Source organism: Piliocolobus tephrosceles, chromosome 15 (assembly GCF_002776525.5).
Source record: "Piliocolobus tephrosceles isolate RC106 chromosome 15, ASM277652v3, whole genome shotgun sequence".
Taxonomy (NCBI): domain Eukaryota; kingdom Metazoa; phylum Chordata; class Mammalia; order Primates; family Cercopithecidae; genus Piliocolobus; species Piliocolobus tephrosceles.
This window is the reverse complement of record NC_045448.1, coordinates 102,879,982-102,940,973: the sequence shown is the minus strand read 5'-3', so window position 1 is coordinate 102,940,973 and position 60,992 is coordinate 102,879,982. Positions and strand designations below refer to the sequence as shown.

The 60,992-nt window shown below is 42.8% G+C and overlaps 1 long non-coding RNA gene across 1 annotated transcript; it reads right to left on the bottom strand.

Annotated features, from left to right (window-relative positions):
- Nucleotides 1-4,653: 4,653 nt before the first annotated feature.
- On the bottom strand, nucleotides 4,654-31,731 carry LOC111542176. Its single transcript, XR_002731469.1, has 3 exons — nucleotides 31,568-31,731; nucleotides 22,356-22,512; nucleotides 4,654-8,527 (listed from the first exon to the last, which is right to left on the bottom strand). It is a non-coding gene; the product is annotated as an uncharacterized LOC111542176 (long non-coding RNA).
- Between the last annotated feature and the right edge of the window lie 29,261 nt (nucleotides 31,732-60,992).

Here is a 60,992-nt window from a genome sequence, read left to right as displayed (position 1 = left end):
GTCTTGTAGTCAAGTCTATTTTGTCTGATGTTAATAAAGCCACTTGAGCTGTCTTATAGATACTATTTCATATGTCCTTTTCCATTATTTTCCTTCTAGCCTCTTTGCATATTCAAGTCTATGTCTTCTATCTCTTGTAGACAAGATGTAGTTGGATCTCAGTCATTTTGTTGTTGTTGTTTGTTTTTTTGAGATACGGTCTCACTCTATCACCCAGGCTGGAGTGCAATGGCCTGAACATGGCTCACTGCAGCCTTGCCCTCCCACACTCAAGTGATCCTTCTGCCTCAGCCTCCTGAGCAGCTGGTACCATAGGCACCCACCACCATGCCCAGCTAATCCTTAAAAATTTTTTTGTAGATATGAAGTCTTGCCATGTTGCCCAGGCTGATCTCAAATCCTGGACAGAAGTGATCCTCCTGCTTCAGCCTCCCAAAGTCCTGGGATTACAGGTATGAACCACTACACCTGGCTGGACCTTAGTTTTGTGAAAAGGAAATAAAATCTTGGGACCCCAAAGTCATTATGCCAAAGGGAAAGTTAAGCTTGGGAACTGAGTCACACAAAAACTGCCTTCCTTTTGTTTTCAGATAGCTGAAATTTCACATGCTTGCTTTATCTTATGTAAAATGTACATTAATGCATAAATTACTTTCCCCACACTCCTCTCTTTTCACATGTCAAATGTGGATTCAGTGAGTGCTAATCAAAGCCTCACAAGAACCTCCCTTTCTTTGTTTTTTTTTTTTGTTTCTTCCTTCCTCCTTTCCCTCCTTCCTGCTCTTTCCCCTTTAAATGTTGAAGTCCTCAAAACCCTCTTTGGAAGAAGCACAAGCCATAGGTCCTACTATAACTTGTGTTTCTTTTTCCCAGGCACATCCTCAACCTTGGCAAGACTGACTTCTAAATCAATTAAGATCTGTCTCACTTTTTGATTTACAGTTTTCATTCCAATATGATAATGTCTGCCTTTTGATTACAGGGTTTAGACTTGACACAGGCTTTACTCAAGAACCTCAAATTAGGCCGAGACGGGCGGATCACGAGGTCAGGAGATCAAGACTATCCTGGCTAACATGGTGAAACCCCGTCTCTACTAAAAAATACAAAAAACTAGCCGGGCGAGGTGGCGGGCGCCTGTAGTCCCAGCTACTCAGGAGGCTGAGGCAGGAGAATGGTGTAAACCTGGGAGGCAGAGCTTGCAGTGAGCTGAGATCCGGCCACTGCACTCCAGCCTGGGCCACAGAGCGAGACTCCGTCTCAAAAAAAAAAAAAAAGAACCTCAAATTAATAAAGTTTCTGCTGGTGTATCTGTGAGTGGGCAGGGGATACATTAAAAATTCAGGTCATTTTCAAGCCATTTTCAAGCTTTTACTTTTCACCTGCATTCCCTCTGTGTCTTGTGTATAGCCTCATGGTTGACCATGAGTGTGTGGCTACCTTGGGAAGTCTTCAGTCTCTTCTGCACTAACACGCAGGTAACCAGAAATATGCTTGCCCCAATCAGAAAGGCAACCTCAGGCTACTAAGGCCACCCCTTGCCCACTGCCAAGATGGTCATTTCCGGACCATCTTGGATATGGGTGTCCTCCTCTGCTCCAAATAAAGCAAGCCCCTTTCATGGTGGCAATGAAGCTGCTGGACCTCATGGCCTACCTGCCCTGGCAGAACATTCTCTTCACCTATCCAGGGAGGGGAAATGGAAGCAGCCCCAGGCAGGAATGCCACAGACTCCTACTGTTGTTAGTAGGTTTTTGTGCACAAATGCTTCTTAGATTGTTAGATTCCTTTGATCAATTTGCAGGGTACTGAAATTGTTTCTTGTGCCAATTTTGTTCAGTTTTATAGTTGCTTTTTGAGAAGAGGATTTTTTGACCTCTTCACTTGGCTGTAGCCAGCAATCTCACTAACAAAGGCTGGGGGCCCTGAAACCCATCTCCTTCAGGACAACTGGAAGTTTCAGTATTGAATGAGGCCTTTTGGATCTGGAAGGCTGCTCTGACCTTGCTTATGACAGAGCAGAGTTGCACAATACTGGTTTGTTCGTGATGCCATTCTAAGGAAGTTTAGCTAATGAAACGGTAAAAGACCTTCACCAAGGGGCATTTTCCTCAACACAGCAATCCTCAGTGGAGACTTTTAGGTGGTGTTCCAATGCATTAGTAGATATATTTTTGTGTTTTAACGGTCATGACTTGAAGTTTTACCGTATCCCCAAGTAAGAGATAGAAAGTAAGATTTTCCATGACCACTTAAAATTGGCATAACTGTGTCTTTAAATGATGACTAATAATAACACATGTTAAATGCTTAGGTTCTTGGCATTGTACCGTTTCCCCTACATTAACTTTGAGTTAGGTATTATGATCAGCCACATTTTATAGTTGGGAAAGTAACCTACTAGGAGTTGCTATCTAATAACTGGTCTTTGAAGCCAGAAGTCCTTATTAATATACTCTATGGAGTTGTGGCCTGGAAGTGACCTTTCACAACTCATCAGAAGAAGGATGGTGAGTCATACCAAGTGTTTATACCCAGATCAGACATTAAAAGTATAACTATCTTGGTATAACTGATTCTTCCCTAAGTGCTTGACTAGAGTCGTTGATGATGACTTTAAGCAAGCCCAGCCCCTGAATATGATGGTGGGATTGGGGAGGGAAGCTCCTCCAGGGACAGCACCTCCTGTCTGTGGGTAGGCTGAGCAATCTTTCCTCATTTTAATGACAAGAAAATTGAGGACTAGAAACATAAAATGACTCTTCTCTAAGGACCTTGAAGGCTTAGTTCAAACACCACCTCTTCCCTGAAGCCTTCCCTGTCTCTCAGTTCCTCTAGTGTGATTCATATGCTTAGTGCAGAGAACCTGCTCTGGTTGGCTGAATGGTTGATTCTCATGGGGTAGGTTAGATCAAAGCCATAACTAAGTGGCTACCTGTGGCCAGAGAACAACTGCTTTACCACACAAGTGCAAGGCAGGGCGGCAGCCCATTCTGTGTCTGCAGAAACATCTCAAACATGGAGGCTTCGAATTATGGGCATACTCTTCCACTTACACGGCCATATATAATTCTTTCTTCCTTTTGCTCTCTCTCCAGCTCATAGAAATATTGAGACAAATCAGATTATGGGCTAAAATAAAAGCTTCCCCAAACTGAGCCTTACCTTATTGTGACATTGGAATGAGAGAAGTCAGTCCTTCCCAATCCTGCCCTTTCTGGCTCTTCATTCTATTTTCAAATTGAGAATGGGCCATTATGGGCATCATTTCCAGGACAGAAAAAGCCCAGGGAATGAGAGAGGGCAAATGCAGAGAATAGGCAGAAATAGTTTTATCCATAAACTTTTTATGTCTTTCTAAATGGTACATGATGTGGAAGAGGCACCCACACTCTGTCCACGTGTGTTGCAAAGTATGAAGATCAACCAAGGTGGTTTACACTTTCAGACAGAAACAAATTGGGCAAAATTACAGTTACTTAAAATGAAGTCTGAGTTGGATGGGTCAGTAGCAAGGAGTCATTGCAGAAGGAGAAACTTAAAGCCAAATATTGTTGCATAAAATGTTTCAGGAATAGAGGTTCATTGGGTGGAGAATGTTCCGGATGAAATATCAAGAGAATTGGCGCCTGACACTTGTCCAGGTGCCAACAGTACATTATGGATTAAAGAATTACAAAATATCTGGGTTTTGGGGTGGGGGGAATGCATAATATAGTTGGGTCTTATTTATTTTTTTTACCCAGTCTGAAAATCTCTGTCTTTTAATTGACCTATTTAGACCACGTACATGTAATGTGATCATTGATATGAATGGATTTAAATCTATTATCTTGCTACACATTTTATATTATCTGTTATTTGTTCTCTCTCATTTTCTGTCTTCTTTTGGATTAGTTGAGCATTTTTAAGTAATTCCATTTTATCTCCTTTCTTGGTTTATTAGTTAAAGCTATTGTGTTTTAACACTGGTTGCTTTATGATTTAGCCTATCACAGTCTATCTTCAAGTAATACTGTATCACTTCAATAATAGTATGAGAAACGTGCAACAGTATACTTCTATTTCTCCTCTCCCAGCCTTTGTGCTCTTGATGTCATACATTTATTTATTTGTTTATTTATTTATTTATTTTTTGAGTCAGAGTCTTGCTCTGTCGCCCAGGCTGGAGTGTGGTGGCACAATCTCGGCTCACTGCAAGCTCTGCCTCCCGAGTTCATGCCATTCTCCTGCCTCTCAGCCTCCCAAGTAGCTGGGACTACAGGCGCACGCCACCCAGGCCGGCTAACTTTTTGTATTTTTAGTAGAGATGGGGTTTCAACCATGTTAGCCAGGATGGTCTCGATCTCCTGACCTTGTGATCCGCCCGCCTCGGCCTCCCAAAGTGCTGGGATTACAGGCGTGAGCCACCGCACCTGGCCCATACATTTTATTTCTATACATGTTTAAAAGTCCACAATATAATATTATTATTATCATTATTATTATCTTTATCATTATTTATTTTTTCTTCTTTTGAGACGGAGTCTGGCTCTGTCGCCCACGCCGGAGTGCAGCAGCACGATCTCGGCTCACTGCAAGCTCCGCCTCCCGGGTTCCCACCATTCTCCTGCCTCAGCCTCCTGATTAGCTGGGACTACAGGCGCTGCCACCATGCCCGGCTTATTTTTTGTATTTTTAGTAGAGACGGGGTTTCACCGTGTTAGCCAGGATGGTCTTGATCTCCTGACCTCATGATCCGCCCTCCTCGGCCTCCCAAAGTTCCAATCATTTCTTAAAGAGATTAAATAGGTAGGAAAAAATGTTAAATTTATGTATATAGCTACCATTTCCAGTGCTCTTCTTTCTTTTGCATGGATCCAGATTTCTATCTAGTATCATTTTTTGTCTGCCTAGATGACATACTTTACCACTTCTTGTAGTTCAGTTTTGCTGGTGATGAATTTTTTCAGCTTTTGTATGTCTGAAAGAGTCTTTATTTTGCCTTTGTTTTTATAAGATATGTTTTTTGGATATAGAATTCTAAGATGGCAATTTTTTTCAGATGTTTGCTCCCCTATCTTCTACATTCCCTTGTTTCAAACAAGACAGCTGTCATTCTTATTTTTGTTCCTTTGTACATAATATGTCTTTTTCCCCTGGATGGCTTTTCATATTATTTATTTATCCATGATTTAAAGCAATTTTATTATGATACGGCTTGGTGTAGTTTACTTCATGTTTCTTGTGTTTGGAGTTCATAGGACTTAAATCTGTGTGTTTATAGTTTTCATCAAATTTAGAAAAATTTTGGCCATTATTTTATTAAATATTTTTTCTGTCCCCTACTGCATTTAGGGGACTGTAATGGCATATACATTGGGTTTCTTTAAGTTGTCCCACAATTCACTGATGTTCTGTTAATTTTTTTCCCCCAGTCTTTCTTCTTTCTGTTTTCATTTCAGATAAATCGTATTGCTAGGTCTTCAAGTTCACTAACCTTTTCTTCTGTAGTACCTAATCTTCTGTTAACCCCATCTGGATTATTTTTTATCTCAAACATTGAATAATTTATTTCTGAAAGTTTTATTTGGGTCTTTTTTATGTCTTCCATGTCTCTGCTTATCATATTTAATCTTTCCTATAGGTTCTCAAGCATATGAAACATAGTTATAATAGCTGTTTTAATGTTTTTGTCTACTAATTCTATCATTTGTGTCATTTTTGGGTAGGTTTCCATTAATTACCCTCCCCTCATATTTTTCTACTTCTTTCTATAAAGAAGTAGAAAATATGCCTGGTAATATTTAACTGAAGGACAGGCTATGAATTTTACCTTTTGAGTTCTGGATATTTTTACATCCCTATAAATATTATTGAACTCTGTTTTGACATGCAGTTAAGTTACTTGGAAATAGTTTTAGCCTTTCAGATTTTGCTTTTAAGATGTGGTAGGTAGGACTAGAGCTTTGGGTAGTCTAGTGATAATTTTGTCCTGCTACTACCCTACTGTCCTACCCAACAATATACACTCCACCAACACCCACTAACTTGACATTCATTCTTTCACCCAACAAGTGTTTATGGAGTGCATATGGTATACCAGGCAAAACTCTTCTGAATTCTCTATCTGATACTCCATGAACTGGCAGGTTTTTCACACTGGATGGTGGGAACAGAAACTTTCCTAGCCCTGTGTGAGCTTAGAAGATACTTTCCTCTAATGCTTTTGGGTAATATCCACCTGCCTTCTGGTGGTTTCCTTGTATGCACATGCTGATTAATACTCAGTTGAAGACTTGTGGGAAACTTCCTGCTGATTTCAAGAGTTTTCTTCATGTGCAGTTTTTTGGTCTTCAGTACTCTTCCCTGAAAACTCAGTCACCTTGGCCTCCCTGGACTCCCAGTTCCATCTACTCAACTCAAGGAGATTATAGGGCCCCACCTGGCTTCCCCTCCCTGTGCTACAGCTTGGACATTCTCTGAAGGCAGTAAATTGGGGCACGTTTGTTTGTTTTTCCCTCTCGGTGTCCGCTATCCTTTATTCCTTGATGTCCAATGTCTTGAAAATATACGTTTTCTTCAGTGTTTCAGTGTTTTCAAGTGGAAGAATAAGTCCAGTCCTTGTTACTACATTTTGGCCAGAAGCAGAAGTTCATCTGTGTTTCTGGATGTTTTCCATCCATGAGGCTCACTCTGCTTGGTTTTGAGTGAGAAACAGATGAGATTTCTTGACTCTATGGGTAAAGAACCTCATCACCCACTGCTAAGCAGCGTTAGAGAACACAGGTACTTACATGAACAGGCCTGGAAACCTATTCTCTGTTCTATTTCTAATCTCAGCGATCTGACTGCTTATCCAAGCCCAGACTAGCTTGCTTGGCTCTTATTGTATATCTTGTTATAGCTTCTGGTAAACCAGATTTATTTAACATTTTCCTTGTCCTAGACAGCAGAAAATCTCTTACTAAAACCAATCTCTACTGTCCTACACAACAATATATACCTCATCAATACCCAGTAGCATGACATTAATTCTTTCATCCAACAAGTGTTTATGGGGCGGCTGTGGTGGACCAGGCATTCTGCTAAATATTAGGAATGTAATTTTAAGCAAATGTAGACACTATTCCTGCTTGCATGGAGTTATTTTAGGTATTTTCTCATCACAACAATCAATAAACATTGAATTTTACACATTTGGCCTGTCTGATTCTAAATATAACCATAATGATTACTATATATAAGCACTTTACTCTCTGTTCCATTATTTATACCCTCAGTTGGAGTGAGACCCTGAACATTTAAGTTAACTTTAAAAGCTGTTCCAAGCCGTGTCATTTCCTGTGCATGTCAATTTACTGCAAAGGTTATCGGGGGTCAGTTATCCAATTTTGCTCATAGGTCTTGAACTAGAAACTGAGTTTCCTTGTCTAGTTCCCATGTTTCGAAAAATCCCCACTAAGCTTCAACTTCACCACTCAGGATCTGCTTAGGCATCTACTCAGAAAAACTGTAACATGAAAGGCCATCACTCAGTCATTGACTTGAAGCAATAAATAACTCAGCTGACATCAGCCATTTCTTGGCCTTGTCCGTCCACTAAGCTTGCGATTCCTAGGGTGGAATGTTTGAGTCCTTATTTTCTTTTTTTCATTCCTTTGTCCTGAACCCTCACAGCCACCTCACATCTACCCCACTCCCTAATATGCATCCACTTATTAGGAAGGAACATTTCTAACCCACTCCTCCTATTACCTGTGAGTTGATGTCCTCTTGAGCAGTACTCCTGGTCTGTTACTATCCCTTACTCACTCCTCTGCAGGCTACATGATTCATGAGACAGCAATTGGTCCATGTTCTCCACTGGGAGGATCTAATGTATTAAAAGGCTCTAAGCCCTGAAGTACCAACCTCTCTTCTTTCCTGTCTGCCCCAGGCCAGTGTGAAGTACGATCTTGGCTTAGAGGGTATGCTTGCAAATGCATGCTTTTCCTAAGTGGACTTTCCACTGGATCTGGGTGTAGGGGAGGGATGCGTGTGAAGGAGTGATGGAGAGTGTGTTAGCAAGTCAGTTTCGATTGACTACCTATGCCACATCCTCCATCCTAGTTTTTATCAGTAGTAAATCTGCCCTGTTGATCTCCAGCTGCCGATCCCTTCATCCACCATTCAGTTGAATCTACCCTCAAGAAGGGAAGGAAACATTTCTCCTGGAGCCTTACCTACAAGTGGACGGGTGACAAGTGACAGTAACTGGACCGGGAAAGATCGCCTACACAGGTCTGCATGAGTGAACGAGGGGGAGTCAACAAAATCCAGTGCCCCTGACACCGAGAGGCAGCAACGCACACATAAAATGAGCCCCTTGTTTGCTGGTGGCTGCTCATCCTTATACGTGCTCTGAGTTGAGGACAGGGGTGTGGATGGCGGGGACGTTGTGAGTTCAGACGGAGCAGTGATGGAGCTGCTATCCAGGAAACATCTTGACCCTGTGATCCCACGCTGCACTTTCAGGCTCGGCTTCCTGGATGCAACATGAGGGATTCTGTGTGAAAAGTCAAATATAACTTTTGGTTTAGTGTTTCTGGACAGGAAGTGCAGTTTGAAAGTGAGGAAGACGAAAAACACATTGACAAAGGAGACACAATCATGAAAATCGAGCCCAAGGGAAAACCAGAGCCTTTACTCTGAACACTGAGAAGACTATTGAAGGCCAGGCATTTTGTGGTGGTGGTTGTGTCTGGTTTTGTTTTAGGGCAGCCTGAAACAGGACATGATGCAGAACTGGAACAATCCAAACTTCAGTTTTCTCTGAGCAAAACATCACCCTTGACCTAGGGGGAAGCTGCAGAAACAGAGTATTCAACAGTTTCTTACAACTTTTGCTTCATATGCTGGGGATGGCTTTTTCATCTTTAAATACCAGCACATTCATTTTATTTCAAACACCAGTACTTGCAGGCAGGCTTCTGATGGCAATGGAGGTTAAATGGTTTTCGTGTGTCATGAAAGACAATGGGTTTCTTTTTTTTGATAGCCTTATTGCCTGCTTTCTGTATGTCCACACTGCAAAGCGTGTGTCACAGAGACCTAGAAACACAGTTCTCCTGTTTCCATTTAGAATCTGTGTGCCATTTCCCTAGTTCCGTGCATGTGCCCAGTTCCTCACTAGCCCTTCACACAACGAGCCAACACCAATTCATACTCCAGATGTGAATCAATAACTTTATAGCCTTGGTTTTTAAACTTTATACCTTGGAAAATGTCAAATATATTACCAAGCCAGAGAGGAATCTCTCACTGAACCGCCACATATCCATAAGCAGCATCCACAATGACCATCTATATCCCCACCAACTCCCCGCTGCCTAGTTTATTTTGAAGCAAATCCCGAAATATCACGTCGTTTCATCTGTAAAGATGTCATTATGCATCTTAAAAATACGAGGACTCCATGCCGGGTGCGATAGCTCGCACCTGTAATCCCAGCACTGTGGGAGGCTGAGGTGGGCAGATTGCCTGAGGTGAGCAGTTCAAGACCAGCCTGGCCAACATGGTGAAACTCTGTCTCTACTAAAAATACAAAAAATTAGCCGGGCGTGGTGGCAGGCACTTGTAATCCCAGCTACTTGGAAGGCTGAGGCAGGAGAATTGCTTGAACCTTAGAGACAGAGGTTTCAGTGAGCCAAGATCGCACCATTGCTCTACAGCCTGGGTAACAAAAGCAAAACTCCATCTCAAACAAACAAAAAATACAAGGACTCTTTAAAACTACCCAGAATACCATGTTCACACCAAAAATCTTGATAATTTCTAATATTTCAAATGTCTTCATTGGATTTTTTTGAAGCAAATGACAGGCATCCTAACGTTTCCTCAATTAATAATTCAGTCTGTGTCTCTCTAAAAAACCTACCTTTTTTTAAAAAGCAAAATCACAATAACATTATCATGCTTTAAAAAACCATTAATCCTTAAAATAATCAACTATTCAGTCAATGTATACGTTTTCCTGATGTTCTCATAAATGTTATTTTGAAGTTGAGTTGTTTGAATCTGGATTCAAATTTATTTATTTATTAACTTATTTATTTATTATTTATTTAGAGATGGAGTTTTGCTCTTGTTGCCCAGGCAATGGCACGATCTCGGCTTACCACAACATCCGCCTCCCTGGTTCAAGCTGGGATTACAGGTAGGTACCACCATGCCTGGCTGCATACCTGTATTTTGTATTTTTAGTAGGGACGGGGTTTCTCCATGTTGGTCTTTCCCTCTCGTTTTTTTTTTTTTTTGAGATGGAGTCTCGCTATGTCCCCCAGGCTGGAGTGCAGTGGCACAATCTGGGCTCACTGCAAGCTCCGCCTCCCAGGTTCTCGCCATTCTCCCGCCTCAGCCTTTGGAGTAGCTGGGACTACAGGCGCCCGCCACCAGGCCCGGCTAATTTTTTGTATTTTTAGTAGAGATGGGGTTTCACCAACTCCCGCCTCAAACTCCCGACCTCAGGTGATCTGCTCTCCTGGGCCTCCCAAAGTGCTGGGATTACAGGCATGAGCCACCACGCCCAGCTTATTTATTTATTTATTTATTTTTGAGACGGAGTCTCGCTCTGTCACCCAGGCTGGAGTGAAGTGGTGCAATCTCAGCTCCCTGCAGCCTCTGCCTCCTGAGTTCAAGCGATTCTCCTGCCTCAGCCTCCTGAGTAGCTGGGATTACAGGCGCCCACCACCACACCCATCTAATTTTTGTATTTTTAGCAGAGACAGGGTTTCACCATGTTGGTCAGCCTGGTCTGTAACTACTGACCTCAAGTGATCCACCCACCTCAGCCTCCCAAAGTGCTGGGATTACAGCTGTCAGTCCCTGCTCCCAGCTTGAATCTGGATTCAAATAAATGTACGTGTTGCATTTGATAAGATAGGTCCCTTACATTGCTTTTGATTTGTGAGTTCTCCTTCCCTGTCATTCCATCAAATAATTAATTTGTTGGAAAACATGTCCATAGTTGGATTTTTAAAGATGACAGTCCAATAGTGGTTTGGTTTTTTTCCCCCTTATCTTACCTTTATTCTTTTTTATTAAAGAAAGCTTTATTGAGGCACACTTGACATACAATAACCGCACATATTTAAAGTATATCATTTGATAAGTGTTGATATGTATGTGCACTGAGAAACCATCAGCAACAGTCAAAGTAATGAATGCATATGTCACCCCCAGATACATGTAGCTCTCTGAGTTTGGGCACACGCTTAGCTTCTCCCTGACTCAGTTTCTTTTCTGTAAGATGCGTAAAGGATGAGTATATGGAACCAGATGATCTTTAATGCCCCTTGCCTGTTTAAATATCTATTAATCTTTCCTCCTTGGCTCAGCACTCCATCAGATATTAGGAATAGATACATGTGAGCCCAACGTTTTATGTCTGTAAATAAAATCCACAGCTGAAACCTATAGGTTAATTCAGATTTTTGTATCTCATAGGTCTTTAATTCAAAGAAAATAGGAGGCTCTCTGGCTGCTTTCTCTCCGGTATACCAGAAAGATGCATAAATTGGTTACTCATTGCTGAAAACTGGCATATTTCTATTTCGGTTCTAGCATCGCATGGTTTCCACCCTGAGCCTTTTCGAAGCATTGCCCTTTTTGAAACTAGAGGGAATGTAACGTGGGTTCACGACCCTGGAGGCTCTAATCATTCCCAACACAGGAAAGCACAGAGACGAAGGATCAAACTCCTCCCAGTGAGAAGTTCAGGAGGTGCTGATTTTAAAACGTTCTAGGGATGATCAAAATGAACACAGCAGTAGAGTATGTAAGGCCGACAAAACTGAAGCCAAGGCTGTTTGAATACAGTGATATTTATATATACTAAGGTCTAGGCAGAGACTGGTGACAGGGCATGAGCAAATTTAGGCCTACAGTACTAATAAAAAGTGATGAAGGCCAGGTACGGTGGTTCACGCCTGTAATCACAGCACTTTGGGAGGCCAAGGCAGGTGAATCATCTAAGGTTAGGAGTTCGAGACCAGCCTGGCCAACATGGTGAAACCCCGTCTCTACTAAAAATACAAAAATCAGCTGGGGGTGGTGGTATGTGCCTGTAGTCCCAGCTACTCCAGAGTTGAGGCAGGAGAATCACTTGATCTAGGGAGGTAGAGGTTGCAGCGAGCCAAGATCGCACTATTGCACTCCCGCCTAGGCGACAGAGTGAGACTCTGTCTCAAAAAAAATAAAAAACAGTATGCTGAAAATGTCCCTGGTGAACTCTAAACCCTTGTTAGTAATACAGTGGCTTGTTTATTTACTCACACACTTGGTGCCAGGTAGCTGGTAGGTCTAGGAATACTAAAATACACAATCCATGGCTGTAAGGAACTCATTTTCTCACGGTGGATAAATGTGTACTTGAATCTCTACAAAACTAAGCAGACTGTACTTCGGGCTCAGTTTACCTCCCTGAGAGGTTAGACTTCAAGATCTCAAAGGCAAAATGCCCAGACAATTCAGATGGAAGCTAAAAGCTTCATTTTATTGCAACCTTGAGCATATCTGTCTTTACTGTAAGAGTCTTTGATTCAAAGATGTCACATTGAGGCTGGGCGCAGTGACTCACTCTTGTAATTCCAGCACTTTTGGAGGCTGAGGTGGGTAGATCACAAGGTCAGGAGATCAAGACCATCCTGGCCAACATGGTGAAACCCTGTCTCTACTAAAAATACAAAAATTAGCCAGGCATGGTGGTGCATGCCTGTAATCCCAGCTACTCGGGAGGCTGAGGCGGGAGAATCGCTTAAACCAGAGAGCTGGAGGTCACAGTGAGCGAAGATCGCGCCACTGCACCCCAGCTTGGTGACAGAGTGAGACTCCGTCTCAAAAAAAAAAAAAAAGTCACATTGATAATTCATCATTCATCCATCCATTCATTTATCCATCTCTTCATTCATTCATTCATTCATTCATTCTGATGCCTCCAGCCTTCTGGGAACAGTTCTGTCTCTCTGGAAATCTTTTCCCATTGTTTCCCTGGCTAATTTCTACTCCTGCTCAGGTCTCAATTTAGGCATCTCTTGCTCTGGGAAGACCTCTCTGACCTCTAAATCTTATTAATACTCTTCTTGATGCCCCCATCACCACGCTGGTCAAGCACCTGTTACTCCTTAGTAACGACCCAATTGCACCATGCAGTAGGAAAGTATTAATAATTGCAGGCTGTATCACTTAGCTGTTTCTGCATTTTAAAATATCCCCAAGTGAATGCCTTAGAACGACAACTGTCTACCGAGCTCAGAAGTCTAGGCTGGTCGGCTGGTTCTGCTGTGTGCTGGCCTGATTGGTCTTGCCAGGATCACCCATGATCTGTGGTCGGCTGGGAGCTGGGTGATCTAGGGGCCTCATCCCGGTGGCTCAGCTCTGCTCTGTGTGGTCTCCCCACCCCGCAGTCAGGCCTGGGAGTGTTCTCAAGGAGGTCATGTTCCAGGAGAAGCAGAATGGCAGCTGCACGCCTCCCTTAGGCCCCAGCTCAGAATGTGCACTGCCTCCCTCAGGCTGTCTGCTGGTTCCAGGTCACAGGGTCATTCTAGATCAAAGGGCTCAGGAAACAAACTACCTGTTGATGGGAGAAGCTGCAAAATACTGTGGCCACTTTTGCACTCTACAGCCCTGATTTAAAAACAGACTGTATTCCTCAGGGAAAGAGCTGTGCTTTGTAAAATGAGGAAAGGAATCCTCAGGGAACTGTCACGATAGGCTGGGGATGAGCAAAGAGAAGTAAGTTGCTTGGAATACAAATCTTTTACAAAATTTGTTTTTTATTTCCATTGATGGCTGGGCAAGGTGGTTCATGCCTGTAATCCCAGCACTTTGGGAGGCTGAGGCGGGTGGATCACCTGAGGCCAGGAGTTTGAGACCAGCCTAGCCAACATGGTGAAACCCCGTCTCTACTAAAAATACAAAAAATTAGCCGGGCATGGTGGCGGGTGCCTGTGATCCCAGCTACTGAGGAGGCTGAGGCAGGAGAATCGCTTGAACCCAGGAGGCGGAGGCTGCAGTGAGCCAAGATCGTGCCACTGCACTCCAGCCTGGGCGACAGAACGAAACTCTGTCTCAAAAAAAAATTTCCATCGATGGCGGCCAGGAAGTGGGAGGGCCCCGAGGAGCAAGAAGGGGACTGAGAACTCCAGTGGGTCCTCCGTCGGGGCTGGTGCACGCCTCACACACTTGCGTACCTCCCAGTGGATCTTGACCAGAGTCTCCCTGCACAGCTAGGCCTGGGACACTTAGGAGAAAAAAGTGAAATGGAAGGCATCAGGCAAGGTGACAGGAGGTGGCAGAGGGGACTTGAGGATGTTCAAGAACCTACACCTATGCCGCCTCTGATTTGTTCCTTTAACACAGCCAGTTTTGGGGGACATTTCTGGATTCTATATTTTTGCTTTAAGCAATGCTATCTTTTTTGTCTTATCATGCAAAATCTCAAACATATACATAAGTAGGCAGAACCTCATAAATCCTCACTCAAATCCCTGTTCCCACCACGAGCAATTCAAGGCTCTCTTGTTTCATCTATTCTCTCATCTATCTCCTGCCCACCACATTGTTTGAGGCAAATCCAGGATCTCTCATCTGTAAACATTTCCACATATCCTTCTAAAAGAAAGGGAAGTAGTTTTTAAATGTGTAAACACAATAGTGTTATTACAACGTTAAAATTTGACAATGGCTCCTTAACATAATCAAATATCCAGTTAATGTTCAAACCTCCCATTGTCTCCATAATAATGTCTGAACATTGCAAGTGATGGCTGTTTGAAGTCGTCAATAGAATGACCCTCTGATATTCCCGCCCCCACTTCTGTACTTTCTGATACACTTATTGAAGAAACTAGGTAATTTGTCCTACAGAGTTTCCCATGATCTAGATATTGTGAATGGCAATTTTTGGCAGCCATTTAACATGTTCATTTTCTTGTCAATGGGTGATTGGATTCAGAGGTTTGATTCATTTGTTTTGACAGGACAATTTCACAGGTGATGTTAAGGACTACCCTGTTTTTCTCAATTTTATTTTCAAAATTCTTACCCTATAAAGGGATGCTGATAAATGCTACCCCTTTTATTTTGAAAGATTCCCACCCAGATTCATGGCTTTAAAATTGTGTGCCTCAAAAATTCTGTGCCTCAAATTTGTTAATTGGTGGGGGGTTTTTTTGTTTGTTTTTTGTTCGTTTGTTTGTTTGTTTGTTTTTGAGACGGAGTCTTGCTCTGTCGCCGAGGCTGGAGTTGGAGTGCAGTGGCACGATCTCGGCTCGCTGCAAGCTCCGCCTCCTGGGTTCAAGTGATTTTCCTGCCTCAGTCTCCTGAGTAGCTGGGACTACAGGCGCCCGCCACCATGCCCGGCTAATTTTTTGTATTTTTAGTAGAGACAGGGTTTCACCATGTTAGCCAGGATGGTCTCGATCTCCTGACCTCGTGATCCTCCCGCCTTGGCCTCCCAAAGTGCTGGGATTACAGGTGTGAGCCACCGTTTTTTAGACAGAGTCTTGCTCTGTCACTCAGGCTGGAGTGCAGTGGTGCCATCTCAGCTCACTGCAACCCCTGCCTCCTGGGTTCAAGCGATTCTCCTGCCTCAGCCTTCTGAGTAGCCGGGATTACAGGTGCACACCATCACACCCAGTCAATTTTTTATATTTTTGGTAGAGACAGGGTTTCACCATGTTGGCCAGGCTGGTCTCGAACGCCTGACCTCAGGCGATCTATCTGTCTTGGCCTCCCAAAGTGCTGGGGTGATAGGTGTGAGCCATTGCGCCTGGCCTGGTTTCTTGAATAAATAAAATGTTCACAATCTTTTCCTCCCAATTAATGAATAATTTTTAGCTTTTCTATGTTAAAATAGGGAGTGAAGAATACACATGATTTTTGAAATGCCACGGCAATCAATTTCCAAATCAGTTTAGTTTGGAAGAGAAATTGGTGTGCATGTGATCTAACTTCCAGCACTCAGCACTAAGGCTTTATGAGAAGATCCTGGGAAAGGTCCAACACGCTGGTGTGAGCAGTAAATTGGAAGCCACTGGTTAAATGAAAAGAAAACTGCAGCCACAGGGAGGTGTGGATACTGGCCAAGGAAAGAGTGAGAGAAAGACTCTTGTCAGAAACTTCTGGCATCCAGTGTCAGCATCAGCCATCTAAACAAGGTATTTCTGTCTCTGTTGGCCACGAGTAAATACTCGGGTTAGCTAGCAGCTATTCATGAGCTTATTGTTAGTGAAGAGTTGGAAACTTAGACATGACATGTGTTTGTAAACACATGTGCGGTCATTGTTTACATTATCTCTTTAAATAGAATCGCGTTCCCTATCTGAACTATGCAGCCATGAAGGCTGGGAAAGCAATCCTTTTTTATTCTACACTTCAAGTAACAATCTGAAAAAAAAAAAATTCCTTGACTTTGGAACTGGTTCTAGCACCAAGTATGAAGAGAGAAAATGCAAACTAGAGCAGCCTTTCTTATCAAAATTCCCATGGGTGCGTGTCTAGCAGCGTGGAGCTGTCCTCTGGAGAAAAGGCCAGTCTAACTGTCATGCCTATATATAGAAGCCAGGAAGAGAAAGTGACCCGTGGGCCTTGATGTGAAGGATATCAGAAGGCAGGCCTGAAATTTATTATGCCCTCGGCTTCTCCCTCCGGGTCTCTTTGTTTGATTTTTATGAGAATCTGTATGAGGGCTCTATCTCATTCTCTTTTTTCATTCTTCTTTAAAAAGAAACTATAGTATTGTCTTATTTTTAGGATATAGGAAGCAATAGACAGAGGTGGCTTCTGTGGAGAAGCAGTAAAAGGCTCCATTTTAACTTGATAACCGTGAAAGTTTGGAAACTAATGACGCTGCTGTTTGATTGCTGATTCCTGCTTAAAACAGTCCCAGATTAGGTGTGGTGCAAATGAAAACGCCCTCCAGCCAACACTACTCCTGCCAGCCACAGTTGGAGGGTGGAGTGTACAGAAGAATTGCAGGGTAGTAGAACTCCGGGCTGGGAGCCTGCATTCCTTGACCACCTTGACCACGAACCGGATATGTGAGCTGGACTTGGGTTTCCTCTGTCATAAAATAGTGGGTTGAACCAGGTACAGTTGGCCATCTGTATCCACAGCTTCCGAACCCAGATTACACCCACTGCATATTGAAAATACTCAGAGAGGTCAGGCACAGTGGCTCACGCCTGTAATCCCAGCACTTTGGGAGGCGGAGGCAGGTGGATCACTTGAAGTCACAAGTTTAAGACCAGCCTGGCCAACATGGTGAAACCCTGTCTCTACTAAAAGCACACAAAATAATTAGCTGGTGTGGTGGCACATGCCTGTGAGCCTGTGATCCCAGCTACTTGGGAGGCTGAGGCAGGATAATTGCTTGAACCCAGGAGGTGGAGGTTGTGAGGAGCCAATATGGCACCGCCGCACTCCAGCCTGGGCAACAGAGCAAGACTCTGTCTCAAAAAAGAAGAAGAAGAAAAAAAAGCCAACCTTTATGCACAGAGGACATATGAGTCCTCACAAGATGGGGGGGCCTCTGTATTCCCTTCAGGAGAAGCGGACACCGCCTGACCATGGGTGAGGCCCACGAGTGGGAGAGAAGGGTTGCTAGAACCGCCCTTCCCTCCATTCCCAGTCTTTACCCCCTGTACTCACACAGGGAGCAGCAAACTGTGTGGTCCTGCTGGGACAGTAGAGAAATAGGCCGCAAAACAACTAGGACTCATCCATCTGCCCCAACAACTCTGGCATGAGTTGAGTTGAATTGTGTCCCCCAAAATTGCTGTGTTGAAGTCCTAACCCCCACGATCTCAGAATGTGGCCTTATTTGGAAATAGGGTTATTGCAGATACAATCAGTTAAGATGAGATCATACTGGAGTAGTATGGTCCCTGGTCAGTCCCTACTCCAATATGACTGGAGCTCTCATAGGAAGGGGGTGTGTACACACACACACACACACACACACACACACACAGAGGACATCATGTAAAGACTGGCGTTCTGCTGCCACAAGCCAAGGAGCTACCAGAAATGAGGGAAGACTCCTGGAACACATCCTTCCCTAACACCTTCAGAGGGAGCCTGGTTTAGCTGACACCTTGGTTTTGAACTTCTGGCCTCCAGAACCATGAGTCCCATTGTTCGTTCCCATGGTGCTAAGCCACCCAGTTTGTGGTGCTTTGTTACAGCAGCCCTGAGGAACAAATACAAACTCCAACCCATTTTGCTTGACTTCCTGTGAAAGCTAATGTTTTTCTGAAGACATAAGAAAGTTCCAATGCTGCAGGAGACACCACCACTGACTAACTGTTTAACCGCTCTAAACCCCCAATTTCCTCATCTGTACAAAAGAGAAGACAGAGCCTCCTTGATGTGGTGGATGTGAGCATAAATGTGACCTTGACCATAAAGCATCTAGCCTAGGCCTGGGCACGTTGGAAGTTCTCAGTAAATGGTGGTGGTTTTGTTAGTCTTAGCTCGTATGGATGTGGGTGTACTCAGTTTGTGGTCGGGGCTGGGTGGAGCACCAGGCACCAGGGAAGGGGACTGGGTTGGGGACTGGAAAAGTAGGAGAATCCAGATGATAAAGTTGAGGAGGATGCTGGTGGAGCCTCCTAGCCCAGCACCCCTTCAGGGGTCCCTGGCTTGTCTGCATCCTTGCCGCCTCTGCCTTGTCTTCATTCCCCTTTTCTGCTGGCTGTTGTGCTGAAGAGGACAGGGATGTATGTGTATTGTAGTTCATGGCCATCCTATTTATGGGCAAAATAAGTTGTATCAAACCACCCAATTGGTAGGACCAAGCTTATGATAATATTTGTTGAACAAGTGAATGAGTGAATGAGCAAATGCATGAATAAACATATCTCTTGGTTCCATGGACTCAGATATCTGATCCCAGCAACCTGATGAAAAGTAGGATTGTCTTGGCCAGGCACGGTGGCTCACACCTGTAATCCCAGCACTTTGGGAGGCTGAGGCGGGTGGATCCACAAAGTCAGGAGTTCAAGACCAGCCTGGCCAAGATGGTGAAACCCCGTCTCTACTAAAAATACAAAAAAATTAGCCAGGCGTGGTGGCGCACGCCATAGTCCCAGCTACATGGTAGACTGATGCAGAGAATTGCTTGAACCCAGGAGGCAGAGCTTGCAGTGAGCCGAGATCGTGCCTCTGCACTCCAGCCTGGGCGACAGAGTGAGACTCTGTCTCAAAAAAAAAAAAAAAAAAAGTAGGATTATCTTGTCCCCTACTGCCCTAATTCAAATGGTAGCTACTCCACCTTCCAACTCAGATTCCAGAAGTTTTAGCAGTGACATGAGGAGAAATCATGTAAACATGGGAAGAATGCCACCCAACTTATGCCTCTTGCCACATGGATTATTTCAACAGCTCAGCATAACTTTCTAGGCTGACTCATGGGCCCTCGAACGCTGGCTGGCTTTCCCCTGTCTCCCTCATGCTCTCGTGGGCCTCACGCCAGCTCACCTGGGGATTCACCATGCTGCCTGTCTGCACATTCGCTCTCTCGGTGTAAATCCTGGGAGTCAGCACCCCTTGACATCCCCCGTGCTTGCCACACCAGGAAGGGGCACAAAAATAACGGGAGAATCCCTCCCTCCTTTCAGATCAGATTCACTTTGATGGCTTTTCCTCTCCATGATGTCTTAAGTTAAACTTCATAATTCCAAATCCCTGCATGCTGGGACTTCCAGGCCTGTTGGCTCCATCCTGGCTCACCTGTAGCCCATGCGTATTAATGGCATCTGCAGATTTCCCTCCTGTGTCCCCATGCTGTAGTTCCAGAGCCCTGCTCTCTTCTCCTATAATCGGACTCTCCCAACCCAGCTGCCTATGATTCCTGGGGCCCTCGTTGCCCCTGGGACACTCAGGCTGCTCTGTCTTCTTGGCATGATCCCTCCTCTCCCCCAGTCTTGCTCTTCACTCGTTTCAAACACCTGAAAAGCATACCTTCTCCACTTCCCACTTCAGTTCACACCTCTGTTCCTGCCGGCCTGGAGTCCACTTGCTATGAACTCAGAGGCATTTATTTATACAGAACAGAGGGTCAGCCCCTATTTTCCCATTAGGATTATCTGCATCTTCAGAAGAAGACATAGTTTTACTCTGTTTTCAATTATTTCACGTCCTTTGTGCTTAGTAGAGAACAATCTAAACTGATCAATGTACGCAAAGTACAGCCAGGACCAGTTATTCTATCACTGGGAGGGCGAATAACTTTCTACCGGCATGCCAGCCCCGGTGGTTAACAAAGGTGCTGCAGTGCTGAGTGTTGGAGGTCAGAAGAGTCTAGGTTCACATCGAGGCTCCGTGGGGAAGAGGCTCCGTGGGGAAGACTGTGACCCCAGGGTGACACTCCTCAGGCCACAGGGGAAGGGAGCTGCCGCAGGTCACATAAACATGCCAACCCCTATCCACTAGCTCTGTCTCCCTTCGTGAACTCACTTTAGGAAAGGGGGATTTTGTGGCTCTTATGGATTGGAAGTTTCTGGGGTTGACTGGGAACCACAAGAGCTGCTTAGTTGAGAATGATCTTTGTCTCTAATGTTGAACTTGCTGTCATCTGAGATCCAGGGCTGGCTGGAAAGATGAGTAAAGCAGGGGGCAAAATGAGAGCCCATGACCCCTGTAAGAGCCATCATTCACTCAGGAGCTTTGAAACACGGCAACATTCTAGCAGACATGAGCCGTGACAAATCGGACTTTTTTTTTTTTTTTTTCAAACGTAGTTTTACTCTTGTTGCCCAGGCTGGAGTGCAACGGTGGCGCGATCTCGATCTCGGCTCACTGCAACATCTGCCTCCCAGGTTCAAGTGATTCTCCCACATCAGCCTCCTGAGTAGCTGGGATTACAGGCGCCTGCCACCATGCCCAGCTAATTTTTGTATTTTTAGTAGCGATGGGGTTTGGACATGTTGACCAGGCTGGTCTCAAACTCCTGACCTCAGGTGATCCACCAGCCTTGGCCTGACCAAACTGCTGGGATTACAGGCGTGAGCCACTGCACCCTGTTGACACATCGGATTCTTTAAAAAGAAATTGTCTCTAGGCAGCAGAATATGGACTGCCCACTCAGCCCAGATATCTCTTCATAATAATAATAATAATAATAATAATAACAACAACAACAACAACAATAATAATAGAAGAAGAAAAAGAAGGAGGAGGAGGAGGAGGAGTGGTAAGGGTTCTTTAAAGTGAGACCTTAAGGAAGTTAAAGATTGACCCTTACTATGTAGACCTGTTTTTTTTTTTTTTTTTGAGATAGTGTCTTGCTCTGTTGCCCATGCTGGAGTACAGTGGCGTGATCGTAGCTCACTGCAGCATTGAACTTCCGGGCATAAGTGATCCTCCTGCCTTAACCTCCTGAATAGCTAGGACTATGGGTGCACACCACCATGCCCGACTAATTTTTTTAGTTTTATTTTTGTAGAGACGGGGATCTCACTATATTCCCTCAGGATTGTCTTGAACTCCTAGCCTCAAACAATCCTTTGATCCTCCCTCCTCAGCCTCCCAAAGGGCTGGGATTACAGGCACAAACTGCTGCTCCCTTAGAGACCTGCTTTTTCACATAAATTTTAAGTTCCTAAAACAGACTGTCAGGCTCCTCAGGTGGCTCTCAACCTTGAGTTCCTCCAGTCACCTTGGACTAGCTCTGGTCCAGCCCCAGCCCTCTTCAGCTGTGCCCTTGACCTTGTCTCTCACCCTTGTCTCCTGCGGTCTAGAGGTCCTGGGCTATTCACTCCTGGCTTCAACCCCTCCTTACCCTTGACTCTGGCTTACACACAACCAGTGCTGTCCATAAGGAGTGAGTCCCTATTGCTTTATTTCCACAAAATGTTGCTGCCCTTTAAAGTCCTCTGCCAGCTCCTGGCTGCAGCATGGGTAGCTCGAGTTCTGTCACTGAGTATTCCATGTCCACATTCTTCCCCAAAATGCTATTCTGGGAGAGGGTGTGGAAACTCCTCTGGGGAGGGATGGTCATTTCCTGTTTGGAAGGGGATACTGGTTCCTCCATGTGATACTTTCTTTGCCATGCTATGAGTGTCCCCTCACCCCACGGCACCCTCCCTCATAAGAGAGCCCTCTTCCATCACTTCCTGCCTAGAAGCCTGTATCTTAGGCTTGGAGGCATCATTTTACGCTCCAAGCATAAGATACAGGCCACATCACCAGGAAATGGGTCCTGGTGGCATGTGAAAAGAAGGAGCAGGAGTTAACCCATAAGAACCCTAGAGAGTGGGAAAACAGAAAAAGGAAAGCTCTCTTCCCCGACCTTTTAAACTCTTAAATGGCAAGGAAGAATAAAGAACACTCACTCTGGGATGAAACAGCTCTTCTCCGAGATCAAAATTTCTCTTTTCCTTTGAGGGTTTTTAATTCAACACTAAAAATAAATGGATCTCTTTAGGGATATTTAGGCAAATATCACATGATGCCTCCATTTCTTTTCTTTTTCCGTTTTCAAATGAGGATCTGCAAAGAAAAAAGGAAAAGTAAAAATTCCCCTAAATCTGAAGCAAAGAATTATATCAACATGTTTATCAGAGACCAAGCGAAAATCAAACACCACACTCACATATTTGTAACATCTTGATTTGGACTAATTAAGAAAACTTTTGGCCGGGCGCGGTAGCTCACACCTGTGAGTACTTTGGGAGGCCAGGGTAGGTGGATTACGAGGTCAGGAGTTCGAGACCAGCCTGGCCAACATGGTGAAACTCTGTCTCTACTAAAAATACAAAAATTAGCTGGGCATGGTGGCACATGCCTGTAATCCCAGCTACTCGGGAGGCTGAGGTAGGAGAATTGTCTGAGCCTGGGAGGCACAGGCTGCAGTGAGCTGAGATCGCACCACTGCACTCCAGCCTGGGTAACTGAGCGAGACTCCATCTCAACAACAACAACAACAACAACAACAAAAAAAAAAAAAAAAAAAGAAGAAAAGAAAAGAAAGGAAAACTTTTAATCAATTTCATTCCCTTTCACTCCTATATACCTCTATTTTACCTCTATTTTGGAACAGGTATATATCGTCTCCACTTCAACTTTTTATTTGAGTTTTAACCAGTCATGAGCACTTAGCATTCTTCCATGGGCTGCGTTAGTCTGAGATGAGCTTCGAAATGCTCTACAGGGAGACTGAGTGCCAATGCTGTCTGATGCACCTGCCTCATGGCAATGGATTTTTTTCCCCTTTGAACAACTCCTCAATAACCTAGAGTTGGAAGCTTGTCCTGGGGAAAGCAGATGACTAGTCATTAGCAGAGGTAAAGAAGTTCTCTTTCCTCGAGCTATCTCAGCAGCTGCCCAAAAGGCAGAATAGATTGACCTCCACCAGTCTCCTCCCAGCATTACACGTGCCCCTGCTGTGGTTCTTGATGTCACTCCCCGTTATGGTGAGGCCCTGTCCTGGGGAGTTGCCTCTGCTTAGTTTTATCTGTTGATCATAAACAAGTGGTAACTCCACTTCCCAGCACTGAAAAACAACTTCCTTTTCCAAATTTTTCAGTTGCTATTTCCCAGGATGGAGTTTAAGAGGAAATGGTTGGAATAGTCCAGATTTGAGCTCAAAGCTTGGGTACCAGCACTGATGGGATGATGGCAGGGTCTGGCCTAGAGGAGTTATGGAAGGTGTATATTCACACTTTTGAATGTGGGCAAGCAGTGCTGCATTGGATGAACAGAAAGACATCACAAAACCAAAATATCTTAGATAAGTAGTGATTAGGATTCACAGGCACTAAGAATGTGTATGATTCCTCTTCTTTTGTTAAAAAGGAAGCTCTCAATCTTGGAACATTGCATTAGTAGGTCCCAGGAAGGAGGTGTGATGAAACCCCACGGATAGAGTTAACTATGCTTAGAGATAGCACCGAAAGCACTAACCTAGTGCTAATAAGTGCTGAAATGCTTTCTGTTTAGACTTCAAAGAGGCTCAAGGACGGAGCAGCTGTGCCCTGGCAGCATCTCCTTTGATAACCAGACCCCTCACCCCAGTGCACCAAGGACGAGCCAACAACCTGTGTGCAGAGGGAAGGGAAAATATCACTGATAAAATGCCTTCTGGACAACAGAGACTGAGGACAAATATGAAAGATCAATACCTAGGTTCTATCTGATACAGGATCAAAGCAACCAGACAGTTTACACATAAGCAAATATAATGAATCAATGCATAGCGGCAATTTTAGAAATGTAAATATACATTTTTATGATAGCCTGAAGGACCTATAAAGCTAGCAAACAAGAATGCAAATATCCAGCTTAGTCAAATTCTAAGTCGGTTTGATCATTCCAGACAACACTGTGGCAATATGCATAATAAAGAACTGTCAGTGTGATTTGTGACCTCTAGCCCAATACCCTACTTTGGGTAGGTATTTTCTCCTGTTTACACTGCAGGAAAAAATTATTTATTTACAATTGTAAAAGACAGGGATTCTTTCAGATGCTCAAGAACTGGGAATTGGTTATATAAATACAGACCCCCTGTAAACTGTTACCAGCAAGGATTCCGTTTGGGTCTGCAGCAACCTCAATTTTTGTCTCCTCAGAAGAAATAATCCAACCGAGGGGCATAAGGCAGAGTTAGAGACTGAGGCAAGTTTTAGAGCAGGAATAAAAGTTATTAAAAAGCTTTAGGCCAGGCGCAGTGGCTCAAGCCTGTAATCCCTGCACTTTGGGAGGCTGAGGCGGGTGAATCACCTGAGGTCAGGAGTTCGAGATCAGCCTGGCCAACATGGTGAAACCCCGTCTCTATTAAAAATACAAAAAAATTAGCTGGGTGTGGTGGTGTGTGCCTGTAACCCCAGCTACTTGGGAGGCTAAGACAGGAGAATCGCTTGCACCTGAGAGGCAGAGGTTGCAACGAGCCGAGATGGTGCCACTGCACTCCAGCCTGGGAGACAGAGGGAGACTCTGTCAAAACAAAACAAAACAAAACAAAAAAACAAAAAACAGCTTTAGAGCCAGAATGAAAGGAAGTAAATTACACTTGGAAGAGGGCTAAGCCGGCAACTTGAGAGATTCAAGTACACGGTTTGATCTCTGACTTGCGGTTTTATAGGTTGGCATGCTTCCACCGTCTTGCGTTCCTTCTTCCCTGATTCTCCCCTTGAGTGGGCTGTCCGCACGCCAGTAGCCTATCAGCACTTGGGAAGGGAGCATGCGCAGTGTATTTACCGGAGTTGTACGCATGCTCACTTGAGGCAGTCTTCCTTTACCAGCAGAATGTTCCTAGGAGGTCACGTACCAGTTAAACTCTACCATTTTGCCTCTCAATGCACATGCTCGAGCCCACTCGCCCAGCTCCTGAGATCTTACTGGGAAGCTGCTCATCACCAGCTTCAGGTATTTCTGTTTATTGGGAGACTGCCTTTCCCTGGTGGTGGCTGCAACCAATTATTATTTTACAGAGACAGTTCACAACCGCCCGACCATCACCTGATGGTCGCCTGACATTCCTGGTGGGGGTTGGGGGACCCTCTCCTGCCCTGCTCATGTCTGACTAGCTACCTACTGTAACAACTCCTCTATGGCACCTTAACCTAAAAGCGTGGAGGCCTATACCATTATTTTATACATGAGGACACTCAGGAAACATTAACGCTACCATCGCAAATTGTTTTCACCTTACGTACTAATTGCCTCGATTGGAAAGTGCGTCTGAGTCCTGAATTGAAAAGAGTCCACGCCACTTACTACTGCCAAAGAATGATTTTTCTCATCCCTGGGATGTGACATTATCTGGAAAGAAATATAGCTTCGAATAGCCCAAGAAACAGAGGTTAATGTCACTGGCTGTTTTCAAGGTACCATAATGTTTTCTGGGACTGCCAAAGTTTTCATGATTCATTGAGTAAAACCCACTAACAAAATTGTTACATAACTTCTTTCAGATTTGGTGTATAGTTTTAAAAGTAGTGGTTAAAGACTATTTTTACAAGTATTATAAGGTATTTACTCAAATAGGTAGATATTTAACTTTGTTTTATTTTATAAGATGATAACCTTTTTTACTTCCTAAAACCAAGAAATAAATAATATACTAGCAATGATTAAGCTTTTGGCATTATCTACCTTTCATTACATACGTAGTAAATACTTGGTTATGCTGTTTCTGATTCAGAGAGTCATTCCTCCCAAATTCTGCCTTTTATGCTTCATTAGCTACTAATATTGATAACATATTTCTGTTGTGATCAATCATGTTCTAAAATAATAATTATATTGAAAACTCAATCTGGAAGAAAAGTGAATACTTAGACAAAAAAACTGTGAATGAAATATTAAGTGAGAAAAGAAGAACAAAATAGTATTGACACACGTTACAGCTATGCAAAACTGTTTACTGGTTAAACAATTTCTGGACCAATGTAAATAGCTTAGCATTCCTGTTCTTTTCTTTTGAAAAGTTGCTGAAGACAAAGACAGCAAGTTGGAAGAAAAGAAGGGAGAGAGAGAGGGCGCCTGTACTGAAATGGTAAAATTCCAGTTTCCATGCATTGATTTTGTGTGGTAGGATAACCAATAAAACACTTCTATGCAGAAATATGGTATGAAGAGAAAGGCTATGGAGAAAGTGAGTTGGAAATACCAGTTTAAGAAGAAAACACTACCCTTAGTTCATTTTTTCAATGAATGTTGGTGAGTTTAGAATTATTATAGTTTTGAAATTCTATTGGAAACTTCTTAAAGAGCGATATAACAGTTCTATTTCTGATGTTTAAGACTTTTTTTGCATCTACTAAACTTATGTAAAAATTGTAAATATGAACTTAAAATATCCAACAAGTGAATAGTTTCAAAATCCTTTTAGGAGGTATGTGACAAAAACCTTTGTAAACTGCTAGTCTTCAAAGCTTGTCCTGTTAAAAATGCCTAAAAATGCTTCACAAAAAGAATTATCTTTCTTTCTTTCTTTCTTTTTTTCTTTTTTTTTCGGGAGACTCTGTCACCCAGGCTGGAGTGCAGAGGCATGATCTTGGCTCATTGCAATCTCCACCTCCTGGGTTCAAGAGATTCTCGTGCCTCAGCCTCCTGAGTAGCTGGGATTACAGGCACCCACTACCACGCCCAACTAATTTTTGTATTTTTGGTAGAGACAGGGTTTTGCCATGTTGCCCAGGCTGTTCTTGAACTCCTGGCCTCAAGTGATCCATCTACCTCAGCCTCCCAAAGTGCTGGGATTAAGGTGTGAGCCACTACATCATGACAGGAGGGAAGAGAACAGGCTCAGAATATCACCTTGACTCCGAGAAAATGCATTGTCAGCCTAGCTTCCTAAATAAGGACGTTGTTTCTTAAATAACAAAGTCTGAAGTAGTCTATGCTTGATTATCTGAGAGTTTACTTATCTGATTTCAGATTATCTATATTATCCACATATATACATGGGAACAGCAGTTATCTCCTATTCTACTTGTTCTTTCTATTATTGTTATTACTGAGGTGAAATTCACAGAACATATAATTAACTATTTTAAAGTATACAATTCAGTGGTATTTTGTATACTCACAATGTTGTGCAACCACCCTCTCTAGCTAGTCTCAAAATGTTTTTATCACCCCATAAAAGCATCCCATAATCATTAAGCAATCATTCCCCTCTTTCCCTTATCCCCAATTGCCTGGTAATTTCTAATCTGCTTTCTATCTGAATGGACTTGCCTGTTCTAGATATCTTTTTGTGGATTTTTGTATCTATATTCATAAGAAATATTGTCTGTAGTTTTCTCGTATCTTTGCCTGGCTTTGACATCAGGGTAATTCTCGCCTCATAAAATGTGTTAGAAACTGTTCCCACTTCTTCTATTTGTTTGGAAGAGTTTGAGAAGGATTAGTGTTAATTCTTTTTTAAATGTTTGGTAGAATTTACCAGTGAAGCCATCTGGTCCTGGGATTTTCTTTGCTGGGAGGTTTCTGATTACTGATTCAATCTCCCTACTTGCAACAGGTTTGTTGATTTTTCTATGTCTTCTTGGGTCAGTTTCAGTAATTTCTGTGTTCCCAGGTATCCGTTCATTCCATCTAGATTATCTAATTTGTTGTCATACCACCCTTCAGAGTACTCGCTTATAATTCTTTTAATTTCTATAAGGTCAGTTGTAATTTCCTCGCTTTCATTTCTGATTTTAGTTATTTGCATCTCCTCTTTTTTTCTCTCTCTAGCTATAGGCTTGTCAATTGTGTTGATCTTTTCAACGAGCCTGCTTTTGGTTTGATTCTATTGTTTTTCTACTGTCTTATTTCATTTATCTCTGTTCTAATCTCGGCTGCTGCTTCTCTACTTCTTCCTTTACCTCACCTACCACATGAAAGAATTGCCACAGAAAAGGTGAAGATGTGTTTGTTAAATCTTCAGACCTTTCATCTTATTTACTAGTCCTAAAACTAAGAAACTGAAGGAGGTACAAAGAGCTCCAATACCCTAAAGAAAACTTTCCTGAGACTTTTGGAAGCATATGTCACATAATCAGCTAAATTAATCATGAAATATAAATTATGATTTTAGTTTTTTCTTGAAAGTGATAAAATTAGAAATTATTTTGTAAGATAAAAAACAAAGAAAAAAAGTCTGTAAACTATGACATTCAGGGAGGTTCTTTGTCCTTCTGCCCTCATGACCACCTGTTGAACAGAACCCTATGCATGTATATATGTGTGTGTGAGGGTCTAAAAAGGTTCACAGAAGGCTGGGCACGGTGGCTCATGCCTGTAATCCCAGCACTTTGGGAGGCTGAGGTGGGTGGGTAGTTTGAGCTCAGGAGTTTGAGACTAGCCTGGGCAACGTGGTAAAACCCTGTCTCTACAAAAAAATACAAAAAATTAGCTGGGTATGGTGGCACATGCCTGTAGTCCCAGCTGCTAGTGGGGGCTGAGGTAGGAGGATTGCTTGAACCCAGGAGGTAGAGGCCGTAGTGAGCCATGATCGTACCATTGCACTCTAGCCTGGTGACAAAGTGAGAAGCTGTCTGGAAAAAAAAAAAAAAAGTTCATAGAAAATGTGTATTATGAAGGAACTATGCATGGATTTCAAAAAGTTTTTTACACCAAAATAAGCTCATGTTTATTTACTAGCTTGTAATAACATGTCTGAATAGGATCTAGTTTGCAGCCCTAAGGAGGATAAGACATCAGTTTAAAAAAATCTCCTATCAGAGCAATATGATTTCTGCCAATATGGAAGCAAGAACGAACATCAAATTTATGGTGATGTCTGGGTGAAGAATGGTAAAATCACTGATGCTTTATGAAAAGCTTACGGTGATAATGTCCTGAAGAAATCAACAGTTTACAAATGAATAACTCATTTAAAGAAGGAAGATGATATTAAAGATGAAGCCCACAGCAGCAGACAATCCACATCTATTTGCGAGGGAAAAATTCATCTTGTCTGCACCTTAATTGAAGAGGAGCAATGATTAACATCATCAAAGACCAAGAGTGAGGAACAATAGCTAACACCATAGACATCTCAATTGGTTCAGCTTACACAATTCTGACTGAAAAATTAAACTCAAGCAAACTTTGCACTTGGTAGCTGCCAAAACTGTTGTGCCCAGATAAGCTGCTGACAAAGAGCAGAGCTTTCAAAGGAAATTTTAAACAAATGGGATCAAGATCCTGAAGCATTTCTTTTGAAGAACTATAGCAGGAGGTGGAACATGGCTTTACCAGCACAATCCTGAAGACAAAACACAATCAAAGCAATGGCTACCAAGAGGTGGAAGTGGTCCAGCCAAAGCAACAGTGGACCAGTCAGGAGCAAAGGTCATGGCAACAGTTTGGGGGGATGTTCAAGGTATTTTGCTTGTGGTTTTATTTTTTATTTTTTTATTTTTTTGAGATGTAGTCTCACTCTGTCACCCAGGCTGGAGTGCAGTGGCACAATCTTGGCTCACTGCAACCTCCGCCTCCTGAGTTCAAGCAATTCTCTGCCTCAGCCTCCTGAGTAGCTGGGATTACAGGTGTCCACCACCATGCCTGGCTAAATTTTTTGTATTTTTAGTAGAGATGGGGTTTCACCATCTTGGCCAGGCTGGTCTTGAACTCCTGACCTCATGATCCACCCACCTCGGCCTCCCAAAGTGCTAGGTTTACAGGTGTGAGCCACCATGCCCAGTCATTTGTGGCTTTCTTGGGGGCCAAAGGATGATAACATCTGCTTATTATGAGAGGACTTTGAGAAAGTTAGCTGGAGCCTTAGCAGAAAAACACCTGAGAAAGCTTCCCTTGAGAGCCCTACTCCATCACGACAATGCTCCTCATTCTTCTCATCAAATGAGGACAATCTTTCAAGGGTTTTGACGGGAAATCAGTAGGCATCCACACTACAGTCCTGATTTGGACCTTTCTGACTTCTATTTATTTCCTAATCTTAAAAAATCTTTAAGGGGCATTCATTTTTCTCCAGTTAATAATGTAAAAAAGGTTGTGTTGACATGGTTCAATTCCCAGGATCTTCACTTCTTTAGGGATGGACTAAATGGGTGGTATCATCACTTACAAAAGTGTCTTGGACTTGATGGAGCCTATGTTGTAAAATAAACCCAATGTGGTGGCTTGCGCCTTTAATCCCAGCTACTCAGGAGACTGAGGCGGGAGGATCACTTGAGCCCAGGAGTTCAAGACAAGCCTGGTAACATAGTGAGATGCCATCTCTATAAATAAATAAATAAATAAATGTTTATACATTTTACTTTTTCTTTTAATTCCATTTTCCCACAAACCTTTTGATGTTCCCTTATATGTGAGCATCCATATATATGTGTGTGTATGCATGCATGCACATGTGTATGAATGTGTGTGTGTATGTAGTGTATGTGTGCATGCATGTGTGTATATATGTGTGCACATGTATGTGTAGTGTATGTATGTATGCATGCATGCATCTTATATTTTGCACTGCCCTAGGCCCATGGTGCTGGTGAAGTCATCAAAGACCAGGAGTGAGGAAACTTAGTCTTGTCTTGTCTCTGCCATGGTCACTGTGTACAGTAGTTATAGCAGATGTCTCTGGGGTGCCAGCGCAGCTCCCAACCATTCTGCCCTTTGCTGTGTGCTATTCCTGCTCATCCCCTATCCCCACATGCCACCAAGTTTATATTCTATGAGTCCCCTGCTCCCGGCAATGGCTAATTCAACTGAGTTGGACAATTGTCCCAAACTGTACCAGATTCCTTCCTCCCAAAACTTGGACTAGGGACTAAAAAGAGCCAATGAGTTTCTTTGTATGACTAGAATTGGAACGTGCCTGTGGGTGCTCTCTAAGCAGCAGAGAGCCAGGGCCAAGAACACCAAGCAGACACCAAGAAACGTCAGGTAAAAATGTGAAGAGAGAATACCCTGAGTTCTCCATGGCTTTCTGTAGCATTATTTCCAGCCGAACTCTATCTTTCCCTTTGGACTTCATGGAATACCTCTGAATCCTTATAACAAATTCTAGTTGTTGGCTTGAAATAACTGGCATCAGCTGCTGCTTCCAACAAAATATTCCTTACTGTGCCACCTTGGACAAATCACTTACCTTCGTTTTCTTTCCATTTCTTCACCTCCAAAATAAGGAACTTTGGCCAGATAGCTTCCTACCTCCAATTTATATTAAATGGCACCTTCCTGGAGTCCGCCTCCCAAACAAAGCTAGGGTTTTGCTCACCTGCAGCAGGGAGACAGGAAAAGACGACTGGAACCTTTTTCTGTGTGAGTCAGCTCTCTGGGCGTTGACGCTGAGGTAGAATCTCACTTCCTCCAGAGCATGCCAGCTAGAGAGACCTCATCTTTAGATACGCCAGATAAGGGCTGTGCTCACCAAGAGAAATGAAAGTCTTTGGTGGGAGGAATCTTTGCAAACAGAATCTGGATAGAACATTTTTCTAGATGACAATTTGCATCACGACCCTATAAACACAGAAACATTCTTGTCGCTATCTCCTTTGTGTACTTTCAGTCAGTCCCATATTACACACTGAATTATAGACTTTTTATATTATTAAGGATGGTGTTATGATCATAACTCTTGTCTTCCTTATTAGATTAAATGTTTTTCAAGAGTAAGGGTGAAGATGTGTACACACTGTTCTGAATCCCCATTTTATCCAACCCTGTTTTTGGTATTTGGTAGTTACTTTTGAAAAATTAGTTTCATTCACCACTTAAATAAATAATTGCTTTAAGATGCTCTTACAGCCGGGCATGGTGGCTCACACCTGTAATCCCAGCACTTTGGGAGGCCAAGGCGGGCGGATCACGAGGTCAGGACATCGAGACCATGCTGGCTAACACGGTGAAACCCCGTCTCTACTAAATATAAAAAAATTAGCCGGGTGAGGTGGCGGGAGCCTATAGTTCCAGCTACTCAGGAGGCTGAGGCAGGAGAATGGCATGAACCCGGGAGGCGGAGCTTGCATTGAGCCAAGATCACGCCACTGCACTCCTGCCTGGGCGACAGAGCGAGACTCCGTCTCAAAAAAGAAAAAAAAAAAAAAAGGTGCTCTTACTGATGTCAAGATTCTTAAGGGGACAGGTAGGGTGGCTCATGCCTGTAATCCAGCAGTTTGGGAGGCCAAGGAGGGTAGATCGCTTGAGCCCAGGAGTTCAAGACCAACCTGGGCAACATGGCAAACCCTGTCTCTACCAAAAAAATACAAAAATTAGCTAGGCATAGTGGCATGCACCTGTAGACCCAGGTATTTAGGAGGCTGAGAGGTGGGAGGATGGCTTGAGCCCAGGAGGCAGAGGTTGCAGTGAGCCATGATCACGCCATTACATTCCAGCCTGGGTGACTGAGTCAGACAGTCTCAAAAAAAAAAATTATTAAGAGGAACAATTGATTGAATAATTAATTGAATATGGAATAAATGAATGATGCCAAAGAATATTCATTAAGTTCATGCTAAGCATCAGAGTGCACCCACCTACCCCTCTCTTTTGCACACAAGCTCAGCTCTCCAAGAGCGAGGAAGGAGGACATGGAGGTCAACTGTTCTCCCATTCCTACTGACAGAGGTTTGCTTATTGAATGTGTCACAGAAGAATAATTTGTACACTCTAGATACTATGTTAATCCAGGTCATTGGAGAAGCATATGGGATTAAATGTGCAAGAATTTTATTAGGGGAAATGCTTGTGTGAGAGAAAATAGGAGAGAAGCTAGAAAAGGCTGAGACAGTCATCGGATCATGATACAAGTCTGACTCTGAGTGAAGGAGAGGAAGGGAAGGTTGGGTGAAATTCTCCTGGGCTGCCACACGGTACAAGGAAGGAGCCAGTGGAGTCCCAGGGCTCTAAGAACAGCCCTGTCTTAGTGCTCCTGCCCTGCTGGGGCACTGACTGAGCAACCCATAGGAGGCATGGCCTTGGCACAAACTAATGATGGATTTCAGAGTGGAGCAGATGAGGTCCTTGATCAATTACACTTCCTGTAGCTGGTGATCTGCAAGGCATGACCACCGCAGATGTTCAAATATTTGCTTCATTAAATTGTCAGTCTTACCTGAAAGAACCCACACTCCTCCTCTTTTCTTACCATGTCCATTCTCACCATGACACATAGGCTACAGATCCCAAGAGGTTAAGTGACTCTAGTCATTCAATTATATAGTCTGGCAAATTTCCATAATTTCAGCCCATTAGGAGGTTTCTATGATCCACATTTTTTTCAGTCTCCAAAAAATACAGGGCAAAATAGCAGTTGTGTGTGCATGTGTGTGTGTGTGTGTGTGTGTGTGTATCAGAGAGAAAGACAGACATCTGGCTGATTCAGAATTTGCTCCAGTTGAGCTTTGATTCTGAATATTTCAGTACTTACCCTCTTTTGATTAAAATGGAAAAGCAAAGATAATGCAGCCAAATCCACTTAATATCAAGTCATCAATAAAAAAAAAATCTGTCTTATTTTTTTCTCCTGACTCCAAGCAATTTGGCTAAATCTGAATACAACTAGCCAAACACTCACTGACATCAAAACACCCTCAAGGTTAGAGCTGAGTAAAAACCATTGCTTTCTGAAATAAAAAAAAAATACTTTCTATCAACCCAAGCAAACAAAACTTAATTATTTTAATAGATAAAACATACCATTTTGTGCCTCCTCTCTGGGTACACACGGCAGCAATATTTGAGCAGACCAGAATAGTAACATCAGTTCTGTAGAATTAAAGGCTAGGAACTTGCCCTGGCTTTGGATGATGTCATTTTCTTCTACTTTTGTTTTTAGAAAATCTTATTTACTCTGGAAGAGGAAATCTAATCATATTAAAATCGCGTTTTCTAGTAGTTCTTAGAAGATTAAACCAGACTTGCAAATGGCTTGAGAAATAACAAGTTCCATATTATTTGTGAAAGACCTATGTTTGACTGGAAATAACTAGACTCAGTCCATGTTCACACCTGACCTTCCTACACAACGATCGTAAGAAAAATAGATTTTGTTCAGGGAAGAGCCATTTGGCTAATTTCCTTGGACCTGCGTGTTCTAAACAAATTTGATCAAACACAAAGGACATAAGAAGCCAAACATTATTTAGATGTATTGCTTAGATTGACTTTAAAAATGATCTTTTCTTCAGAAGACCCCTAAAAATAACGGAAAACCGCTTCCCAATTTCTGTGATTCCGATCAGCACTTTCTTCTTGAACATTTCTTTATTCTGTTTCTTCTAACATCCACCGAATAATACGTGCCTATCATTCTGTTAGGGTCTGTGGAGGATATACAAAATAGAAAATGCGTCTTTACTCTCACAAGGCTTTTATTTTGTTGGAGAAATAAGACATCTGCATATATACCTACAACATATAACCATATACAATCAGTAAAAGGTAAGTTTAAGGTTGTGAGATAGGAATGTCAGTCTTGATTGTGGGGTGGCATTTGAAGTAGAGCTTGTGAAAGATGTGTCAGCTGAAAAAAGGCCAAGAATCACCAGAAAATGAGAAAACCGTGAGGAGAGACAGGGAGGAAGGAAAATAGAAAGCATGCTCTTGGCTGGGCACCGTGTATCATGCCTGTAATCACAGCACTTTGGGAAACCAACGCGGGCAGATCCCTTGAGGTCAGGAGTTCAAGATCAGCCTGGGCAACATGGTAAAACCCCATCTCTACCAAAAATATAAATGTTAGCCAAGTGTGGTGGTGTGCCCCTGTGGTCCCAGCTACAGAGGAGGCTGGGCTGGGAGAATCACCTGAGTCCAGGAGGTCAAGACTACAGTAAGCTGTGATCAGGCCACTGTACTCACTCCAGCCTGGGTGACAGAGTGAGATTCTGTCAAAAGAAAAATAAAGAGAGAAAGAAAGAAGAGAAAGAAGGAAGGAAGGAAGAAAAGGAAGGGAAGGAAGAAAGGAAAGAAGGAAGGAAGGAAGAAGAAAAGAAAGAAGGAGGGAGGGAGGGAGGGAAGGAAGGAAGAGAAAGAGAGCAAACATGCTCTGTTTTGTTGAAGGCAAAGCTCATTTAGGGGAGCAGTGAGATATCAAAGTGAAAAGGGAGGAGGGCCCAGCATTTTTAATACCAGGGAGAGCATCCAGCTGTGCTAGGTAGGCAATGGAAACCACTAAAGGCTTCTAACTGAGGAGGAACAAACACATTTTTGGAAGATACGAGCCTGGTAGTGACATGCGGATATTCCTGGAAGAGGCCAAAACAAGAGGCCAGAAACCGGGAGGATCTCACAAGAATCAGAGCCTGAAGTGAGGGGGTTAGGTTGGGTTGTGGCAGTGGGAATGGAAACGTGGGGTCAAAAGGAAGAGCCACTAAAAATGAAGGCTGGACAGGATGTGACCCCTCGAATGATGAGGAAGGCAAGAGAGATGAAGATCCCATTCCAAGCTTGGGTGATGGAAAGTGGCTGTGCAGCCAGTGAAAATAACAACAGGAAAGAGAGAGATTCTGGCATGGACGGAGGGCTGTAAAGGAAAAACAAAGATTCCAGGTGTCGCCTTACTCGTAAAGAGTTTGCCGTGTGAACAGTCGTCCACGCAGTCAGTCGCTTGGCAGGAATAGGGATGAGAATTCAGGACAGAAGATATGGGCTTGTGATTAAAATCTGGGAGGGAGGCAGAGGTTGATTCCATGGGTACACATAAGCCCATGACAAGCAGATAACGTGGCCAAGAGGAGAGGGGGTTCAAGGGAGCAAAAGGGGAGCAGAAAACAGAGTTCAAGCCAGAATTTGGGAAGTCTGTCTTCTGTGTAAGGCACCTTCCTGTAATGTCTATGGGGTGCAGTGCAGAGTGGTTGCCCACCCTGTCCCATCCTCCCTCTCAGCATCTGCACCTCTGGGTCTCCTGCCCTTCCTCTGCAGGATCCCCCTGGATGGGGTGGGAGTGACGCAGAGACGGCACTAGCCTTCTTTGTGGGCTGCCCCTCATTTATCCACGCAACCACTCACACACAAGGCTCTAGAGCATGGCAAAAATCGTTATTAAAGCTTTGGGGATACCTGGAGGAAATTATAATGTAGGAGAGAAGAAAACTGAAGTCCATATGCTAAATATAAATACTTTATCCTAGGGTTCAGGAGAAGAGGAGAAATGCCAGCACTTTCACAAAGCAGACTTGACTTTCTAGTCTTGCTTTCATGACTTGAGGCCAATTCTTCTCTTCCCCTACTTAAGAAAAGCCTGTCTTTTTATTATTATTATTTTATTATTTATTTATTTTTGCTGTGCCAATCTCCACGTCTCTTTTCTGGACCCAGTGGGTCTTCTCACATGGAGCCACATCCTCACTCCACACAGGCATGGATTCCAGGAGACACAGTAACTATCAGGACATTTCCCAGCACATGAGTTAATCCATCCAGAGCCCCAATGCAGGTGGCTTCAGGAGAACAGTGCTGAGGCCTTTCCCACGCAGGTTCCATCCCTGCTCAGGTGTCTCCATGGTGGGAGGTGAGGGTAGCCTTCTAAATTGTCCTGCAGATAACATGAAAATACAACCTCACACACTCCTTTCAAGGACAGTCATTCTCAGAAACAGTGTAGTCTAAATACACATTGAAGGAAGAGAAACATTTTCCTAACGGTGATACAACCTGCAAAATATTTCCCAGCCCATCACTGAAAGAGCTTTTTATATTTTTAGGCAGAACCATCTGTTTCTTTTTCCTCATTCCCTGTTCTAGGACATGCCTAGGGCCCAGCTGTGAGATGCTTGGCTTTGCAACAACAGAACCATCCACCCGCCCGAAGACCCTGCAGCAATTCTGCAATTACACTTGCTTTATGAGGAATGTGAGAAGAGAAGCCCGCTAGAGTGGGAGAGACATATGGAATGAAAGGTAGAGGGATGAGGAAAATAGAACTATAATTTAGGCCAAGGGAAAGAAGAGATGTAGGGAACAGTAGGCCAGTTTCATGTGCTCCAGTGAAATCAACATAGAAGAGTGGCCCCCCAAAATTGAATTTCCAACCTAGATGTTATTGGTGACCATCTACAAAAGTGTTTCAATAGAATGAGGGTGGGAGTGGAGCAGAAACCACAGGTTTTCTTTTCAAGAGAAGATAACAATGAGAAAAAAAAAAAAAAAGATGAGATGACAGACCAAGATGGCAGGAGATGTGGGGTAAGGTTTCCTGAGGTGAGACATACCTGGGAATATTTGTAAGCAGACTGGAAAATCTAGGGATAAGGAGGGATTGAAGCCTGTCTCTAGTTGATGAAACAGCAGTGTGACATGGAACGGGGGAGGTGGGAGATAGAAAGCTGAGGCCCTGTAAACAGTGCATTTTTATTTATTTTTCATTTTTTATTCTTTTTCGAGATGGAGTCTTACTCTGTCACCCAGGCTGGAGTGCAGTGGTACAATCTTGGCTCACCGCAACCTCCACCTCCTGGGTTTAAGCAATTCTCCTGCCTGAGCCTCCCTAGTAGCTGGGATTACAGGTGCGTGCCACCACGCCTGACTAATTTTTGTATTTTTAGGAGATAACGGGGTTTCGCCATGTGGACCAGGCTGGTCTTGAACTCCTGACCTCAGGTGATCCGCCCGCCTCAGCCTCCCAAAGTGCAGGGATTACAGGCATGAGCCACCGTGCCCCCCACCTAAACAGTGAATTTTTAGAAAGAAAATACACAAATAGATATGAAGATATAAAAACAATCAAACAAGAGACTGCAATAATACTGAGGCAGAAAGGAGGGTATTGGGGAAGATTGGCTTCCTCAGTGATGTAAAAAGCAAGTCAGGTGCTGAGCCTGAAGAACTGAGTTTAGGAGCTTGAACACCGCAGTGAACGATGCTCACACAGCTCCTGTGTGGAATTCAAGAGGCAGCAACAGAAAGAATGGAGGGAAAAACACCAGACCTCCTTTTCCAACAACTTAGACCCCCCCCACCCAATGTGCACAACTCAAAAACAAAGAAAGAGAAGCAGCAGCTCCCTGATGATGATTAAAGGCCATGAGAAATCCCCAGCTGGCTTTGGAAGAGTATCACCCAGAGAGGTGAGCCTGGCGTTCAGAGTCCTTTCCCCTTGAGAGCGCCTGCCAGTTCCTGTGGAGGTATCTGGGCCATGCTTCTGACAGCCTTATGGGGCTGGGAGAATACACGGTTTTGACTTTTACAGAGTCCAATTAATTTTTCTTTTTTTTTTTTTTTTGAGGCGGAGTCTTGCTCTGTCGCCCGGACTGGAGTGCAGTGGCCGGATCTCAGCTCACTGCAAGCTCCGCCTCCCGGGTTTACGCCATTCTCCTGCCTCAGCCTCCCGAGTAGCTGAGACTACAGGCGCCCGCCACCTCGCCCAGCTAGTTTTTGTATTTTTAGTAGAGACGGGGTTTCACCGTGTTAGCCGGGATGGTCTCGATCTCCTGACCTCGTGATCTGCCCGTCTCGGCCTCCCAAAGTGCTGGGATTACAGGCTTGAGCCACCGCGCCTGGCCTCCAATTAATTTTTCTAATAGTAGTAGAGCCATCCCTATCTTTTGCATACTATTTGCGTGGACTGCCTTTTCCTACCCTTTCGCTTTCAACCTGTTTGTGTGGGAAGCTCCGGCAGCACTGGTGGGAACGCAAAATGGGCAGCAGCTCTGGAAAACAATTTAGTTATTCCTAAAAAGCTAAACATAGAATTACCATATGCCCTAGCAATTCTGCCCCTAGGTATATACCCCAAAGAATTGAAAAGAGATACTTGTTCATGGATGTTCATAGCGGCATTATCCATATTAGCCCAGATAAAAACAACCCAAGTAAGCAAAGGAATGGATATATTTGTCAGTGTTCTCCAGAAAAGCAGAGCTCTTAGTGTGTGTGTAAATTAACCATCACAATGGGTAAATGAAACATCGTATAGATATGTTTTGTTCAGAAGAAGAAATGAGGTTCTGAATCATGCTACGACACAGATGAACCTTGAAAACATTATGCTAAGTGATATAAACCAGACCAAAAAAGACAAATATTGTATGAGTCTACTCATGTGAAATATCTAGAATAGGCAAATTCATGGATAGAAAACAGATTAGAGGTTATGAGGTGCCAGGAAGAAGGTAAAAGGTTGGGGTTATTACTTCATGGGTAGAAAGTTTTCGTTTGGAGTAATAACATTTTGGAGTTAGACAATAATGATGGCATGTACATAATTAGTGATATTGAATTTGTACACTTAAAAATTATCAAAATGTACAAAAAGCCTGGTAAGTTTTATGTTACGTATATTTTACAGCAATAAAAAGAGTGGATTAACATACCTGATCATGTAACTACAGAGAAAAACCATACAGTCTTCTCAATAGATGTATAAAGTCATTTGATAAAATTTAAAATTCATTTATGAAAAATACTTTTAATAACCTAAAAACAGGCCAGGGGCAGTGGCTCATGCCTATCATCGCAGCACTTTGGGAGGCCGAGGCGGGGGAATCACTTTAGGTCAGGAGTTCAAGACCAGCCTGGCCAACATGCTAAAACTCCGTCTCTACTAAAAATACAAAAATTATCTGGGTGTGGTGGCAGGCACCCGTAATCCCAGCTACTCAGGAGGCTGAGACAGGAGAATCATTTGAACCCGGGAGGCAGAAATTGCAGTGGGCTGAGGTTGTGCCACTGCACACCAACCTGGACAAAAAAGCAAGACTCTGTCTCAAAAATAAAAACAAACACAAACGAACCAAACCTAAAATCAGAGGAGAACTTTTTTCACCTGATAAAGAATATTGTGCCAGTTATCAGTTCACTGCCTCTCAGCTCCAAATTCTCCCCTCACTACCTGCTCTGTGATGAACTAGATTCATTTAAGCATTTTCCCCTTACAGTGAGCACACGGAACTTTGCCTAAAAAGGGTGCTGGAGAGACCTTGTAAGACAGAGGTGGCTTCTCTTCCTGGTTCCAATGTGCAACGTTCTGTTTTGTTTTCCTTTGTCTTTTTAAAAAATTGATACTTAATAATTCTACATACGGGATACATGTGATATTTTAATACATGCATACAATGTGTAATGATCAAATAAGGATAGTTAGGATATCCATCACGTCAAACATTTATCATTTCTTTGTGTTGGGACAATTTCAAATCTTCTTTCCTAGCTGTTTTGAAATATACAATAAGTTATTGTTAACTGTAGTCACCCTATCATGCTATCAAATACTAGAACTTACTCCTTCTCTCTCACTGTATGTTTGTCCTCATCAACCAGTCTCTCTTCATCCTCTCCAGTCACGCTTCCTAGCCTCTGGTAACCACATTCTACTCTGTACCTCCATAAGCTCAACTTTCTTAGTTCTCATGTATGAGTAAGAACATGCGGTGTTTGTCTTTCTGAGCCTATCTCATTTCACTTAACATAATGTCCTTGAGTTCCATCCATGGTGTTGTAAATGACAGGATTTCATTCTTTTTTTATGTCTGCTTGATAGTCTGTGGTGTATACATACATGTATTCTTTATCTGTGCATTCATTGATGGACACTTAGGTTGATTTGTGGCTATCATGAATAGTGCTGCAATAAATGTAAGCATGCAGATATCTCTTGGATATAATGATTTCCTTTCTCTTGGAAATAGACCCAGCAGTGGGATTGCTGGACCATATGCTAATTCTATTTTTAGTTTTTTGAGGAAACTCCATACTCTTTTCTACAGTGGCTATACTAATTTACATTTCCACAGGCAATGAACTAGAATTCTCCATTCTCCACACCTCATCGGCATCTATTATGTTTTGTCTTTTTGATAGTATCAATTTTAACTGGGGTGAGATGATATTTTGTTGTGGGTTTCATTTGCATTTCCCTGATGATAACTGATGTTGAGCATTTTTTTCATATGTCTGTTGGCCACTTGTATGTCTTCTTTTGATAAATGTCTATTCGGATCATTGGCCTTTTTTGTTTTTTTATTGTTGTTGTTTGTTTGTTTGTTTGCTATTGAGCTCTTTGCATCCCTTATATATAAGGGTTACTAATCCCTTATTAGACACATAGTTTGCAAATACTGTTTTCCCATTCTGTAAGTTTTCTCTTTACTTTGTTGATTGTTGCCTTTGCAGTGCACATACTTTTTAACTTGATATAATCCCATTTGTCTACTTTTCCTTTTTTTGCCTGTGCTTCTAAGGTCTTACCCAAAAAGAAACTTTGCCCAGGTCAATCTCCTGAAGCATTTCCCCAAAGTTTTCTTCCAGTTGTTTCAGTTTCAGGTCCTACACTTAAGTCTTTCATCCATTTTGAGTTGATTTTTGTATATGATAAGAAATAGTAGTCTCATTCCATTTTTCTAAATATAGATATTCAGTTTTCCCAGAACTATTTATTGAAGACACTGTCCTTTCCCCACTGAATGTTGTTGGCTATAACTATGTGGATTTATTTCTAGGTTCTCTATTCTGTTCCATTGGTCTATGTGTCTGTATTTATGCCAGTACCATACTGTTTTGGTTACTATAGCTTTGTAGTATAAATTGTAGTCAGGTAATGTGGTACCTCCAACTTTGTTCTTTTTGCTCAGGATTGCTTTGGCTACTTGGGGTCTTTTGTGGTTTCACTGAAATTATAGGATTTGTTTTCTAATTCTGTGAAGAATATAATTGTTATTTTGGTAGGAATTGCATTGACTCTATAGATTGCTTTGGGTAGTATGTCATTTCACAATATTAATTCTTCCAATTTGTGAACATGAGATGTCTTTCCATTTTGATGTAATATCTTCAGTTTCTTTTTTATCAGCATTTCATAGGTTTTATTTTTTTGGAGGGATCTTTCACCTCTTTGGTTAAGTTTATTCCTAGGTATGTTTTTTTTAGTAGGTATTTAAAATGGGATTATTTTATTGGTGTCTTTTTCCACTGGTTTGTTGTTGGTACATAGAAACATTACCAATTTTGTATATTAATTTTGTATCCTGCAACTTTACTAAATTTTAAAATCACCTCTAAAGTTTTTTCTGGTAGATCTTTTAGGGTTTTCTATATGTAAGATCACATTGTCCACAAACAGGGACAATTTCATCCTTTCTAATTTGGATGCCCTTTATTTCTTTCTCTTGCCTAATCGCTCTGGCTCAGACTTCCAGCATTCCGTTGAACAGGAGTGGTGACAGTGGCCTTCCTTGTATTGTTCCACTTTTTAGAGGGAAAGTTTCAGCTTTTCTCCATTCAGTATTAAGTTAGCTGTGTGTCATACATGGCCTTTATTAGGTTGAAGTAAGCTCCTTATATACCTAGTTTGTTGAGGACTTTTATCATGAAGCAATGTTGATTTTATCAAATGCTTATTCTGCATTTTTTGAGATGATCATATGGTTTTTGTCCTTCATTTTATTGATGTAATGTAAAATATTCATTGATTTGCATATATTGAACCATGTTTACATTCCTGAGTTAAATCCCACTTAATCATAGTAAATGATCTTTTTAATGTACTACTGGATTTGGCTTGCTAGTTTTTTGTTGATGATCTATGTTCATCAGTGATATTGGTCTGTAGTTTTCTTTTTCTATGGTGTCCTTGTCTGGTTCTGGTATCAGGGTAATGCTGGCTTTGTAGAATGAGTTTGGAAGAATTCCCTCCTCTTCAATTTTCTGGAAGAGAAAAATTGGTATTAGCTGTTTGTTTTTTAATGTTTGGTAGAATTCAGCAGTGAAGCCATCAGGTACTTGACTTTTCTTTGATGGGAGACTCTGTATTTACTGATTTGATCTTGTTACTGATAATTGGTCTATTACGGTTTTCTGTTTTTTCTTGGTTCAGTCTTGGTAAGTTGCACGTATACAGAAACTTATCTATTTCTGTTAAGCTTTCCAATCTGTGGATGCATAGTTCTTCATAACAGTCTCTAATGATCCTTTGTATTTCTATGATATCCGTTGTAATGTCTCCTTTTCTGTTTCTGATTTTATTCATTCGAATCTTTTCTCTTAGTCTAGCTAATAGTTCATCTATTTTGTTTATCTTTTCAAAAAAAACACTTTTCATTTTGTTGATCTTTTGTGTTTTTTTATCTCAATTTTGTTTATTTCTGACCAGGCATGGTGGCTCATGCCTATAATCCCAGCACTTTGGGAGGCTGAGGCAGGCTGATCACCTGAGGTCGGTAGTTCAAGACCAGCCTGACCAACATGGTGAAACTCCATCTCTACTAAAAATACAAAAATTAGCCAGGCATGGTGGCGGGGTAGTCCCAGCTACTCGGGAGACTGAGGCATGAGAATCACTTGAACCCAGGAGGCGGAGGTTGCAGTAAACTGAGATCGCACCACCGCACTCAAAACTGGGTGACAAAGCGAGACTCCATCTCAAAAATATATGTATGTGTGTATGTATTTGTTTATTTCTTCTCTGATTTGTAAACATTTCTTTCCTTCAACTAATTTTGTGTGTGGTTTATTCTTTCCTAGTTCCTTGAGATGCATCATTGGGTTATTTATTTGAAATCTTCCTACTTTTGTGGTGTAGATGTTTATTGCTATAAAATTCCCTCTTTATGCTGCTTTTGCTCTATCCTGTAGGTTTTGGTATGTTTTGTTGCTATTTTCATTTGTTTCAAGACATTTTTTATTTCCTTCTTAATTTCTTCATTGGCTCATTGGTTATTCAGGGGCATGATGTTTAATTTTCATGTATCTGTACAGTTTTGAAAGTTCCTCTTGTTATTGGTTTCTAGTTTTTTCCCATTGTGGTCAGAAAAGACATTTAATATGATCTCAGTTCTTTTAAATTTGTTGAGATTTGTTTTGTGGCCTAACATGTGGTCTACCCTGAAGAATGTTCCATATGCTGATGAGAAGAATATGTATTCTGCAGCTGTTGGATTAAATGTCCTGTAAATGTCTGTTAGGTCCATTTTGTTGAAAGTACAGTTGAAATCCAATGTTTCTTTGTGGATTTTCTGTATAAATAACCTGCTCAATGCTGAGAGTAGGGTGTTGAAGTCTCCAGCTGATGCAGCACAGGCAAGCCCCCAAACTGTGACTCTAGTCCCGGAGAGTTCTTGGCTTCACCCGTGAAAGAATTCAAGGGCATTTGGTGGTGTTAGACAGTGGCAGTGTACAGTGGCAGCAGAGGTACCCCATAGGGAGTGTACCCACAGCAGCAGCTCAGAGCCAGTTCTGCACTCATATTTATACCCACTTTTAATTACAGCAAATTAAGGGCCAGATTATGCAGAAGTTTTTAGGATGAGGGTAGTAACTTCTGGGCTGTCAGATTTTGCCATGGAAAGGGGCAGTAACTTCCAGGTGTTGCCATGGCAATGGTAAGTTGACAGGGCACATTGGTGGACATGTCTTTTTTTTTTTGAGATGGAATCTCACTCTGTCACCCAGGCTGGAGTACAGTGGCACGATCTCAGCTCACTGCAACCTCTGCCTTCCTGGTTCAAGAGATTCTTTTGCCTCAGCCTCCAGGGTAGCTGGACTACAGGTGCATGCCACCATGCTTGGCTAAGTTTTGTATTTTTAGTAGAGGAAAAGTTTCACCATGTTGGCCAGGCTGGTTTCAAACTCCTGACCTCAGGTGATCCACCCACCTCGGCCTCCCAAAGTTCTGGGATTAAAGGCATGAGCCACTGCGCCCGGCCATGGGCATGTCTTACAGGGAGGAGCTTCCACCCCCAACCTGTTTTATTTTTTATTTTATTTTTATTTTTTTGAGATAGAGTCTTCCTGTGTTGCCCAGTCTGGAGTGCAGTGGTGCAATCTCAGCTCACTGCAACCTCCACGTCCTGGGCTCAAGCGATTCTGTGTCCTCAGCCTCCTGAGTAACTGGAATTACAGGCATCCACCACCATGCCCGGCTAATTTTTGTCTTTTTAATAGAGACAGGGTTTCACCATGTTGGCCAGGCTGGTCTTGAACTCCTTACCTCAGGTGATCCACCTGCCTCAGTCTCCCAAAGTGCTAGGATCACAGTCATGAACCACTGAACCTTGTCAACTCCAATCTGTTTTAGCAAGTCCTCAATTTGGTCTAGTGTCCAACCCCTGCCTTCAGAGTCTAGTCTTGCCTCCTACCTTACAACTATTATTGGAATGCAGTTTGTCTTTCCCTTTAGATCTAATATTTGCTTTATATATCTGGGTGCTCCAATGTTGGGCACATATATATTTATAATTGTTGTATCTTCTTGCTGAATTGATCCCTTCATTATTACGTAATAACCTTCTTCATCTCTATTTACAATTTGTGATTTAAAGTCTGTTTTATCTGATATATGTATAGCTACTTCTGCTTGCTTTTGGTTTCCATTTGCATGGAGTATCTCTTTCCATCCCTCCACTTGCAGCCTATGCTTGAATTTATACATGAAGTGAGTTTCTTGTAAGCAGCATATAGATGGGTCATGTTACTTTTATCCATTCAGCCAGCATATATCTTTTAAGTGGGGAATTTGATTCATTTACGTTCAAGATTGTTATTGATAGTGAGCACTTACTCCTGTCATTTTGTTAATTGCTTTCTGAGTGTTTTGTATTTCCTTTGCTCCTTAATTTCTTTCTTATTGTTTAAGTGTTTTTGCTTTTTCTTCCTCTTGCTGCATAGATGATCAGAGGTGTAAGTGTGCTGGGACATTTGATAATGCTCTACTCCAGCAATGTGCCCAGAGTATGTAGTCCACAGCATCTTTCAGCATTAACCTAGGTCCAGTAACTAACTTCCCATGACCCTTAAAATGTTCCAGGCAAGCAATTCTTAGTGGCAGCCTGACATCTTCTATATACCCACCCACTCACCCACCAGCTTTGGATCCTAAAGAGTGGTTTCCTGCTTGCCCATTGACTATGGCCCAGTTCTAGCCTGTGCAATCCAGCAAATTTCTCCACCAACCAGAGTGCTGCAATCACATTGTCTGCATGAGAGCTGAAGCCCAGCCTTTGGAAGACAGCCACTCTTCCAAGTTTATACTTCCTTGTGTACTCTTCCACAGCATTAGGGTATCTTTTAACATTCTCTTTACATCTTTATAGTTACCATCCTATCTTTGCTCAGTAATTTTTTATACTGAACTTTTCCTGTTTCAATTACTATGTTGTTTCTGACGGATCTGATTGGACCCAGACTGATACAAGAATCTACAAAATATCTGTAGTAAATGTTGTACTCAATGGTTAAATGTTGAAAGTGTTCCCTTTGACATCAATAATAAGGCAAGAATGTTGGGCTGGGTGCTGTGGCTCATGCCTGTAATCCCAGTGCTTTAGGAGACCAAGGCAGGTAGATCACCTGAGGTCAAGAGTCCGAGACCAGCCTGGCCAACATGATGAAACCCCATCTCTACTAAAAAAATACAAAAAAATTAGCCAGGCATGGTGGCAGGCACCTGTAATCCCAGTTAATTGGGAGGCTGAGGCAGGAGAACCGCTTGAATCCAGGAGGTGGAGGTTGCAGTGAGCCAAGATCATGCCATTGCACTCCAGCCTGGGCAACAAAAGTGAAACTCCATCTCAGAAAAAAAAAAAAAAATTAGAATGCCTACTATTACCACTTCTATTCAACGTTTAACTGAAAGTCCTGCCCATTGTAGTAAGACAAGAAGAAAAATTAATAAAATGCATATGGATTGGAAAAGATGAAAGGAAATTTTTATTATTCACAGATTATAGTGATAGTGTACAGTAAAACATCCAAAGCAATTTATTCAATTATTATAATAAATATAATTAACAAGATTCCTGGACACAAATAACATTCAAAAATCAATCATATTTCTTTATACAAGCATGAATAGTTAGAAAAAGAAACTTTAAAAAAATACCACTTAGAAAACATCAAAAATATTATTTGGCAGCAAACGTAACAAAAGAGGTGTGAAAAATCATGATACATTACTGGGAAAAATTGAAGAGCCCTAAAAAATAATATTCATGTTCATGCAATTACAGATTCAATATTGTCAAGTTGTCAGTGCTCCTCACAGACTGGTGTCCAGAGGCAAAACAATTACAATTAAAATTTCTACAAGTATTTTTTGTTTATATGAAAAAATGACAAACTTTTTTCTTTGAGATGGAGTCTCACTCTGTCACCCAGGTTGGAGTGTCGTGGCACTATCTCAGCTCACTGCAACCTCTGCCTCAGGGTTCAAACAATTCTCCTGTCTCAGTCTCCCAAGCAGCTACAGGCATACGCCACCATGTCCAGCTAATTTTTGTATTTTAGTAGAGACGGGGTTTCACCATGTTGGTCAGGCTGGTCTCGAACTCCTGACCTCAAATGATCCACCCGCCTCGCCCTCCCAAAGTGCTGGGATTACAGGCTTGAGCCACTGCACCCAGCCTATTTTTAACATTTATAGGCATACCTTGGAGATATTGTGAGTTTCATTCCATACCACCACAATGGCAATAAAGCGAGCCACACAAACTTTTTGGTTTCCCAGTGCATATAAAAGTTATGTTTACATTCTACTGTAGTCTATTAAGTGTGCAATAATACTATGTTTAAAAAACAATGTATAAACCCTAATTAAAAATACTTTATTGACCGGAAGTGGTGTATAATTTTGTAATTTTGGGAGGCCAAGACAGGTGGATCATGAGGTCAGGAGTTCAAGACCAGCCTGGCCAAGATGGTGAAACCCCGTCTCTCCTTAAAAATACAAAAATTCGCCAGGCACAGCGGCAGGAGCCTGTAATCCCAGCTACCCAGGAGGCTGAGGCAGGAGAATCGCTTAAACTCGGGTGGCAGAGGTTGCAGTGAGCCGAGGTTGTGCCACTGCACTCCAGTCTGGGGGATAGAATGAGAATCTGTCTCAAAAAAAAAAAAAAAAAATTACTTTATTGCTTACAAATGCTAATGATCATCTGTGCCTTTGGTGAGTTATAATCTGTTGGTTGTTGGAGCATCCTGCCTCTATGTTGATGACTACTCACTGATCAGAGTGGTGGTTGCCAAAATTTGGGATGGCTTTGGTAATTTCAAAAAATAAGACAGTGAAATTTGCCCCATCAATGACTCTTTCTTTCATGAAGAATTTCTGTGTTGCATGTGATTTCACCCACAGTTGAACTTCATTCAAAATTGGAGACAATCCTCTCAAACTTCACACTGCGTTGTCAACCAAGTTTATGTAATACTCTAAATTCTTTGTTGTCATTTCAACAATATTCACAGTATCTTCACCAGGAGTAGATTCCATCTCAATAAAACACTTTCTTTGCTCATCTATAAGAAGCGCAACGTCTCATCTGTTCAAGTTTTCTCGTGAGATTGCCATAATTCAGTCACATCTTCAGGCTCCACTTCTAATTCTAGTGCTCCTTCTATTTTCGTCACATCTGCACTGACTTCCTCCACTGACGTCTTGAACTCCTCAAAATCATTCATAAAGGTTGGAATCAACTTCTTCCAAAGTCCTGTTAACGTTGATATTTTGACCTCCTGCCATGAATCATGAATGTTTTTAATGGCATCAAGAAAGTGAATTCTTTTTAGAAGGTTCTGAATTTACTTTGCCCATATCCATCAGAGGAATCATTCTCTGTGGCAGCTATAGCCTTATAAAATGGACTTCTTAAATAATAAAACCCAAAAGTTGAAGTTACTCTTTGATTCATGGGCTACAAAATAAATGTGTTAGCCGGTGTGAAAACAACCTTAATCTCTTTGTACATCTCCATCAGAGCTCTTGGGTGACCCAGGTACATTGTTAATCAGCAGTAATTTTTTAAAAAAATTTTTTCTGTTTGTTTGTTTTGGAGACAGGATCTCACTCTGCCTCCCAGGCTGGAGTGCAGTGGCATGATCTTGGCTCACTGCAGCCTCAACCTCCTGGGCTCAAGGGATCCTCCCACCTCAGCCTCCCAAGTGGCTGAAACTCCAGGCATGCACCACCACACTCGGTTAATTTTTTTTTTTTTTGTAGAGATGAGGTTTTGCCATGTTTCCCAGGCTGATCTTAAACAGAGTTCAAGCAACCTGCCTGCCTTAGCCCCTAAAAGTGCTGGGATTCCAGGTGTGAACCACCACACCAGGCTGAGCAGTAATACTTTGGTTTCTTTGTTTCTTTTTGAGACAAGATCTCACTCTGTCGCCCAGGCTGGAGTGCAGGGGCAAAATCCTGGCTCATTGCAACCTCTGCCTTGCGGATTCAAGTGATTCTCATGCCTCAGCCTCTCGAATAGCTGGGACTACAGGTGCAAGCCACCACACCTGGCTAATTTTTTGTATTTTTAGTAGAGACGGGGGTCTCACCATGTTTCCCAGGCTGGTCTTGAACTCCTGAGCTCAGGCAATCCACTCACCTCAGCCTCCCAAAGTGCTGAGATTACAGGCGTGAGCCACTGTGCCTGGCCTGCAGTAATATTTTGAAAGGAATATTTTTCCTAAGCAGTAGGTCTCAGGAATATAGAGTAGACTTAAAATGTTTCGTAAATCATGCCATAAACAGATGTGCTGTCATCCAGGATTTGTTGTTCCATTTATAGAGTACAAGCAGAGTACATTTAGCTTAATTCTTAAGGGCCCTGGAATTTTCAAAATGGTAAATGAGCATTGGCTTCAACTTAAAGTCACCAGCTGCACTAGCTCCTAATGAGAGAGGCAGCCTGTCCTTTGAAGCTTTGAAGCCAGGCATTGACTTCTCCTCTCTAGCTATGAGAGGCCCAGATGGTATCTTCTTCCAATAGAAGGCTGTTGCATTCTACATTAAAAGCCTCTTGTTTCGGCCAGGCATGGTGGCTCATGCCTGTAATCTCAGCACTTTGGGAGGCCGAGACGGGTGGATCACCTGAGGTCAGGAGTTCGAGACCAGCCTGGCCAACATGGTGAAACCCCTGCCTCTACTAAAAATACAAAAATTAGCTGGGTGTGGTGGTGGGCACCCATAACCCCAGCTACTCATGAGGCTGAGGCAGGAGAATCAGTTGAACCTGGGAGATGGAGGTTGCAGTGAGCTGAGATCATGCCATTGCACTCCAGCCTCGGCGACAAAGCAAGACTCTGTCTCAAAAAAAAGAAAAAAAAAAAAAAAACCCTGCTGTTGAGTGTGGCCACCTTCATCAATGATCTTAGCTGGCTCTTCTGGGTAAGTTGCTGCAGCTTCTTCCTTAGCACTTGTTGCTTCACCTTGCAGTTTCATGTGACGGAGATGGCTTCTTTCCTTAAACCTCGGGAACCAACCTCTGTTGGCTTCTACCTTTCCTTCTGCAGGTTCCTCGCCTCTCTCAGTCTTCATAGACTTGAAGAGAGTTAGGGCCTTGCTCTGGATTAGGCTTTGGCTTAAGGGAACGTTGTGGCTGGTTTGATCTTCTATCCAGACCAGTAAAACTTTCTCCATGTCAGAAATAAGGCTGTACTGGAGAAGCATTTTTAATCTCCTTTAAGAACTTTTCCTTTGCATTCACAATTGGACCGTTTGGTGCAAGAGGCCTGGCTTTCAGCCTATCTCAGCTTTCAGTACACCTTCCTGACTAAGTTTCATCATATCTCGCTTTTGATGTAAAGTAAGCAATGTGCAATTCTTCTTTTCACTTGAACACTTAAAGGCCACAGTAAGGTTATTAACTGGCCTAATGTCAATATTATTGCTTCTCAGGGAATAAGGAGGCCCGAGGAGAGAGAGAGAGATGAGGGAATGGCTTTGCTGGGGAGTAGTCAGTCTGCTGTTTTATATGGACAGTTCATGGCATCCCCAGTTACAAAAAAGTAACATCAAAGATCCATGATCACAGATCACCACAATAGATATAATAATAATGAAAAAGTTGAAACTATGGTGAGAATCACCAAAATGTGCCACAGATCTGAAGTGAGCACATGTTGTTTGACAAATACAGCCAGCCAACAGACTTTCTTGATGCAGGGCTGCCACACGCCTTCCATTTGTAAAAAACTGCAACGTCTTTGAAGCATGGTCAAACAAAGTGCAATGAAACAAGATGTGCCTAACTATGGATGTGAAAAGGTCAATAAAGAGTCAAGACACTTTTGAAGAGGAAAACCAAGTAAGAAAAACTTGCTTTACCAATTATTTGCAAATATAATGCAAATAATTATGCAAATAATCATTACCTTATAAAGGTGCAATAATTTAAACAGTGTAGCATTAGCATAAGCATTGAGATGAATGGAACAGAATAGAGAATGTAAAACCAGACTCATGCATATATGGATGGACATGACAAATTGGCACTGTAGAGCGTAAGTGAACCAGAGTATTTTAAACAGATTATGTTGGAAAAATTGAATACCCATGTGGAAAAAAATGAAACTTGGCCACTACCTCATTCCATATAAAAACTAATCTCAGGCTGGGCGTAGTGGCTCATGCCTGTAATCCCAGCCCTGTAGGAGGCCAAGGCGGGTGGATCACTTGAGGTCAAGAGATCGAGACCAGCTTGGCCAACACGGTGAAACCCTGTCTCTACTAAAATACAAAAATTAGCCAGGTGTGGTGGCAGGTGCCTGTAATCCCAGCTACTTGGGAGGCTGAGGCAGAAGAATCGCTTGAACCTGGGAAGCAGAGGTTGCAGTGAGCCAGGATTGTGCCACAACACTCCAGCCTGTGTGACAGAGCAAGACTCCATCTCAAAAAAAAAAAAAAAAAATTAAATTAATTGTGGATTTAAATGTGAAAGGCAAACAATAAACAAAATAATATTCAGTAATAATAATAATAAAGCTTCTAGAAGGAATGTAGGTAAATATTGTTATGACCTCATGTAGTAGGCTAGGGTAAGAGAACACTTTTTCCCCAGGTTATAAAAAGCACTTACCAAAGGAAAAGACTGACGATCAGGATTACGTGAAGACTAAGAACTTCTGTTTATCAAAAGATGCTATCAAACAGTGAAAAGTCAATGCATGTTATGGACAATGATATTTGCAACTCATATAACCACTGGCTTGCGCTGGAAAGAACTTCTAAAAATTCAAAAACAAAAGATAAACAACTCAAAAGACAAGGACAAGCGCTTAACAAAAGAGGATATCCTGTGGCCCAGAAACATATGCAATGAGGCTCTACCTCATTAGTAATCAAAGAAATGCAACTTAAAACTACAATGCAATACCATTCCACCAACAACTGGAGCACTGGAACCCTCACACACTACTGCAAGGAGTGTAAGTTCCAATAATAAAATTACAGCACTTTGGGAGGCTGAGGTGGGTGGATTGCCTGAGGTCAGGAGTTTGAGACCAGCTTGGTCTTAGTATAGATGGTGAAACCTCATCTATACTAAAAACACAAAAACTAGCCCAGTGTGGTGGCACACGCCTGTAATCTCAGCTACTCAGGAGGCTGAGGCACGAGAATCACTTGAACCAGAGGCTGCAGTGAGCTGAGATCGCGCCACTGCACTCCAGCCTGGGTGTCAGAGCGAGACTCCCTCTCAAAAGAATAAATAAAATAAAATAAAAGTTGGAAAACTAGTTGATCCTCTTCCCATATTCTATGACCCAGCAATTCTACTTCTAGTTGGAATCCCTCACAAAAATACATGCACGTGGGCACCAGGAGACATTCAAAGGAATTTCCAGAGCAGGGTTATTCAAAGTAACTTCAAACTGGAGGCAATCTAAGTATCTGACAATTGCAAAAGCAATAAATAAATTGTGGTCTATTGGCCAGGCACAGTGGCTCACGCCTGTAATCCCAAGATTTTGGGAGGCCGAGATGGGAGGATCACTTGAGCTCAGGAGTTCAAGACCAGCCTTGCCAACATAGAGAGACCTCATGTCTACTAAAATTCAAAGACATTAGCTGGGCATTGTGGTGCACACCTGTAGTCCCAGTCCTGAGGCAGCAGGATCGCTTGAACCACAGAAAGCCAAGGCTGCAGTGAGCCCTGATTGTCACACTATACTCTAGCCTGGGCAACAGAGAGAGACCTTGTCTTAAAACATATATATATATATAATTAGTTGTCTATTTATAAACAACATTAAGAACAAATGAACTACAACTTGTGTAACAACCTGGGTGAATTTCACAAACATAATATTAAGTCGAAGAAGCTGGATAAACATAAACACACAATATGTGCTGTTTAATTCCATTTATATGAAGTTCAGAGAATGGGAAAAACTAAATTGTAGGGTTTAATGGTGCGTGTTTAAGTGGCAAAATTATGAAGAAAGGTAAGGAAATTCTTACAAAACCTTCAGGATAGTGATTACTTTAGAGAAAAGACAAAGTAATGGTGATTAGGAAGGGGCATGAGAAGGACTTCAGAGCGGTTGATACCATTCTGGTTTTTGACCCAGGAAATGTTCACGTGAAGGCTAACCTTGCGATGGTTAATTGAACTCTATAGTTTTTGTTGATGTCTGTAATATTTCATTTTTTTAAAGGCTTAAAAGACAAACGATTGACAGGCAGCACTGAGCACCCAGTAGAAGGTAGACAGTATTAAATTTCAGTAAATCCTGGCAACTAAATGTAATGGATTCTCTTGCAGTGGGCAAGGGCTTGAGAGTGTGAGAACAGAAGGAGCCTATGGCAGTGGCCCAGGAGTGGAATGGTCTGTGAGCTCACTGGAGGGCTGGGCTTGGAGATAGCACATATTTGACATTGCAGACTGTGAGGCAGACATTTAGGCAAACCTAAACTCAGTGTCAAATCCCCTAGGTGATTAGAAGATAGCTTGAAAGACCAAAGATCACAGTGAAGGTGAAGAGTGAGTTCACAGATGTGAGAGTCTGGAAAAAGTAAAAACATATAGGGAAGCTTCAATGAACGCTGGAGTAAAATGTAATGTATTGATACGACATATACAGAAGAAAGAATCTTCTAGCCTGGTATTCATTCATTCAAACACTTCTTGAGCATCAGAAACTGTTCCGGGTGCAGTAGAGAAGACAAGAAGGCATGAAACACAGTTCTTCTCTTTAGTTTTAACTACGATAAAACATACCCTCATGAACGTTTAAGTAATAATTCAAGATTCCCATCAGCCAAGGGATAAAGTCCAAACTCACCTCCTCCCCTAATATAGAAACTCCACTCCAGTTTGGTCTCTTGTTGGTGGCATCTCCCCACGGGTCTCTGCTCTTCCCCAGAGCTCTTCATTTTCACTGCTCCTGTATATCGGAGGCATAGTTCTCTGCACTTTATATCTCTTCATTCCTACAACCACCTCCAGAACTGGTATTATTATCGCCACTGGCCAGGTGAGGTAACTGAGGCCCAGAGAGGCTAAATAACTTGTTCAAGTTTACACAGCTTGTCAGTTCTGCGGCCAAGACTGCAACCCTGGGAGTCTGTCTCTAGTATCTGTTTTCTTAACTATCCAACTGGGCTACGGCCATTTGTGCTCCAACCCCTGACAAACTCAAGCCCTTTAGTCTCTCCGTGGCTTGGGATTTACTGTTTGTAGACTTCTTCTCCAACAACCAGCGTGAAGGCTGCGGCCTTCTCTGCAGCTTTCTGTGCTACCTCCTCGAGGTCAGTGCCTTCTTCTTCCATGCCCTCTCTTTCATGGGCCTCCTCTAACATGTTCCTGAATATCCTTGAGGGCAGGAACTTGAACTTAGTTTTCTTTTTTTTTTTGAGATGGAGTCTTGCTCTGTCACCCAGGCTGGAGTGCAGTGGCCGGATCTCAGCTCACTGCAAGCTCCGCCTCCTGGGTTCACGCCATTCTCCTGTCTCAGCCTCCCGAGTAGCTGGGACTACAGGCTCCCGCCTCGTCGCCCGGCTAGTTTTTTGTATTTTCTATTAGAGACAGGGTTTCACCGTATTAGCCAGGATGGTCTCAATCTCCTGACCTCGTGATCTGCCCGTCTCGGCCTCCCAAGTGCTGGGATTACAGGCTTGAGCCACCGCGCCCGGCCGAACTTAGTTTTCTATATGTTTTGCAGAACCTATCACATATGAGATCACAGACGGTGTTGAATTAGATCCAAAGAAGAATATAAATCCCAAAATAAGTGGTGTCAACATGAAGGGTCATTAAAGGTAGAAGAAAGAGAGACACCTATCATCTGAGGTATCCCAGGGAAGGCTTCCAGAAGGGGTAGCTCCCGGCTAGACTTTAAGGGATGAGCAAAATGTGCATAGCGGAAGATGACCAAGAGGGTGTGCACAGACCTGGATACTCCAATGTACAGAACATCTCTAGTAATTGGTCATTAAACTAAACCCATCAAAGCAGAGCTGCAGGGAAAGTAACCAGTGTGAAAGAGGAAAGAACGTCAGACTCCCAGTACAGACCCAGCCCAGAACCCTCAAAAAGTTCTGCTCCTTAAGTAAATCCAGAAAACCTGAATACTGCTAAGTACAAGAAACCTGGGGAAGAAAAAATCCAATTTAACCAGATTTAGATTTTTAAAATAATTTTTATTGGATAATACGGTACATAATTAACTGCAGGTTAGAGCTGCCCTGAATTAGGTCTTGTTTTAAATAAATCAGTATTGATGTGGGGGGATTTTACTGCGTATTCTTTGCAACCAGGCCGCCTGAACCATTGCCATAGATCAGGTTCCAACAGAAGATTCCAGCAGGAGATCTCAGCTGGTGCCCATGAGACGCCCACCCAAGCCAAGAGCAAGCTCCTTCCCGAGCTTCTCTCAGTAGTGACAAAAACAGTCCAGGACCCAGCCAAGAAAGAGGGCACTGGCTATGCTAAAGGGGTGTTTTTTGAGGTGAACATGGGGTGGACTTCTATGCGGTCCATTTTGATGGAGAGCGAGATCTGAAAAATATCTACCACTGGCTTTGGGTTATTGATGGAGTGTCTCAGCAAGACAGACTGAATGGATGAGGGATTAGGGGAGTTGAACGTACAATATCTGGATTGTAAGGTTTGTCCTGGTTACTCTTGGTTTATATTATTACCTTTTTTCTGGGTAAATTTTGGGAACATAGGGAATACAAGTTGAATATTCTGAATCTGAAAAATCTGAAAGGCTCCAAAACCTGAAACATTTTGCTGCTCAAAGGAAATGCTCATTTTGAGATAGAAGATCAGTAGGACTTGTTTTCACAACCCTGTTGATCAAACACATGTAGCAGAGAAGCGAGCCCAAACCAGCTAGGACTAGGAGTTATAATGCATTTGCATGCTGTAAGACACTCGCCAGTGCCATGACAGTTTGCAAATACCATGCCAATGCCTGGAAGTTACCCTATATGGTTTTGGCACTCCCTGCCCCTTTTCCAGAAAGTTCGTGAGTATACCCCTTTTTTAGCACATAATTAGGAGTAGTTATAAACATAGTTTGCCAGCAATCCACAAGTGGGGTAGCTCGGCTCTGTCTATGGAGCAGCCATTTTGCTGTACACTGTTGCTCCAATAAACTTGCTTTATTTCACTGTCAGCTCAGACTTGCTCTTGAATTTTTTCCTCAGCAAAGCCAAGAACCCTCCCGGCCTGAGCCCCAACTTGAGGGTTCACCTGCATCGGTTGGGCATTTTGTATTTCAAATTTTTAGTTTAAGGATGCTCAACGTGTACATAAATACTATTTTCGGCCGGTCGTGGTGGCTTGCGCCTATAATCCCAACACTTTGGGAGGGCGAGGGGGGCAGATCACCTGAGGTCAGGAGTTCGAGACCAGCCTGACCAACATGGAGAAACCCTGTCTCTACTAAAAATACAAAAATTAGCTGGGCATGGTGGTGCACACCTGTAATCCCAGCTACTGGGGAGGCTGAGGTAGGAGAATCGCTTGAACCAGGAGGCAGAGATTGCAGTGAGCCAAGATTGCGCTATTGTACTCCAGCCTGGGCTACAAGAGCGAATCCCCATCTAAAAAAAATAATATATATATATATGTACCCCCCCCCCACACATATATGTATATTTTAGGCCAGGCGCCGTGCCTCATGCTTGTAATCCCAGCACTTTGGAAGGCCGAGGCGGGTGGATCACGAGGCCAGGAGTTAGAGATCATCATGGCCAACACGGTGAAACCCCATCTCTACTAAAACTACAAAAAATTAGCCAGACCTACATTAGCACACGCCTGTAGTCCCAGCTACTCAGGAGGCTGAGGTAGGAGAATCACTTGAACCCGGGAGGCAGAGGTTGCAGTGAGCCGAGATCACACCGCTGCACTCCAGTCTGGGCAACAGAGCAAGACTTCATCTTGAAAAAATATGCTTTTTAAATATATATTTTATATGTGTAATATATATATATAATATATGTATATAAAAATACAGATACTCTTTTCTTTTCTTTTGAGACAGAGTGAGACTCTGTCACCCAGGCTGGAGTGCAGTGGCATGATCTTGGCTCACTGCAACCTCCGCCTCCTGGGTTCAAGCAATTCTCCTGCCTCAGCCTCCTGAGTAGCTGAGACTATAGGCGCCTGCCACCACACCCAGCTAATTTTCATATTTTTAATGGAGACGGAGTTTCACTATGTTGGCCAGGCTGGTCTCAAACTCCTGACCTTGTGATCCCCCCACCTCGGCCTCCCAAAGTGCTAGGATGACAGAAGTAAGCCACCGTGCCCAGTAAAAATATATATATTATTTTCAACTGGTGTCTAAATGAGAAAAACTCTCGACGTTTCATCAGAAGCCCCCAGACCTGTCATAACTTCTCAGGGCGTGTAAGAGAAGCCCCTTGCCCACCTCTGCTGTCTCATAACCGTTACTAAGAGAGAATGCAATACAGGGAGTATGGTTTTCAGAAGATGAGAATATCTTTTTTTTTTTTTAATATATATATTTTTTACTGCTACCTATTTGCCTTAGATTCTTCACAAATAGGGACAATACATCTCACCCGCACTCTTCCATCTACAAATTACCTTGCTGACCTTGATCTCACTGAAACTCATTTTGCAAATGAGAAGACATTGTTCTGTGAATTTTATTGATTTGCCTAAGATGGCAACGTTACAAGGTAGTGGAGTCAAGCCCAAGTCAAGGACTGCTATGCCCAACTCTGTCCTGGCAACTTTCTCTTGGTTATTTTAAGATCATTGCAGGCCGCAGACCCCAACCCACTTCATAGCAAACACATTACAACATATTTACATTCCACAGAACATATACATTTTTGCTGTATAATTTTTATAATTCCAATTTGGAGTTTTGTATATAATATACATTTTTTTCTCATGATTCAAACCATATTATATTTTTATGTAACCATATAAGGCTTGAGTTGAGTGGCAGCTGACTCATTGACATCGCATTACATTTTACAGACACTTAATTAAATATTTATTTCCATTTTAATGTTTGATTTTTATGTTTAGGAACCAGTACATTTTTTCCAGGTCCAAAATATTGTCTTTGGTCCTTGAAAGGTCACAAGCCCTAAGTACAGAGCCAAGAATACACAGCGGCAGAAACAGCCCTGTTCTGGCTGGGCCACCACCATAGCTCAGGGCTGTGATGTGAGCAGTGGTTTAGAGGCTGGAATTACAACAGGCAGGTAGAGATGGCTGTCACTGACCCCACTGGCCAGAGCAGAAAGAACAAGATCCTGTCAGTCTCTGGCCTTCTGACAGCTAGGTTCAGCTTCGTGGATCTTCTCTGGAACAGTTTGCTGTCTGCATTCTGAAACAGGGTGGGTCCTTATGCTAAACCATGATATTACCCACACTGTTAAGCCAGCATCCAGGAAAATGTCACAGATGACCAGAGGAAGAGTTTACTATGTAGATTTTTTTTTTTTCTGTTTTTTGTTTTTGTTTTTGTTTTTTTTGAGATGGAGTCTCACTCTGTCGCCCAGGCTGGAGTGCAGTGGCACGATCTCAGCTCACTGCACGCTCTGCCTCCCGGGTTCACTCCATTCTTCTGCCTCAGCCTCCTGAGCAGCTGGGACTACAGGCACCCGCGACCACGCCCGGCTAATTTTTTTTTGTATTTTTAGTGGAGACAGGGTTTCACCATGTTAGCCAGGATGGTCTCGATCTCCTGACCTCGTGATCCACTTGCCTCGGCTTCCCAAAGTGCTGGGATTACAGCCGTGAGCCACCGCACCTGGCCTCTGTTTTTTGTTTTTTTTTGAGACATAGTCCCACTCTGTCAACAGGCTAGGGTGCAATGGCACCATCTCAGCTTACTGCAACCTCCATCTCCCGGGTTCAAGCAATTCTTCTGCCTCAGCCTCCCAAGTAGCTGGGACTACAGGCACGTGCCACCATGCCTGGCTAATATTTTGTATTTTTAGTAGAGACAGCTGAAAGTTTCACCATGTTGCCCAGGCTGGTCTCAAACTCCTGACCTCAGGTGATGCACCCACCTTGGCCTCCCAAAGTGCTGGGATGACAGGTGTGAGCCACTGCACGTGGCCCAGTAAACCTCTGTCTTATACCAACCTCACAGGCTGGCATTTGGGATTCAGGGATGCTAGGGTTTGTACCCAGAGACAAGCTGGTCCTGACTGACTTCATCACCAAAAACTCCAACACTAGAGAAAACTGGGATTGGAGAGGAACTCAGGGAGCAGAAGGAAGCCCCTCCTTCTGTTGCCATGGGAACACTCAGAATCCTCCCACCAAACCTCGCTTAAAACCCATTTATTCCTAGTGTTCCATTATTGGAACACTAAGCTTATGGAAGTTATTTATATCCTACTGATCAAGGTCATCACCAAGGTCTGACTTTTCCCACAAAAAAATTTTGCATCCTCCAGCATAAATGGGTTAAGGCTGTATCTGTAGAACCTCCCACTAAATGCAACATTTGCTACATGCAACATCTCCCCAGTAATTCTGACTAAGTTGAGCTTTAATAAAATGCATTTTAGGCTGGGCGTGGTGGCTCACGCCTGTAATCCCAGCACTTTGGGAGACTCAGGGGGCAGATCACGAGGTCAGGAAATCGAGACTACCCTGGCTAACACGGTGAAACCCCGTTTCTACTAAAAATACAAAACATTAGCCGAGTGTGGTGGTGGGCGCCTGTAGTTCCAGCTACTCAGGAGGTTGAGGTGGCAGAATGGCGTGAACCCGGGAGGCAGAGCTTGCAGTGAGCCGAGATCGTGCCACTGTACTCCAGCCTGGGTGACAAGAGTGAAACTCCATCTCAAAAAAATAAAAAATAAATAAAAATAAAAAATAAAATGCTTTTTAAATGCACAGGTCAGGGAAACCTAACTACTTAAAGGCATACAGCTTCAAATCCTTTTGGATAGAAAGAAAGAAATCTTTAGTAATCTATCACTGCTTAAATTCTCTCTTTGGTTGTCCATGTTTTTATGTTCTGCAAAATGTTATTAAATTAGGACACATTGTCTGGGCGCAGTGGCTCAGGCCTGTAATCCCTGTAATCCCTGTAATCTCAGCACTTTTGGAGGCCGAGATGGGTGGATCATGAGGTCAGGAGTTCAAGACCAGCCTGGCCAACATGGTGAAACCCCATCTCTACGAAAATACAAAAATTAGCTGGGCGTGGTGGTGCGTGCCGGTAATCCTAGCTACTCAGGAGGCTGAGGTTGGAGAACCACTTGAACCCAGGAGGCAGAGTTTGCAGTGAGCTGAGATCACACCACTGCCCTCCAGCCTGGGCGACAGAAAGAGACTCCATCTTGGAAAAAAAGAATAGGACACATTACCACAGTATTTGCTACAGCACACTGCATTGGGCCTTGGAATTCAGAAAGAAGAGTGACT